The sequence below is a fragment of the Pholcus phalangioides genome, unplaced genomic scaffold, assembly GCF_987345545.1.
Source record: "Pholcus phalangioides strain wild (caught in Gottingen) unplaced genomic scaffold, Ppha-v1.0 ptg000008l_1, whole genome shotgun sequence".
Lineage (NCBI taxonomy): Eukaryota > Metazoa > Arthropoda > Arachnida > Araneae > Pholcidae > Pholcus > Pholcus phalangioides.
Window position 1 is genome coordinate 25,993,850 of NW_028301601.1, and position 60,089 is coordinate 26,053,938.

Consider the following 60,089-nt stretch of genomic DNA (forward strand, 5'->3'; position numbering starts at 1 on the left):
TTGATTTTATGTGTGTGCGTCTGTGTGTGTGTGTGTGTGTGTGTATGTTCTTAGATCGATCGTCACCAAATTTTGCATATATACCAAATGGGACCCGACTTGAACGATAGGCTACTTTAAAATTTCGTCAGACCAGGGCAAATGCCCCAAATGGGTAAAAAACTGTCCGGCAACAATGGTTTTTGGGGCTCAACAATCACTTTCCGAACGTTTACTTTTGTTACCGTTGTTCCCTAGCAATGCGTTTCAGACGTGTATATGCCTTTACAACGGTTTGTCACTTCTTTAATCCTGTTAGTATAGGTATAATAGTTTATGCCTTTATAATAGTTTGCCACATTTTCAATATACTCTCAGTAATGAGGCTTTTTGAATAGACGTCATAATCATCATCAGCATCGCTTTGAAAGTCAGGAAAAGGGTGATCCTCATAGAAATCAGTGCTAAAATTGTCGATTTTACTGTAGAAATGCGGAAATTAGTGGGATTTTCCGCCCCATCAATAATTTTAAAAATTGTATTGAATTCTCAATTTTTGAAATATTGAGGTCGCTTAGAGATATACGAAGCCCAGGAGATTAAAAATGAAGTAATTAGCCGGACCTACTTTTGAGTTAGACATTCATGCAATAACATTGATTTCAACTTTTTATTTATATCTTCTCAAGCATGAAAAATAATGTCTCCGTATTGTCTTTTGATATTCAACTGCATTAATTCATAGTTTAGGATGTTTTTAAAATTAGTTATGGGCCCCGTAAAGTGCATCGAAAAAATTCCACAGCTTGAATTAAGCATTTTTGGACGCTTGAAACAGGCAGAAATAGATAACTTGAAGTTCAGGGGGAGGGAATCGAAATATACCTAACACCCATAAAAAAAAGGGGGGGGGGGACTATTCATTTCTACGTTTCTTTAAATTTAGATTTGTTTATTTCATGAGTCGCGCAGGACGTCGCCATATTGGTTAACTTAGACACGGTTTGCATGTCCCTCAAAGAAAGAGGGAGATATCGCATGATCCAAAAAGCCTCATTGAAGAAAACCCGAGCAGCGCCGGGTATTGTAGCTAGTATATATATATATATAAATCGAAATATATTCACAAACAGCCCGGGTGCTCAACCTTTTCAATCCGCTGGTCGGATATGCGGTATTTCCGCAGGTCGCGGGCCAGGATCTTGCTTAAGTAGTGTGGCCATATGACCCGTATTATACGGGACACCCGTAATTTCGGCCGTCCCATTTTTTTATTATAAAATGTCTCGTTTTTTTCGTTTATTTTATACCAGGTTTTATTTGAGTTTTTGAAATTGAAAATTATTATTTTCGTGCTTATAAATTGCATTAATTATGACTTCCTCATAATTTATATATATATACAGTATATCTGTTGCAAGTGTCAACTATAATTAGATGTCATTCAAGTAGTAAGTCAGCATCGATGGGGGGGGGGGTTCGGGTTTTTGCCGACTTTTGATGACAAGGGGGAAGGGGGAGAGTTCTGGATGGCGCTTACGTCAACAACCAGCGTTTATAAAAATATGAAATATTCTTAATGACATCTTACTCGGTGTGCTAAAGACGAGGAAAAACATTTCCCTAGTTTGATGGCACCTGAATTAACATTGTACGTATTGATAAGTCCTCAATAGAGCCACGTTAATGATCTCTACATGTCCCGGGGATCCTTCAAGTGATATTGAAACGTATCTAGGCCACTCAAGTGTCCCGAAAATGTGTTGCGGGCCACTTAAGTGCTCTAGTAATGTGTCGCGAGCTGCTTAAGTGCTTTGGAACTGTGCTGCGCGTCACTCAAGTGATCAGTAAATATGCCGCGTATCATTTATTAATCTGGGAATGCGCTTCAGGTAAGTGATGTAGAGGCACTATGTGCCACTTAAGTGCTCTAAAATTGTGCCACATGTCACTTAAGGGATCTCTAAACGAGTCACGGACCGTTTAAGTGTTGTGGAACTGTGCCGCGGGTCACTCAAGTGACCTGTGAATGTGCCACGGGACTACTTGATTGATTTAAAAACGTGCCACGGGTCATTTCACCGATCTGTGAATGTGTGTAGCTTAGTTCATTTTTACAAAATTAGGTTTATGATGTCGGGGTATGGGTTTAGCATGGCTTAGAGGGTGCAGAGCTGACGAAATTTTGCTGACAATGGTGGGAGTGGGGCAGAGTCTTACTGACTTTTGATGACGGGGGGGGGGCAATAATGGCCAAAAATCTGCTGATGTAATACTTGAACGGCGCCCCTCACATAAAAGGCATTCCTCGAAAATAAACATAGCGATCGCACATGACACATACACGACATATTCCGACAAGCATCGATTCGTTAGAAGTTGCTCAAAGGAATGTTCACAAGGTGAATGTACGGTCTGGTAGGAGGGTTAGCATGCATGTCCTCTTCATACCTGAACCAAAACTAACTATTACGAAAAATATTTTTTTTTATTGCTTTGTGTTAATTTTTTGTCAAAATTCCCTTTAGAAACATAAATAATTAATTTTGGGCAATATCTTTGGTAGGACCACTTGTTTTAGGTACCTTTACGCATACAAAAAGTCTTTACTTGAAAAAAAATGACCATTAAAACCATTAGAAACCATTTAATGAAGGCAAATATACACCGCGTCCCCAAAGTTTATAGACTCTTGTATAACTTTTTTAGCACATGGTATAATGAAATACAATTTTTTTTTCACAGAAAATGAGAAGCATTTCTCTAATAATATAGATGACATTTTTCATGAAATTATATATAAAAAAGATCATTTCTAATCGTCAATTTGTTGAACTTACGTGTCCCAAAATTTATAGAAACTGGTGAATATATACGTATAAACAGGACGCATCGCAAACAGGGCATAAGACATTTTACTGGAGAACCGTTGATCCCAGACAGGGTCGTCATTTCAAGTTTTTCCAGGGGGATGGGCAAACATTTTCCAGGGGGGTGGGGCAAAGCGCATGTACTCAATGTATGTATATATATATATTTGTATATATATATATACCATTTTAGTGTATTTTCAAAAGACGGGCCCCGCCCCGCCCCGCCCCCTCCTAAATGACTGGCCTGATCCCAGAGGCATACTTCCAATTAGAAAAAGTTTCAAAATAACGTAGTACTCAGATATGCCATTCGTATTGCAAGGGGCTGTATAGTTTTTAAATTGAAAATTTTAACTTTTTATACCGACAACCTGTGCATAATTATTCCGTATTTCATTTTCCCGCTTACTTCTATCATAACTTGCGTCTTAAGGTTTCATGAAACCATTGCAAAAGTTTATTTATAGACACTTTTGTGGTTACACCAGACAGTCTTGATGGGAGTTTGCTTTGGTTGGTATATACTTATTGTTTCAACAGTGGATGATAAATTACGCAATTAAATCCATTTGTTAACTGAAGGTTGTATGATTGACGAAATGCTTAAGAATCGCGGCATGGCCTTGAGGACAGTATTTTATATTCGATACAGGCATAAACAGTTATACAGATGCCACAAACGTATAAGAAAATCTTAGGCCCAGGCCATATAGCAACTACACAGAAGATCATATTAACATTAAAATTAATTTAAGCGATTAACACCATATTTCAAGATTAACACAAAAATAGGATCTCCGATCAGGCAGATTTACATTGTGGAAATAAAAGAATAGTTCCCTATATTTAATATTTGTGACAATAATAAAATTTATGCATTTGCATATATTTTTATTTGTACTTAATAATTTACAGTGGAATCAGATGAAAACACACCCTTCGAAAGGCGAAATATCAAGGTAATAGCGTTGCGTGCCCAAGCGACCCCTCCAGGTGGGGTAACTTAGACACGACTATGAATTAATTTTCTCCATTGTAATAAGTTTCAGAACAATTGTCCTTGCATAAAAACATAGGGGGAAAAACTTCTTCTTTCTCTCAAGTGGAGCAACTTTTAGCAAAAAATATTAATTCATAAGGGGGAGATATTACAGGGTGGTTATACATAAACTGACACTAATCAGCTTAATTATACTGACACTACTACGGTGGACGCATTTCATTAAAACTTTTTATACACGTTACTTGGACCATGGGAAAGAGATGACTTAAAATAGCACCACTTTTCAAATGGTGGTTAAAAATGTAAATCTTTTTATTGAATTTTTCTCCATAATCTCCACGTATCTTCTTATAGTTCATCAAATTATCTCCATCAGAATGGGCGCTACATACGTCTGAGTATTGTCAGTTTATTTATAACCAACCTATACAAAAAATGTCAAAAACCCGTACACAAGTCACCTTACTTTATACTTTAAGGTAACTCGTTTCCTAGTTTCTTCGGCCACTGACAACTCTTCTTTTGAGGGTCGAAGTGAAGACCTTTCGGACACTCCTTGATGTAAGGTTTCCAATGATCGCAATGCAGGAAGATTGTCAGATCGTCCGGATGAGGGAACAGTCCTTGACGTTCCGGGCACAGAACTTTATCAGGTTTACAGTTGGGATCCCCGTCGATACATCCTCTTCTTGTCGTCGGCATTACGTTTGTCGTGGATCCCGCGATGGTGGTCACTCTTCCCGATGTCGATTTGCTTCTGTTATCTTCGTCGTCGCTCGAAGAGGTCGTGAATACTTGGGTTCGAGGATCTGTAACCTCTTCCGAGGTCTTGGAGTGAGTCGTGAAATGTTTTTCGGTTGGCGTGGTTTCTTTTAAAATGTGAGAGGAGCTCGTTAGCTCAAAGGAACTCACCTCAGTTACTTCTACCGTGGTATCCATCACGTTGGTGGTTTTCGATTTTGGGACAGATTCGCTTCTCACTTCAGACGTTTCATCTATCGTTGTGATCCCTTTATTTACAGATGTCACGATGAACGTTATAGGTTTCGGTGCTGTCGGCCGTGTCTTCAGTTCTGTTACAGAATCCGTTGTGAAGGGTACAACAGGTGTATTCGTAGTGACGGGTTGCGTTTGTTCCGTCAGCTTGGTAGGCGCAACGGTTTCAGATTTTGTTGAAGATTTCGAAAATGATGTTTTCGCTAATGTGGTCTCATCAGATTTTGTCGTCATTGTATGCCTTTCTGAAGTCACCGGTGTATCGGAAGTTGCCAGTTCTGTAGACCCGTGGGTTACCCTTGATGTGCTTGAAAGATCGTCAGTAATTTCAAAAGTGATGGGTGTTGAAGTTGACTCATGCGATTTCGTGGAAGCAGAAGTAGGCGTTGAAATTTTAGTGGTGTACAGTCTCGTTGTTTTTAGCGTAGATGGTTTCGGTCTTGTTGTTGGTCTTGCTGACACCATAGTCGTTGGTATCGCTGTCAAAATCGTCGTTGGTCTTTCTGTGACCATCGTCGAAGGCTTTGTTGACTCTTTCTCGGTGGAAAGTGTTGCCACCTCTGTTCTGGACGTCATCATTGTAGAAGGTCTCGCTGTCCTCACAGTTGAAGTTCTTGTCGAAATACTTATCGTAGTCTTTGACTCTAAAGTTCGATAAAGAAATAATTACAATATTGGGTCAGACCAAAACTATTATTAGCCTACATGATAGAACAAGAAATGGATAATTAATAATGAATTATAATTATTATATTAATAATTTAATAATGAATTATAATTTAATAATGAATTATAATTTAATAATGAATTATAATTTAATAATGAATTAATAATGATATAAATTTTTTTTCCTTTCATAATTATCAAGAAACACTCTAGTACTTCCCCAAACACCAACTCTGGCCATTTACCGTTGTATTGCAATTTACTGCCATTAATGAGCTAGGTTGGAAATGAAGGTGCCATCTATCAGTGGTCACCCCAAGCTCGTTAGGGAAAATATTGTCTCGAAAATTATGTGAATATTTATTATTCATCATTTATTATGCCATTTTTCACCTGTAAATAGTCATTATTACATTTCTCTGAAAATCTCGCCAAATTGACAATAAACTTGGCACGTTTGGCGACAGCTCTGATGATTTGGCGATGTCATGAGGCCAAGGGAAGGGAGGGGATCTCACGAGAATATAAGAGAACTTTCCAGAATCCTTCTTCTGCCTATATAACAGCGCTGCCAAAATAGAACTATAACGAGTTTTGTTAATTTTACAATACGAGAGCTCTGTGTTGTCCTGGAAAATGATTCGTGCTTCGCCATTTCGAGTGCTTGTGAGAGACATTATTCGGAACATTTATATTCTTCCTTGGGCTTGAACCTAGAACCGTTGGCCTTCAGTGATAGGCTGAGCATCTTACCACCACGCCACTACACCATATATATATATATATATATGCACCTCGTCTACATTCCTCTGCGGAACCTCTAACGAATTGGTACATGTTGGAATGTGCTTGTATGTGTTGTGCGAACCTATGTAAAGTTTGTTCCTGTGTAATCCTTGTTATGTGTAGTGCAGCCACCTGTCATTAATTTTTCTATCTATGTATGAAGTGTAATGATTGATTGTACCGTTGTTGGTCTGCTGCTCGCTGTGGCGAGACGTTTTAATCGGGAGATAGGGTAGCATTTGTTGGATCGAAGTTGGGAACCGCAGAAAACAACTTCAGCCGACCACCCACTGTATCGACGGTGGGGTTTGAACCCGGGTCTTTACGATGCGAGTCCGTCACTATGACCACTCGACCACCACAACGGCTATCAAGAAACACCAAAAGTAGAAGAACATAATCATGAACAAAAACATCAATTTTTTTTGCCTCACCTCTACAATGGACGAGATCTGGCCAATCGCAAGTCCGACGATTTTCATCGAAAAGCTGGTGTCGAGGGCATTTCTTCAGTTTGGCTTTTCCATCGCGACATTCGATGTAAGATCTGCATCGAGTGCCATTCTTCAAGAATTTTCCATCCCGTTTTGGACAGTCTGGATCTTAAAATAATGAATAATACGAAAAATATAATTGAAAATCAGTAGCACACATATTTTCATACGTATAATCCGCAGATACAGATTTCGCTACTTGAAGAAGGGGGGGGGGGGATATCATCGTATGCAGTCGAATTCCGTTATAACGAACGCCAAGAGACCGGAGGAATCACTTAGTTACAACGAAATTTTGTTATAAAGGAATTTCAGGTTACCTAGCATTGTTCCTATGTAAACTTATTTGAGGGATTAGAAAAGTGTTCGTTAAAACGAGATTTTCGGTATTCGTTAAAACGGGATTTGACTGTAGTATGGTATGATGTATAATCCTCATGTGGAATTTTCATTCATCAACAATGAAATCTTAAGTAATTGAAAGGGTTGTTTGTCCCCTTTCTTTGTGGGGGAAAAAGTGAGATTTTTTCTATTCATGGGTTTACAGTGACCAAGAGAGTCGTGGGAAGGAAAAATAGAAGAATATAAAATATTTGGCAATAGTCAAGGAAGTTATGCAAAGATTTGATAAAGAGTTAGGGAAGAATTTTGAGAAGGAAAAAGACTCAAAACTTGAGTGTGTGCGAAAAGAGTATTTTGGAAGTACAAGATTTCTTGAATTACTGTTCAGTTATTTCTTTAGGAGTTTTTATTAGGGAAAAGCCGAGGGAATTTTTGAGGGCAGAGAAATGCAGGGAAATTTGTGAGTTTCGGTCAGGGGAATTTAGGGAAATTCTTGAGTTTCTTTGAATGAAAATCGGGGAAATTGCTCCGTTTCGATCAGTGATAATCATTGAAACTATTGAGTAGCGGTAAAGGAAATTTTTGAGTTTCGATAAGGGAAAATCAGTTTCGGTCAGTGACATGTGGGAAATTTTTGAGTTTCAGTTGGGAGAATTTTAGGAAATTTCCGAGTTTTGTTCAGAGAAATTCATTAATATACTTTTAAGTTTCGGTCATGGAAAGTATGGAAAACTTTTGAGTGTTTCGGTCAGGGGATAATCAACGAAATTTTCGAGTTTCGATGAGGCATATTTTTGAGTTTAGACCAGCGAGATCGGGGAAGTTTTTGAGTTTTGGTCAGGGGAATGATCAAGTAGATTTTGCTGGAAACCCAGCATTCACTATACAATGTATAGTGAGAAGAAAAATAGGCACATAAGACGCAGCGATACATAATCTATGGCTTTTTAACGTGCAGGTAGTAATAAATGAACTGACTCTACTCTGGCCTATGTAGCACCCGTTGTGGGGGACGTATTTCATTGAAACTTGGTATATGCGTTATTTGGATCATGGGAAAAATATAACTGCGATAAAAAAAACTCTTTTCCACCTGATGGCCAAAAATTAAATTATTTTCTCGCTGAATCTTTCTTTCTCCCTATAGTTCATATATTCTATTTACCAAATTTCATCAACATACCTCGATCAGAATGGACACTACATACGTCTAACTTAGTGTCAGTTTATTTATTACCGCCTTGCATAATCCACGGATCGTAGGAGAATCCAGTAATCAAATGCTACGAAATACTATCTCGTAAATATGTTTTGATCGGAATTTATTCCTGGTTGTCTCAATCGATTAACGCTTTACTGACCATAATGGCCGAAGAAGGCCCAGAGGCAGGGGAAGCGGGTAGGGGTATATAAGAGATTATTGTGAAAGAGCTAGAAGGAGTGATTGACAACTCTTGTGAGGGGTGGGAACGGGAAAAACAAAAGTAGGTGCCTTATAAATTTTGCTCACAATACAATATAGGAAGTGAATGGTAAGAAAGGATGGGGGTTAGTTGAGGAGTAAAATTTTGGACGAATTCATTTCTAAAAGCAAAAACGTGCTATTTTCGTAGACCTCCGACTATCCTTCAAGAATTGGTAAAGCGTTAAAAATATGTCGAAAATACAGCAAAATAGAATTAAAATATTTTACGCATAACGCATTCTTTGTTTCCTATACTTAAGTCTTCAATGCAGTGCATACAAACCTTTTGGTCTGTCACTTTTGCAATCGACCAGCTCCTTCCATTCGCATTGACCAGCTTCTTCGTTGAAGAGTTCGTCGTATGCACATGACTTCACTCTGGCCTTGCCGTTATCGCACCGATAATATTTCCTACACCGAGAATTCGGCTTCAAGAACGAACCATTGGGAAAAGGACATTTTTTGTCTTTAGTGTCTGAAAAAAAATATACGAAAGAAAATTATTTTATGCTCGAATGCGTAGCAGGATGTTTTTAAGAACCATAATATCTCTTTTAATATTGGACCGCTGTAAGAAGTCGACCCCGTAAGATCAAGTCCCGCGCAGATCCACGACGATGTGGCGAGAGCGGCGCATTGTGTAAATTCGTTTGATAATCCTGTATTTTACGGGACAGACACATTTTCCCATGTTATTCGGCTCGGTCTTGGGGTGGCGGTCGTTCCCATTCCATCCTCTGGATCCACACCTGAGCGAAGGCAAACATCTTCAGCTGCGAACGAAGCCGAGGCAGATACTCTAACCTCTGAATGATGCCGAGGCATAACTGTAGATCTTCAGCTGCGAATGAAGCGGAAGCAGTCATCTTTAGCTGCGAATGAAGCAGAAGCAGTCATCTTTAGCTGCGAATGAAGCCAATGCAGATATCTCCAGCTCTGAACGAAGAGGAGTCAGACATCTTTGGATTCGAATAGAGCGAATGTAGACATTTTCAGCTGCGAATGGAAGGGAATGTAGGTACTTTCAAGGGTGAATGAAGCCGAGGCATATATCTTCAGCTGCGAATGGAGCGGAGGCAGGCCATCTTCATCTGCAATGAACAGAGCCTTACAACTTCACATTCTACTGGAGTAAAAACAGGCATCTTCAGCTGCGAATGGAGTGGATGCATGCAGGCATCTTTAGCTGCAAATGAGCCGAGGCAGGTATTTACAGCTGCGAATGAAGCCAAGGTAAGCATCTTCATCTGCGAAAGGAGCGGAGGCAGGCGGATACAGAACGATGTGTCGGAAAAGCGACGTGGCTACCAGACCTGAGAGTCCTGTAGGCGGTTTTTTTTTTTTTTGGATATGGGGGTTATTTAAGGCCAATTGTATGGTAATTAATCGGTCCACACCTCCAATCTTTCACATTTTCGAGACTCTGACATGCCATTTAGCAGACCCCTATGAAAAATCGATCACGGACATGCTTCACTCAGTTGTCACACGTGACTCACCTAAGTAGCCCCATGCCATGTGGTGAGGGTCCTATGAACCACTTCTTATTTGAATAAATCTATGGGATTCTGTTACTGTTACATTTGCTCGTTGTCTTTCATTGACTAAAACCACTTAACCGCACATGCTCCTCGAAAACATTTTCCTTTGCGGAATTTCTAATGAATCGGAACAGTCGGGAACGTTTTGTGCGAGTCTCTATGTATAACCTTATATATGCATGACCCAAACGTTATCAGAGTTGTGCATGTTTTGTGTTCTTGCTGGTACTGCCATTTAACTTCTATATTTTGAAGTAAAGGTGGTAAATGCTTGAAATTTCATGTCACGTAAGTATCATGTTGAAGGTCCACCTGTATTCATGCCTTAAAGTTGAAAAACCAACTTCAGCCGACCACCACTGTGCCAGCAGCGGGGTTTGAACAAGGTTCCACGACGAGAGTCCAGCAAAATTTCCACACAACCATACAGCGGATTCTTTCACTGACTGTCTGATTAGCATAAATCTGTTTCGGTTTACGGAAATTTCGCCTCCGACATTCCCCCACGGTCATTTCTCTTACCCTGACCATTCGAGTATGGGCGGATTGCCCTCCTCTAATGCATATATGTATAAATTAATTGATATCATCATCGTCGTGCCCCCCCCCCAGCAATAATGACCATGCCCCCCCCCCGACTTCCAAGTCTATTTCTGCCTATGCGTTCGAGGAATCGAGTGAATCTATGAGTTAATTACCATAAGACTGACTACGTATGTGGGTGAATGATCATATGAGTGACCAAGTGTGGGACCACATGAATGATCAAGTAACTGGGTTACCGTATGAGTGAGTGAAAGTATGTGGGACCAAGTGAGTATGGTCACTCATACGGTCATTACTTTGATCACTCATACGGTCACTCACTTCGTCACGGTCAAGCACTTGGCTACTCATAAAGTCACTTATATGCTCAGACAATTATACGGTAAATCAACCACTCGATTACTCATATGGTCAAAAAAAAAAATCCCGACAACTGCTAACAAATTTTTTCCCACGTCATGGTATTGGTTCGTTCTGGTCCTTCCAAAAAACATAACAATACCCGAATGATAACACACATGCACCTCGTCTATATTGCTCTGCGGAACTTCTAACGAATTGGTACATGGAATGCGCGTGTACGCGTTGTGAATCAGACGGGAGTTCGTTTCTGTGCTTTTTATGCGTGGTGGCGCCATCTGCCATCAATTTTTCTAACCGTGAGTGAAGCGTAATGATAGAATGTTTGTATCTTCGCAGGCCTGTTGCTCACTGTGGCGAGACTTTTTAGCGGGAATATAGACATATTTTTAACTTTTAACGCTGAAGTTCACTGGGTGACAAAAGCTTCAGAAAGAGAGAGAGAGAGAGATGGGAAAATTGTACCTTTGTGGTCTTTGCATTGGACGAGTTCTTCCCAATCGCACAGCTTGATATTTTCGTCGAAGAGTTGTCCTGACGGGCATTTCGACTCACGGACGTTTCCATGTTCACAGATGTAATACTTGCGACATCCACTGTGAGGTTTGACGTACTTGTCTCCCGGATACTTGCAGTTATCGTTATTTCCACCTGTTTTACGAGACACATATTCAAAGTACACTATTAGGAAAATATACGTATACTATTAGGATATACCGACAGAGCAGGGGTTGCCAGCAGCTGGCCCGTGAAGTGATTTCGTGTGGCCCGCGACAAGGTAAAAGTATCGTGAGAAAATTAAATTTGTGATTATTATTTGAACTATCGGTTCCAACAGCAGATTTCTTGATTAACAAACTGCTCACAAACTTCTTGTTTCTAGTGACGAAATTAATTTAATAACTAATTAATTAAACTAATAACGGAGCGGCTTATGCACCGAAGTCGCACCACGCTATAGCTGGCCATTGTGTTGGCCCGCGAACTGAAAGAAGTTGGCCACCCCTGCGATAGAATATGAATTTTTTTTTCAACAACGAATATATTTCAACAAATCCAAGCGAGCAAAAGTCTTTTCCTCTTTAATTTTTGTTCCATAAAAATCTGGTCATCCTACATGTACAGGGTGTCCAGAGAATGAATGCGCAGTTCTTAAGGTGACACAAACGAAGAAATAATGATTTTATTTTTGTACTGGGTTGTCTCAGGAACCTTTGAATCATAAGCAGAATAATAACTTTTTTAATAAGTTCAAGGTATGCCGATGGTGGTGTCAGAGGCGGATTCATGGTCTTGTGCCTGTGGGCTAAACAAGTTTTTCCTAATCTAGTAGAATTTTCTGGATCCGCTCATTCCTCAAATATGAGCTGCAGCCCACTTAGTCCCCCCCTACATGCACCTATCTTCAAGTCACTCTTTGTGTCACTCACATACTTGCACATTTTCTTGTTCCTCCACTCGCCTGGTCCCATACTCTTTAAGTCTTCGGTCTTCTCTCTTTCGGTCATCAACATGCTTGCACATGCTCTGGTCACTCACATGCTTGAAAACTCTCTAGGTCTCTTTTGGTCCTTCACTGACTTTGTCTGTACCTCTTTTGGTCAGTCACACATAGAGCCGCAACTAAAGCAGAGGGGTGGGTTAGGGGCGCTCCAGTGGATCCTTTGTTCTGGGCGCTGAACCAGAGGTGCGCCGAATTCACCCTTTCACTGCTCCTTCTACATTACGCAAGGCGTCAAAATGTCCGCTTACCCCGACTGAAAAATTACCTAGTTGTGACACTGCTCATACGCTTGCAAATTCCTTGAGTCATTCTTCTGGTCATTCACTGATGCGTTTCTTCGCTGTGTTCTTCGCACTCTTTTTTTATCAATAACGTGAATGCAAACTCTTTTGGTCACTGACTGATCTGATCTCTTGCTCTCTAGCACACTCACACGCTTGCAAACTCTCTAGTTCACTCACGCGTATGTAAATTGGTAGGCAGGTATTTCTAAGGCAGGGGGCTCCAGAAAAATCACACTTCCTCGGGAGGGGGGGGGCGGGCATGATCTTAAGACGGCTCTGAACCCAGGCCAATGAGTGATTAAAAAAGTGACGCAGAGAGTTGGGGGGTCAGTGAGTTATCAAAAGGCTGACCTAGAGAATGTGTGTGCGCCTAAGGCCCCTTTCACACGGAGCGGATGCGGATGCGGACGCGGAAGCGGGTCCGCATACCCTTTCACACGAGCACTGAAGATGCGGGTGTTTCGCCCGCATCTTTAGGTTGAAATTCGTGCATAAAAACTATTTTTTCGCAATTTTTGTAACTGTTTTTCTCCTTCACCCCTGATTCAGTGCCCATATGCAGCCTAGAGGTATTCTTTGGTGGTTTAGTCTAGAGCCACATAGAATATGGGAATAAAGATGTCTTCATTCCGATCCTCACAAGTAGTCGATGGGAGCAAATGTCTTCAAATATTTTCAAAACATTTTGAAAAAAAAAATCCGTCTTTCCGGAAAAATATGAAAGAAAAATTCCAAAAACATCCAATGTTCGAAAAATCCAATCCAAAAACATCCAAAACTAATATGTTCCTAAAAAAAAAATTCAGGAGATATCAAAGAATTTGCAAGTAGAAAAAAAGGGGAGGGGTGGGGACGTTCAAAATGTCTGTGCTTAGAAATATTCACATCACAATTCTGTCTTAGGCCGGGATTACAGTATAAAAGTTTTATAAAAGTTAGTTTATAAAACTTGAAAAATGCAACTGATAGGCCGATCAGTTAAGTTCGCTCGAATGTAACAGATGTGCTTATTGATTACATTTTTCAAGTTTTATAGTGTAATACCAGCATTAGGCCGGGATTACACTATAAAAGTTTTGTAAAAGCTCTTTGATAAAACGTGAAAAATTCAACCAATATTATCTTATTGGTTGAATTTTTTGAATGCAAAATGTGTGTGCGTGTGTGTGCACCTGTTGCGCATCGGTTGCACCTATTGGTTGAATTTTTCAACTTTCATAAAAGTTCTTTTATAAAACTTTATAGTATAATCCCGGCCGGATTACACTATAAGAATTTTATAACAATTATTTAAAAAAAAGCAACTAATAAATTTATCGGTTGCATTAGAGCAAATGCAACCGATAAATTTATTAGTTGCTTTTTTCAAGTTTTATAAAATAACTTTCATAAACCTTTTATAGTGAAATCCCATCCTTAGATTAGTCACTTCTGAAATATAAAATTTCATTTTTTAAGTTTATAGACTGAATATCGTGTAAAATAAACTTGTAGGTATCGGGGGAACCACCAAAAATATTCAAGTGCTAGTATGAGCGGGTCCGTTCCGCTCATAAGTATTTGTAATTATTTGAATATAAAGGTAATTAGTTAAAATTGTTAATTTATTTAAATGGTTAATTGTTTACGGATTATTTTGTGTTTAAAAGATTAATTGAAAGGTGACTAGGTAACAGGTGTGGTATTGAGACTTTGTGTTTGGTAACTTGACTTTGGGTAGTTGTAAAGAACACGTGCAGGGCGGCCACGAGTGATATAAGAATATGTAAGAAAGGAAGAACGTGCTTTAGGCCAACTGCCGATGAATCACAATTCATCTGGCAAGGTATGAAGCTACGAAATAAGAATGTAAGATGGAAAATACATGAATAGTGGATGTTAATGGATTCGGGACCTTCACTGAAAGGAAGATGCAATTTGAACGCAACTTGAAAAGAGAGAGGGTATTGAAGAATGAGGAGATTAGAATGAGATCGAATCGTCATGTATAGGCCACCCTTAAGCAAACTGTCGGTACGACGTTCACACGGGTGTATAACCGTCACCTGGCATGCTCAAGGCTTGGTGACAGGAGAAATGTGTTTTTCTAAAATACGTGAATAGGAGCTGTTACGGAATGAGATTCGATTCCTGAGGCGTAGGTGTGGAGAAGTTAGGGAGAGCGAGAATAATGAAATAGACGTAAGAGAGGAAATATATAATACAAAGCGGCATTGCAATTAGAGCACCTGTGCTCTGCTTGTAACATGGGGGTCGCCTTAGGTATGGATATGAAGGTGACCGGTGCACGTGGGCATTCTGATTATTTAGGAAGGGGCGAATTTTATTTGGGATGAATGGCACCGATCTTCTCCGGAATGGTCACGCGTGAGTCCAATCAAATTGCCCTTGCTTGAGGCCGCAAATTGAAATGTAGCACGGAAAGAAAACTTGGAAGACGGAGCGAATCCTGGGTTCTAGGGAGGAGCCGAAGAGGAGGTAAAATCAGGGGGCTGATGATGAAGAGGGGGAGTAGGAGATGGATGGTAAGATGGAGAGGAAGAGTTAGTAGGAGAAGAGTAAGAGAGATAGGAAGAGAGATAGTAGGAGAGATGGAGTAAGAGATAGTGGAGAGTCGCGGAATATAACGAGAAAAAAAGATAGAGTGCCGCCCTAGAGAAAGTGCCGTGCGGGAAAAACAGCAGCAGCTAAGATGGCAAGGCGATCACACACGAGGACTGGGGTGAGTACACCACTCTATCGTTTCCTTAACCCGTAATGTCCAGTTAGGAAAGTGTGGAATTCTTATATAGTGTGTAATGTCTCAGATACCGTATAGGTTAATTGCATTGGTGCTGATCGCATAAATCAGTAATTGTTAAGGAGATACATTATAGTCTATATTGATGTATGCTGTGTTAAACTTCTCTATTAAATAATTTTTAAACTTCTAACTTGCCTCCGTGCGTTTAATAACTGGGGTTACTGTATGTTAATTTGTTTTTATTGTTTGTTAATTTGTTTTTATTTGTCTTAAACACAACGCAACTGTACGATCGAATTTTGAGAATGAATAATTGATTAAATACTTAGTAATTAAGTAAAAGTCAGCATGATGAACGGGCTGACATTATGGTGCCGTTTCAGACCAGGATTGGAAATTATAATTATAACAGTACGGAGGCAGTAAACTTTTATGGATGATTTTAAAGAGAAGCCTATTGGCAGTTGTGGAGTCACAAGCTAGGAAATATATATATAATAGTTGCTACCCGGAATGAAAATTGTGGATTGATACATTAGTATTTTTACAATTAGTAGTGAATAATTTTCTAAAATTCAAATGAGTTAAGTGTGTGAGTCATTGGACATAATTTTGTTATATGCATATAAGTTTAGATTGCCAATAGTCAGGAAAATTTTTTGGAAATACAAATGAGTAATTTATTTTGAATATGGGTGAAGAAAATGTTTAAATGCAAATTTATACTAAAAGGGAGGAAAATTTATGGTTGAAATGGTTGGATACATTATTTATATTGAATGTGAGGAATGTAACTTATGTTCTTGAATTGAGACTGGTTAAAATTATGGGATGTTATAGAGTAAGGTATGCCGCAATAGGTTGTGTTTGATGAATAATATAGTACAACAGTTGTGATTCTCTGTACTCCGAAATACGTATGTTATATGTTTAGAGTTATTTTTTTTTTTTTGAGAGTTTAAATATAATATGACAGGCCCTGTAACTAATGACATGGCGAACTCAACGTCCAATGGGGCTCAAACTGAGGGAAGAGGAGGTATAAGTTCCATGGGTGCATATTTAGGTCTGTTGGGAGTATTTTCAGGCACAGAACCGTCCTTCCCAGTGTCGATGTTTATTTCCCAGTTGGAAGACATCGCATCAATTGCGGGCTGGGATAACCATGAAAAGTTAATTGTGTTAAAATCCAGATTAAGAGGCAAAGCCTCGGAGCTTCTCGCAAATAGCCCAGAGCTGCGAGCGGAGAAGAATTATGATAATTTCAAAGAGCTGTTTGTGAATCAGTTTACAAACGAGTTACCTCTAACCTATCACCTGCAGCAATTCACGGGGTGCAAGCAAAAACCAGGGGAGAATGTGAAGGAATTTGCCTCAAGAGTCCGAAGTGCCGCATTTGGGTTTTTGCAGGGGGCAAATTTTGACAATCCCGCTGTTGATAGTCTTGCAGACCGAACGCGGTTGTCCCAATTTTTGGCGGGACTTAATCCAAAAATCCAAAGACAGGTTCTGAACCAGGACCCGCAGGATTTGGCATCGGCAGTGCGGATAGCGGCCCTTATCGAAGGAAACGAACAAATGTTCCGGAATTATTCGGTAAATGCGTCGGAATTGCGGGAGGTAGAGAGAGTGGGAGGTTCCGCGGACAAAGGGCTCGCCGATATAATGGGAGTTCTAATGCAGGAGAACCAGTTTCAAAGGGAGGCCATCTCAAAGTTGACTGAGGAGCTTCAGGGAATGAAGAAGATGATGAATAGCGTACGAGACGTCCCCGAAATATCCAGGGCCCCGGAGGAACCGAGAGTAAATAATAGAGGCAACCGGTTCAATGCGCAAAGGGCACAAGATATACCCCGGAAGGTGGTGTGTTGGGCATGCCACCAAGAAGGGCACATTCGGTCCCAATGCCGAAGTGCCGGAGTGAAACCACGATGGGATGCAAAGCCCTCAGGGCAGCCGTGGAATAGAGGTAGGCCTGTACTAGGTAATAATGCTGGCCATTCAGCGTGGAAGGCAAAGCAAGCCTCATCAAGCCCACAATGACATCCAGGAGGGAAGAGGCAAAAGGGAAAACGAGTTCTTTACCTATGTCAAAATACCGCTAGTGGTTTGCCTCTTCCGATTGTACGGGTAAAAATAGGTAATGTCATGGTCCGGGCTCTAGTGGATTCGGGAGCTTGCCTGAGTATCATTGCAGGGGATGCGATGACGAAAATAAAGTGCTCCCAGACGAGTGAATATGTAAGAAGCCCTCAAATAGAAATTAGGGGAATTACGGGACAAGTTTTGAAACACACCGCATGCGTCCGGGTCCGTGTAGGAATCGGAAGGGACACGAAACCTCACCGACTATACGTGGTGGAAGGGGTGTTAAGCACTAAATACGATGCGATTCTGGGATATGATTTCCTGAGAGAAAGAGGCCTGGAGCTGGATGCGAGAAACGGGACACTCAGGAACGAAAAATTTCAGGTAAAGTTGGAACTAGAGGAGATTGAGAACCGGGAAGTGAATATAGTATTGGCGGGAAAATTGAGGCTTCCGGCTAGGAAGCGGAAGGTGATTTCGGTGAACGCACCAAATATGGAGGTTGGAACGGAGGTATACCTTGACCCTGCAGTGAAACCTAAGGGGGGTGATGTCTGGATCGCCCATTCGATAGGCAAAGTCGATGAAAACGGAAAAGTGAACGTCTTGATTGCCAACATGTCGGATCGAGAAAAGTGTTTGAATAAGGGCATGAAATTGGGAACAGTTTCGAAACAAAAAGGGTTGGATGTCCTGGACGAACCTATCCCTCTGGAGAAAAGGAAACTGAAACCATTGGCAGAAGAAGACTTCAACCTTGCTGGGATCCCGGAGGATATAAAACAAAAATTAGTCCCATTGTTACTAAGATATAGACATGTGTTTGCTAGGGACATTACTGAAATAGGAAGGGCCAACGCTCCCCCTCACAAAGTTCCCTGGAGTGGAGATCCCATCAAACAGGCGCATCGTTATAGGACTCCTTATCACTTGAGAGGAGAGTTAAAGAAACAAATAGATGCAATGGTAGAGTGTGGGATAATATCACCCTGTGTAAGTAGCAATCCATCCCCAACGCTTATGATTAAAAAGCCCCAAGGCGGTTTCCGTATGTGTGTTGATTTGCGCCGGGCTAATGAGGCAATTCAGACGGATTGTTACACAATGCCATTGATTCAGGATATTCTGGCCCAGCTTAGCGAAGCTCGATATTTTAGTTCACTTGATCTGTGTAGCGCCTACTATCAGTTAGAGATTGACGAGGCCGACCGACCTCTTTTGAGTTTTCGGAATGAAATTGGGACCTATTCCTGGAACGTAGTGCCAATGGGATTACGCACTGCCCCTGCAGCGTTTCAAAGATTGGCAGACCAAATATTGTCGGAACTACATGACGATAAGATATTTTGCTTCATTGATGATATTCTGCTAACTTCTGATACTGTGGAGGCGCATCTGGAAAAATTGGAGCGCGTATTTCTGATGCTGGAAAAATATAATCTTAAGCTGTCTCCTAAGAAATGCGAATTTCTCAAGAAGGAAATTAAATATTTAGGTCACTCCATAGGAGAAAGGGGTGTACTCCCCCATGCCGAAAACATAAGGGCCATTCAGGAGTTTCCTAGACCCAGATCGGTGAAGGATACTCGCCGCTTTCTCGGAATGGCAAATTTTTTTCGAAGGTTCGTTCCCCGATTTGCGGATCATGCCAAGCCATTAACCGAACTCACCGGAAAGAATGCCAAATTTGTCTGGGGGCCGGCTCAAGAAGAGTCGTTTAATTATTTAAAATTGGCACTGTCGCAACCCCCGGTATTGGCTTATCCTCGGTTCGACAGGGACTTCATTATGTGTGCGGATGCGTCACAGGTAGGAATTGGGTGCTGTCTGTACCAGAAACATGAGGATGGAAATCACCCGATAGCTTATATGTCCCGGAAATTCAAGCCTGCAGAGCAAAAATATCCCGTGATCGAACAGGAGTTGTTGGCGATTTTAGAAGGGATCAATCATTTTCGAGAGTTCCTGATGGGACGACGGTTCCGAGTAATCAGTGATCACAAACCGTTGGTCTATTTAAAGAGCATGAAACATAACAATGCTCGACTAACGAGGTGGGCCTTGAACCTCTCGGAATATAATTTTGAGATAGTTCATCACCCTGGAAAACAGAATGTCGTGGCAGATTGCCTGAGCAGGGGAGTCAATGCAATCGACATGGAGGGGGAGGATGATGGAATTGTAGCAATAGACAGTGAGGAGGATGCGGAAGTAAAAAGGTTTAGGGAATATCAAGGAAAAGACCCCTATTGCAAGTCCCTCATAGACGACCTGAGCACAGAGAGACGAACCCCGGCACGTAAGATGGCAGATACATTTTTCCTTAAAAATGGGTTGTTATGCCATTTTGCATCCAAACAGGTCCGACCCAGCAGAGATGAGTATCTCGAACAACTGGTAGTACCTCAGGCATTGAGGGGAGAAATCTTGGAGAAGGTGCACGACGATTTGTCCAGCCATCTGGCATTTGATAAGACGTTCGAAAGACTCCGAAGTCACTACTTTTGGCCAAATTACTACCGAGATTGTCAAATACATGTAACGAGCTGTCGAATCTGTCTTGAAAGGAGAGGATACGACCCACGAAAGAAAGCGCAGTTGCAGCGAAATTTTATTCCCACTGAGCCTTTCCAGTTATGGAGTGTGGATATAATGGGCCCGTTGAGTACTACGACCCAAGGAAATAGATATATTTTCGTGATGATGGAGATGTTTTCCAAATTTGTGGAATGCATTCCCATGGCCAGTGTGAAGTCAGAAGAGTTGGCGAAGGTATTTTACCGAGAGGTAGTCGCCAGATACGGTCGCCCCCAATATTGTCTCTCGGATAGGGGTGCGAATATCCATAAGTCTGTCTTCCGGGATATGCTCCAAAAGCTGGAAATCAAACAATTGGCTACATCTGCACTACATCCTGCAACAAACGGTGGCAACGAGCGGGTACATGCAAGCATAGCTCATACTTTAGCCTGTGTCACGCAGGAAGATGGAGACTGGGACGAGTGTTTACCACATATTTTGATGAGTCTGAGATCCGCGATCCATAGCACCACGAAGGATACACCATTTTTTGTGCTATTCGGAAGCGATATGCGTACTGCGGATGAACTTCTACGCGAACCGATTCCATTCAATTATTACGCGCACGAGAGTTATACTGAACAACTTTTACCAAGGCTAAAAAGGGCTCGCGAATTGGTGTACGAAAATCTGTTGCGTGCCGCCGAAGGCCAAGAGCGACAGCGAGAGAAAACTGCCTACGATAAACAATTGAAGGTAGGGGACGTGGTGTACTTGTATAACCCGCAAAACCACAAGAAAAACCGATGCGCTAAATTAGCCCGAAACATGAAAGGCCCCTATCGAATAATAGAACAGCGGTCTCCCGTGTTGTTTCGAATCAAACACACGCAAAGACCTAGAGACGTGCAAGTAGTGCATTCCGACAGGTTAACAAAGGTATCCCTAGATCGCCCGTATCTCGAGATACAAGGAGAGGATGGAGAGGCGGAACAGGTAGGAGGGGAACCGAAGAGAGGAGAAGAATGGGACTGCCCTAGGGAAGAAAGGGAGAGAGAAAGGAAAGTAGACAGCCCCAGAGATGAGAGGGATGAAGCGGATGAAGATGAATTGGGTTTATTATCAGGACTCTGGGCAACCGACTACGGAACCACAAGACACTCAACCAGCCGCAGGACAGGAGGGAGGTCGAGGGATGAGCATGTCCAGAATGAAATAACCCCCAATAGTGTTTCACACCCAGGTGAAAACGAGCGGACAGTGGCTGGCCATCATACCTCAAGTGAGGTCTCTCCGAGCACTAATGCTCCAAGGTTGATCGAAAGAGAACACCACCAACAATCACGCTACAATCTTCGCTCTCGCGGCACTGCCGTATCAAGCGGACAAACAAGAAATGCGGAGAGGGAAGAACAGAGAATCACCACTGAAACCAGGCCAAAGACAATAGATTTTGAGGTACCGGGTCCAAGTCAGAGGAATGTGGAGGAACCCGAGGGGGTAGTAAATAAATTAATATCTTGGTTAGCTCCTCCGAGTCACATTGAGGAAAAAGATAAATTACTCATTGAGCGACTGGGTGATCGGTTGGCGGAAAGATTAATTAATACCGTATTGGTGAGACAAGAAAGTGATTCCACAACTCGCCCTAGAAATGATACAGTAATGAGGGAAACTTATGTGTAGAATATGGTAGGATGTATAAAATTATTATATGAATTTTAAAGCTAAACTTTAATGTATATACTGGATGCTCCACAGAGCACGTAGTGAGAAAAATGTGTGTATATAGAGTAATAATCTTGTGAGAAAGAATAATAATAATATAGTACTGGTAATGACTATTGAGGAAAAGTTTTTTTTTTGCCTCTATAACTTAATGGCTGGACATTTGGGTAGGGAAAGTGGATGGTGTGCTAACCCATTATGTTTCAGGTGGTCAGAGCATGGGCCATCGTAAGCTGGAGGCTGATGTCCAATCAGGAATCCTGGACCAACGAGGCGTCCGAGTGATGTGATGAAATGAACATTGGAATTCATCGTAGGTGCCAAGAGACTTACGGGACACCGTCCCAGACACACTCCCATCCATGAGCAAAATTGAGTCCAGAACCCCAGTGCGGCATCGAGGGGTATCTGTCGGTGAATCGGAGGCATCTTGTCCATAGGCTTCGGCCACTTCAATGTTTATCAACTGTGCCTGCAGCGGGCTGATGAACAATAGCGTCGACACACACGCTATCGTGTGGCGATGGGCTCGGCGTGCCTAACGGCAATTGGGGCTATACAGCAGCAGCGGCAGCAGTTGGAGGAGACTGGAAGCTGCGGGCAGCAGCAGCGGCAGCAGTTGGAGGAGACTGGAAGCTGCGGGCAGCAGCAGCTGGATCAGATTGGAAGCTACGAGCAGCAGCGGCCGGAAAAGGTCGGAAGCTGTGGTCTACAGCAGCTACAAAAGGTTGGAAGCTGCGGTCTAGAGCAGCTACAAAAGGTTGGAAGCTGCGGTCTAGAGCGGCTACAACAGGTCGGAAGATGCGGTCCAGAGCAGCTACAAAAGGTCGGAGGCAACGGACGGCAGCCCTGTGATACGTGAATGAAGTAGGGCGCCTAACCAACACATCGGCGTCGCTCGTACTGTTAGCGATCTCAACTTGAGTGGGTGATACCCACGGATTGTGCAACAGGCAGTGGTGTCTTCCTCAATATTGGAAAATGGCGAACATTTCCAGTGAACCACGATGAGAACGCAGTGAACGAGTGACAGGGCTATCAACAGTGAGAAATAGTGAACATTCCCACGTAGAACTGAACTAAACGAACGATGAGAATTCATGAATTGACCATGTTTCTGATTTGACTTACCGGGTTTCCTTTTTGGATGGGAACCAATGTTTTCAACAGGATTCTTTACTTTCTGGTGGAATTAATATGTGCTGTCGGATTTTCATGCATTTTTATGTGTTCCGTTTTAATAACATGCGGAAGAGGGAAATGATGATCAATTTAAGTGAATTATGCTTATATTATAGTATTTGATTTATCGGAAAAAAAAAAAAAAAAAAAAAAAAAAAAAAAAAAAAAAAAAAAAAAAAAAAAAAAAAAAAAGTATTTTGTTCGAAAGCATCACTAGGTATTTTAGGTTCCTGATTTTAGGAAGGAAAGGTGTCAGTACATCATATTTGTCGAGATATATATATAATGTTTTTTTTCAGGCCATAATTATTCACAGATATATTTTTTTTCTTTGTTTTTGCGTGTGTTCCTGCATTATTATTATTTTTTAGCACTAATCATGTTTAATGGTGCACTTGATTAATCACGAATGATACAGTTTTCTAATATAAGTGTACTGTGTGTATATATATTTTTCTTTACTTATTTTGCATATGTTTTAACATGATTAATCACGAATGATACAGTTTTCTAATATAAGTGTACTGTGTGTATATATATTTTTCTTTACTTATTTTGCATATGTTTTAACCTTAACACATGTATCTGAGAGCATTATCAATGGAACTGAAAAGAAAAGAAAATCTTCTAGCTGCCCCAGGGTTGGAGAAGAAATCTTATAATGGACACACGCGAAAAGCAGGGAAAGGAGATGTGGTGTTACTCAGCCCAAGACGTTCTTTAAGAATGGGGGGTTTTACGTGTCTGTTCGGTGGCTCAATCGCACACCCACAGGGGGGTTCTTGAGCGAAACCAAAACTGGTGTTGTTGGTTTCTTTTCTGGGAAGGGAGGAATATGAGCGGGTCCGTTCCGCTCATAAGTATTTGTAATTATTTGAATATAAAGGTAATTAGTTAAAATTGTTAATTTATTTAAATGGTTAATTGTTTACGGATTATTTTGTGTTTAAAAGATTAATTGAAAGGTGACTAGGTAACAGGTGTGGTATTGAGACTTTGTGTTTGGTAACTTGACTTTGGGTAGTTGTAAAGAACACGTGCAGGGCGGCCACGAGTGATATAAGAATATGTAAGAAAGGAAGAACGTGCTTTAGGCCAACTGCCGATGAATCACAATTCATCTGGCAAGGTATGAAGCTACGAAATAAGAATGTAAGATGGAAAATACATGAATAGTGGATGTTAATGGATTCGGGACCTTCACTGAAAGGAAGATGCAATTTGAACGCAACTTGAAAAGAGAGAGGGTATTGAAGAATGAGGAGATTAGAATGAGATCGAATCGTCATGTATAGGCCACCCTTAAGCAAACTGTCGGTACGACGTTCACACGGGTGTATAACCGTCACCTGGCATGCTCAAGGCTTGGTGACAGGAGAAATGTGTTTTTCTAAAATACGTGAATAGGAGCTGTTACGGAATGAGATTCGATTCCTGAGGCGTAGGTGTGGAGAAGTTAGGGAGAGCGAGAATAATGAAATAGACGTAAGAGAGGAAATATATAATACAAAGCGGCATTGCAATTAGAGCACCTGTGCTCTGCTTGTAACATGGGGGTCGCCTTAGGTATGGATATGAAGGTGACCGGTGCACGTGGGCATTCTGATTATTTAGGAAGGGGCGAATTTTATTTGGGATGAATGGCACCGATCTTCTCCGGAATGGTCACGCGTGAGTCCAATCAAATTGCCCTTGCTTGAGGCCGCAAATTGAAATGTAGCACGGAAAGAAAACTTGGAAGACGGAGCGAATCCTGGGTTCTAGGGAGGAGCCGAAGAGGAGGTAAAATCAGGGGGCTGATGATGAAGAGGGGGAGTAGGAGATGGATGGTAAGATGGAGAGGAAGAGTTAGTAGGAGAAGAGTAAGAGAGATAGGAAGAGAGATAGTAGGAGAGATGGAGTAAGAGATAGTGGAGAGTCGCGGAATATAACGAGAAAAAAAGATAGAGTGCCGCCCTAGAGAAAGTGCCGTGCGGGAAAAACAGCAGCAGCTAAGATGGCAAGGCGATCACACACGAGGACTGGGGTGAGTACACCACTCTATCGTTTCCTTAACCCGTAATGTCCAGTTAGGAAAGTGTGGAATTCTTATATAGTGTGTAATGTCTCAGATACCGTATAGGTTAATTGCATTGGTGCTGATCGCATAAATCAGTAATTGTTAAGGAGATACATTATAGTCTATATTGATGTATGCTGTGTTAAACTTCTCTATTAAATAATTTTTAAACTTCTAACTTGCCTCCGTGCGTTTAATAACTGGGGTTACTGTATGTTAATTTGTTTTTATTGTTTGTTAATTTGTTTTTATTTGTCTTAAACACAACGCAACTGTACGATCGAATTTTGAGAATGAATAATTGATTAAATACTTAGTAATTAAGTAAAAGTCAGCATGATGAACGGGCTGACACTAGGGTCTTCAAACGACTTAATCCGGCCCTGAGTGAACACCGTACGTGGATAACGTTATTTAATAAAAGTATTTTTTTTAAAGTTTAAAAAAATTAACAGATTAAAAATTTAAAAAAATAACAAATATTTAAAATAATATTTCAGATATTTTTAAATAATTTTAAAAATTTAAAAAGAAAAAAATTAAAATTTTTAAATTAAATTTAAAAGTTATTAAAGAAGTATGTAGTCAATTAAATATTCGTAATGCACAGAACGGCTTATAATTTTGGTCCCGTCAGTGGCCGTTGTTGGCAGGTTTTATTGTATAAAATTGTGAAATATGGGCAAAAGGCAGTTGAAGTTGCTATATCTCAATCTCAGAACGAAACAAAGGGATAGACGTATGTAGGTACATTATATTAATGAGCAGGGACCATCATATGGTGTTTTATGATGGTCATTTTATCATTATGGCAAATAATTAAAAAAAAATCCGTGAAAAATCACCTTCAAAAAGTAGCCAAAGATGCGGACGAATTCGCTCCGCATCCGCATCGTCTGAATAGCTCCGAATAAACCTATTGTCAAAACTTCTATGTGCGGATGCGGAGCCCGCACTTAGGTTTTGACACATGCGGACGACGTCCGGACCCGCATGAACATTTCCTAGGTGCGGAGATTTTTCGGCTCGTCTGAAAGGTGCAGTATATTCCAATTGTTAAAACTTCTTCCGGACCCGCATCCGCATCCGCTCCGTGTGAAAGGGCCCTAAGTCAATCTTTTGGTCGCTTACTGATGTGGTTTCTTGCTTTGTATGTAGCTTCTAGGTCATAGACCAAGAGTGTGTGTAACCATGTGAGTAACCAAAAAGTCGGGGCGTCTGAACTTGTTTTGAACTTGTCTGAACTTGTAGGTGCTCGTCTGATCAGGGAGGCAACTAGATGCTTGGTCACCCGGGGCAAACACGCATTTTGACGGCTCCTTATAATGTTGAAGGAGAGGTTTCAGGATGAAATTTGTGCCCCCTTTGGTCTAGCGCCCTGCGCACGAAATCCGCCTGCTCTCCCCCTCCTCCCCGCCCCCAGTTGCGGCCCTGCGTCTGATATAGGAAATTTCGATTTCTGAATCAGTTTTGGGAGTAGGGGTTGCTCAGACCCGTGTCATAAATTTCCGCGGGCGCTCGGGCACCCACAGCAACCCCGGCTCCGACGCTACCGTATACAGGGTATTTAACAATAACGGATGACAAAAGATTACCTCTATCGCGGCATCGTACCCAGTACTCGTACGTACACTGCGACGAAACCTCTTCAAAAAGTTGCCCAAGTGGACAATTTTGTAGTTGCGGGTGTCCATTCTGACATCGGTAGTACTGCCTGCAACCGCTGCCGTCTTTGGTGAATACGTCATCAGGGTGTCGGCAGAGGACTGAAGTTGGAAAAATTTTTGTTATCACATAGAGTCTAATTATTAGATAAGGTAAATTTGATAAAAATCACAGAGTTGATCTCTTACAGTTATTTTATACATACCCCCTTCCCCCCTTTATGAACGTGCAAATTCCAAAAGTTGGGAAATGTCCAAAAGTTGTTCGAATGTTTTTACTCTACCCGTAATTACTCTACTGTTGTCGCTTTCCTAAAATGTTTTGCAACATTTTAGGAAAGCGACAACAGTGGATGTTTTTCAAGAGAGGATACATATGTGAGTTTCTGGCAAAATTTAGATAGCAAAATAAGTTATTCAACCAGCTGATAAACCCCAAGAAAGTGAAAATTTGCATATTCGTGTCTCGCATAGGGGGGGGGGGGAAGGGGTACTCACTAAAATATAGTGAGTACGTGAAAGAGTGGTTAGTAAGTGTTGGTGAGTGAGCTAACTGGTGAGTGGGTGACCTAAAGACAGAGTAAAATACCTAGCGAGTGAGTGTCATGGTGGGCGAACCAGTGTTAGACTGAGTGAGGGAGTGATAGAATGAGTGGCCCGGTGAGTTAGTGATAGAATGAGCAACCTAGTTAGTGAGTGAGTGAGTGACTAGGTGATCGAGTGTGTACCAGAATGAGCAACCTAGTGAGTTGAGGATAGAATGAGCAACCTAGTGAGTTGAGGATAGAATGAGTGACCTGATGAGTAAATGAGTGACCGACAAACTGAGAGAGTGATCGAATGACACAGTGAGCGACATTGCGAGTGAGTGACCGGCCTACTGAGAGAGTGATCGAGTAACATAGCGAGAGCATTGTAAGTGAGTGACAAGTGAGTGATAAAATGAGCTACTTAGTGATTGAGCGAGTGACCCGGTGATTGAGTGAGCGAGCTAGCTCTAGTGACGGGGCGTATCTGCTCGTTAATTCATTCATTCACTCACTCACTCATTCATTCACTCGTTCATTTACTCATGCCGAACTGATGTCGGTGAATTTTCCCATTCGAGTGAATGGTTGGTTGGTGAATATCCCGGACGCGTAATAACTGTTGAGAGAATGTACTTAAGAGTGCACTGAAAATGAGTTACCCTTATGACTGTCTCCGATTATTTCTTTGAAATCGCAAACTCCAGACACCACATCGAACACCTGGTTCTCAGGACATGATTTCTTCTGCAGTATCCCTCCTTCGCATTCGAAGTAATCCTGGGATGGATACGACGACTCGGCTTCGAATACTCTCAGCTCTTTGGGATCACATAGCGCTAGTCCGTGAACCAGGTATGCTGAAAACAAAAAAAGATTGCGACATGAAGCACATTGCTACACATCATGTAATATTTGATTACGCCACTCTAACATTTTAGGGTTTCGCGATTTTTAAGGTCCTTCTTGGCCTCTATTCAGGTTCAGAATATCAATACTTACATTTTTTTTCGAGTGACCTACAATAATTCCACCGGACTTTTATATACATTTTTGTGCACATTTAAATGAGTAGTATCAGCATTGGCGTACGCAAAGGAGGGGAGGGGGAAGGGTTGGGGTTCTAAGGCCCCCTCCCCTGAGCCAAGATTATAGTGTTATTTTGCAGGAAAAAACGTAACTCCCCTCAGAAGGGGAAAAAAATCTGAAACCCCCTCCTCGAGAAAATTCTGCGTACGCCTATGAGAATCAGTGGTAATTTTTTCAAAACTTTTTGAAGACGTCACCTTGGGACCATTTTCTTGCAAGTGCAATATTCGCTGAGATATTCGAATTCAAAAAACGGAGAAAAATTTGGAGAAAAAAAAAAACAGGATAAATGTGGGTAAAATGTGTTTTTTGTCAGCAATAAGAATGACTTTTCTAAGGTACACACGTTATTTTTATGTTTTTTTCTAATTCGAAGTGTACTTCTAGAATCAATGGTTTGCTAGTAATTTGCGGCGCGTGTTGTTAGGTATACGCACCTTGTATACTATACGATTTCGGTAATTCTCGAGAATTCTCGGGAAACGTGATTTCTCGTTCTCGATTCCCGAAGGTCCCAAAAAGGTCAGAAAATTTGAAACCCTGCTAGGAACAAATTTATCGATGCCATAAAATTCAAAATTATGCTTAATGTACTTCTTTCACTCATATGGGTATTTGAAATTCATAAGATTTATTGGTACACCTAGTAGTCCAGTCAAATATTTGGCTGAGCCTAACAAGTCATGTGAAAAAGTTGAAAATTTTTAGCATGTGGTTCTCTCGTACAATGGTGAGATCCTCGCATCAATATCATTTTTTGAAGTGAAACTAACTTATGTAACGATGGACGTGAAACACATCATTACGTCACTACCGACTGAAGCGTCGTTTCTCGACTTCTCAGTAAATTTATGACATGGCTTTTCACATCAATTTTAATCCCTCACTATCCCATTCTTGTCGTGTTATCTTTGCGGAGCAGGGTGTTTTGCAAGAACTGAACTGAAGACGAAATACAAGGCGCTATTCGATATAGGCAAACTGCCCAGAGTGTCAAATTCACAATTTATTACCTTTTTACGAAGAAACATTGCTTTGTGTGGCAGTCTCGGGAAATCCACAATCGCTATTGAATATTGAAAAGTAGATAAATGCATTTATCATCAGCTTGTTCTTTCAGACCCTGGTTCCAAATTTATGGGTTGCTTTCCTCACTATAATTTGTTTTCTTTGACCTCGGGGAGTTAAGCCTTGACTTAAAGGATTGTTTAAGTTTTGAGTTAGACATATGGTTAATATGAACTTTGGAGGCTTTCATCAGAGGGCAGCACTTAAACTTGGACTTTTAGGGGTTTTTTTTTTAATGGTTTCCAGGAGAAAGTGACTCTGGGAAAAATGTGGTTTGTTACATAAAATTTAGCAATAAAATTCTGGAAAAAAACTTGTATGCTACGATGCATATACCCAGCATCATCTTGGCTGGAAAAAAAAAATTTAACGGACGGAATTATTTCTTCACGAAAAATAAAATGAAAATTTGCAAAAAAAAAATTGAAAAAACAATGATTTGCTGACATTTGCGTTTTAAATGCTTTTTTCTGAGTAGCAAAAATACTAAACAATTTTGAAAATTTCAAAGAATGAATGCTCGGGTCTGAAAGAGCTGCTCGCATGTATTTTGCTTTTTCATACGAACTGTATTTTTATACTATCTTAATGTATTTTGTTTTTAATAATTGTCTGTTTTAAACATCGGAGTATTTCAATTCAATGTTTCATACAGTTATTGGTAGTTCATTTATGATTTGAGTGGTGAAATCTCATTCCGAATGTTATTAGGGTTATGGATTAGCAATACTGCTACCTATGGTCCAGGCGATGCCCAAGCGCAAGCCAAGACTTTCCCTTATTCTGTTATTCCTTTGAATTATATTCTACCTTGTTATCCACAGTTCAAAATAAATAAATAAATGGAAATGAATTAATAATTGAAATAGACGAGGAACAACTGTAACAGTCAGCAATACCATCCTTGGCGCTGATCTCTTTATAGAGAGCAATCAAACCTACAGCTCTTAAAAATTCACACATGGCACAACAAGCAAAACTTAAAGTGCTGAGTTTGTCCGGTTTCGAATTCGAAAGACTGATGACAGCATGCAGGCAGGTATTTCTAAGAAACAAACTTCACGCAGCTTCACTACACATGCACGTACATTCCGACATGTGCTCATTCGTTAGAAATCCTATAGTGCAGCGGTTCTCAAACTTTTTTTACTCGCTTAGCCCTTTTCAGTATATAACTTTTATGGCGGAGCACTGCTTGACGCGAGGAGCCCTTTTTGTTCTTAATTTTTATGGCAGAACCATGTAGGCATCTCTTATTTACTTATTTATCAAATTTACTGATTCATTTTATTCTCATTATCTTCTCAGCCACCTCGTTGGGCATTTTACCTGTTGTGGCGTTGGCGTTGTATTTGTATTTTCCTCGAGTCGCCGGAGAACCGCTGCTATAGAGGAATAAGGACGTGGTGCATATATAATCTCGGGCTTAATTTAAATGTTAAAGGCCAGATGATAAACCTATTTCAGTATGAAACGTTTCAATTATGATTTGACTCGTTGTTAATAACGAAATGGTCTGTTTTTTAGTATCCGTATTTAACTAGTTTTGTATTCTACGGGCAGGGGCGGCTCTAGACAAAATTTTTACCCGTGTGAGACGTCGTTTCGGTATCCCTCTGGCGTACAAGCCGTATCCGTAAAACAACCGCAGCTGTGTTCTAGGCCAGTGGTTCTCAACCTTTGAAAGCCCGAGGCCCGGTTGAGTATTTTTTTTCGAGTGGAAGACCCGGTCAAATCCAGGACCCGGTACCTGGCCGCAGCCCGGTGGTTGAGAAACACTGTTCTAGGCTATGTGTGAAATGCATCATAAATTACTCCCCCTTCCGAATTAGTCCATTAAAAGCATTCATAGTTTTAATTCTACAGACAAACCATTTTTTCCTCTATTTTTTTCTTTTACACCTGATTTGTCACCCACATAAGTCTTGGTCTCACCCCTGTCTACGGGTAAGATTTTTCGAATTTCTGAGTTTTTCTGCTTGTAAAATAATGCGTGATTTTCATCAATATTTTTCCAATTAAAATCACTGGAATAAGACTTCAAGTGCACTCAGAAAGCAACCTCCCAGATCTGTTTAGACAAGAGAGGGGGAGAAATTAGAGTATGTACCCGAGGATAGACAATGATCCCCGAGGTTAATCCTCTGATTAATGAAGAGCATTCGATATCAGGCAACAAGAGCCAAGTCCTACTTATGACTTCGGAGTATGACAGGGATGTAGAATGAAAATCGTACGCTGCGGAACAGCGATTACTACTTTAAAAAAAAAAAACACACACACATCACCATGGAATTGGGTTGGAAATGAATTCGCCATCTATGGGTGGTCGCCCCATGCTCGGTAGGCTGTTTAACTTGTTTTTCGATGTTTTCTCCCCAGATTCGAACCCGTAGACCTTGACGGCATCGTTCAGGGTGGAAGACGAGCATCTTCCCACTCTATCACTAAGGAGACGGTACAGCGATTGGAACAACCCTACTGCCGAATGATTTAGTTATCATTAGGATGCCGTGAAAGAAAAAAAAAAGATTTATCTCTAAGAAGAAAATGGAAATCCCAGCGAAGAAACTGATCAAATTATACCGATTATATATTCAAGATCTATTCCCGATTTCTTTTTGCGGGTCCTCAGATCAGACTTTAACGGGCCCCTTTATGATGAACTTATAGCATGAAAAAAAACAAAATATATGATGAGAATCATCCCGGACCCCATTGCTGGAGCCCTGTCAGCACCACCCTTGTAGGGGCCGTGCATCTGCTGGAATAGAACACCATACTGGCAATTTCCACCATGTACTAAGCCTGATGCCCCAGGGCTTAGAAGAAGCCATTTTCATAAAAATTTAAGAACCAAAAACATCTGATGATCTCAACCATTGGAATCGAAGAAACTTAAGTCAGTGGCCGTTCAGCATCAACAAAAAAAAAATCATGAAAATACGACGACTATGGAAACCAAACTAGATAAATTAATAATTAAGTTAGGTTAGAATAATTTACAATTGAAATACATAACGTTCGAGTTCACATTACCACGGGTCCAATTACTGCAATTAATCTAACGAACTCACCTTCAACGATAAGAACAAATGCTAATCTGATGAAAAGACAACCACGAAAGTAATTTCTCGATGTCATTTCAGTTCAGCACGTTTCGCTAATAAACACAAAATATGTCGTAACGATGGTGTGTGTGTGTTTAGCTTTGTTCCCAAGGCTGAGATAATCGAAACACCATTGTCCTTATCAAAATTTATATCAATTACGATAAAGCAACGATTGCTATTGAAATCATGGGGATTTCGCCATGTAAAGGGTAAAATGGAGATTAATAATCTGAGAAGAGTTCTCCGTCTCCTCAGCCAGTATTCGTTTCAGTTTGCGTCATGAGCTCTCATTGGATGGATTTTCGTTTCCTTGTTCAATAAATGCGTTGACTGTAACGTGGTGTGACAAAATATATACCGAGTGCATAGATAACAGCATGCACGGCATTAGCGTACCGTTGATCTAAGAGACATACTTTACAGCAGTGGTTCTCAACCAGGGGCCATATGGCCCCCTAGTGGTACTGGGATATTTCAAGGGGGCCACGGGAGAAAATTTAAAAAGGGGGCCATGACTGGTGGTTTGGAGGGCTGCAGAGAGCTGAGAAAAAAAATTAAGGTGCGAAGAAATAATGCTTTTATATTATTGACTATACACTTACAGAATCCACCAAAACCAGGGCCGTTTTAGGGCATGGACCGACCCTGGCCTCACCACCTACATTTTGCAGCAGGTTCCCTAGGATGGGGTTTTTCGCAAGCCCCCTTCTAGATTTTTCAAAGACCCCTCCTCTATATTAAATTTATATTGTGAAAAACAAAAAATGACGAAAATCATATCAGGCCCAGGACTGCAGCTCTGTCAGTCCCATTCTCGGGAGGAGTCATGCCTGGGCAGTCTCATGTCCATAAGTGATCCCACCTTATAATATTTTGTATAGTACAATAAATTTTGAAAATAAGTAGGAAATATGTAGGCTGTTTATTTCCGGCTGAGTATGGGGTACCATAGCATTACTTTGCCTAGGGGGCCCATGATGGTGAGACGCTCCTGAATAGAACTCGGATTAGCGGGCAGCTCAATAAATTCTTGGCCAGTGGTCTGGAGGCCAATCTTATTTGCAAAATTTACATTCAGTATAAATTCACTGAAAAATATCAATTTAATACGTATAAAGGATCTTGCTTCTAGATGAGGGTCGAAGACTCTGGGTGAGACGGGGGGGAGGGGGGCAGGAGAAAAAAAATATGCTTCAAAGGGGGCCACGGGCAAAAAAAGGTTAAGGAAAGATGCTTTACACTAAAGAAAAGGTATCAAAATAACGTATAGAACTCAGATACGTCATTCATGTTGCAAGGGGTTGTATAGTAAGGGGTTGTAACATTTTTATACAGACACTCTGCCCTCAAAACCCAATTAGAAAGTTGTTGCCCTGTTTCACTTGAGGCAAGCAAAAAAAAAAAAAAGATTCCACATTTGTAGGAGCAATATTCGCTGAGACATTTTAATTCTAAAATTGGAGGAAAATTAAGAAAAGACAGAGCAAAAACTAACGCTTATGTCCCTTATTTGTGCTGCTCTTTCCAAATTTTCTTATGATTTTCTTAATTCAAATATCTGTGCGGATATTGCAGTTAGACTGGAATTTTTTTGTTGGCCTCAGGAGAGACAGGGCAACAACGTTCTAATTGGGTTTTTGAGGATAGGGTGTCCGTATAAAAAGTTGTGTTTTTATTTTGATAACTAAACAACCCCTTGCACCATGAATGACGTATTTGAATTCTGCACGTTATTCGGATAATTTTTCCGATTGCAGTCATGGCTCTACGATCAAAGGTTCGCCAGTAAAATGCGTTAAATAATCACCCTATATATATATAAGTGTAATAATTCTCTTATCGAAATAGACACCCCCCCCCCCTAATACCGTTTCATTATGGATCTAATATTGGGGGTGGGGGGAGGCGTTCCTCGTAAGTTCTTTCCCAGGTCAAACATGAATTTCTGGATGCCCTTTCTATCGTGCTTTTTGAGGCATAGAGAGCACTAATTATTCTGCACAATTGTGTATAATTGCCTTCAAAATAAATTCTACGACATTTGTTTAGTTGGCGGTATTTTTTGTTTTCACAATTTCGCATTAAAAAATTCAACAAGATTGGATAGTAAATATGCAATACGAACTAAAAATTAGCAATTTGGCAATATCTTCACGTTTTAATTACAGACATGTAATCAAGATTCTACTTTCGGCAAATACTTCGCAAAAAAAGAGAAGAAAACAAAAATTCAGACGACAGAAAAAATGTTTGTGTCTCCAAAAAACGCTTAAAACGTAGCCAGTAAAACGCGTTTTACCTCCATTCATGCCGTTTTCCGTTTTTTAAATTTAAATATTCCAGCGAATATTGCACTTAGAAACGCGGATATTTTTTTTCTATTGTTTTTGGCCTGAGAAGAGACAGGGCAGCAACTTTCACATTGGATTTATAAGCGCACAGGGTGTTTGCATAAAAATATATTTCTTTTATTTCAATAATTATATCCAACCCCTTGTAATATGAATGACTTATCTGAGGTCTACATCGGGGCTGGGCGAGTTACAAAAATATCTAGGCGCCAGAACAATTTTTTTGGCGCCAAGAAATTTTTACCTGAAAAATTTACTTTTTCAGGGCATAGTGACCTTCTTTGATATGTCGGCTGATACACTGCTATAAATTTCAAATATTTTGGGATTCTTTCAGCCTGCAATTTAGTAACTACGCAAAGAATATTTCCGATGCCAACACCAACTTTTTAGTCACTATGGCGACCTGACGCCTGGGATTTGTCCAGCGCTGGCCTTATTTGAATGCTTCTTATCTAATTGGAACTTGGTTTAGGATCAACGGTTCACCAGTAATTTGCGGCGCTTGCTGTTAGCTATGCACCCTGTGTATACCAGTACATATAAGAAAAATACAAATGTGACTTATGCTGACATTTGATAATTCCTCAGTTATTTTATAGGATTATTTTCTTAAATTTCGCTGGCCTATGATTTCGCTATGGCGCTGGAAAACAGTTTAAGGGTAAGGGGTCGTTCAAGTATTACGTCATTATCGATGGGGGGGGGGAGTTTCCGATTTGCTGACTTTTGATGACAAGGGGGGGGGGTTTGGATGATGCTTACGTCATCAACCACCCTTTATGATAATATGAAATATTTTTAACAGCATCTTACTCGGTGCGCCAAAAACGAGAAAAACCTTTCGATAGTTTGTGGGCACTTGAAGTGACATCCTCCCCCCCCCCCTATTGATAAGTGCCCTACAGAGCCACTTTAGTGATCTCTAAATTTTTCGCTGATCCAAGTGATCTGAATGATCTGAAAATGTGTCCGGGCCGCTTAAGTGATCTGGAACTGTGCCACGCATCACTCAAGTGATCCATAATTATATGCCGCGGATCAAAATCTCACCCGGAAAGTGAAAGGACGTGGGTTCGATTCCCCGCAGGGGCAGTTGAATTTTTTCTCTTTCCAAAAATACATCTTCGCAACAGACAGTTGTTGAAAAAACCTTCGTATGGCAGCGGAGAGTGACGTCATCCGTGTATATGTTTCTCTTTACCCTCCTTGTTGTGGGAGAGAAGATTATGGAAGGGGAGGATTATGGCAGGTTTCTTCTCCCTTCTTATCGCTTAATGCGCTCTCTTGGTCAGACGCCTTCATATACCTCTCTCTCTCTTGGTGGGGGGGGGGGGGGAGTACAGCGGAGCACTTTTTTCTCCCTCACTGTCTCTATTGTTATGATCGGAGAAGCTCTTCGGAGCTCTTCCTCAGGGCTCTGAGTTTGCTCCTAGTCTTTCCTTTTCTTTCTTATGTGAACACATAGTTCTCTTCCCCCCCCCCACCCTTCCCGTGTGAGCTCTCATTTCTTGGGCTCCAACGTTGGGGGATTTATCTCTGGATGAATGTAGTTTCGTTTTATTCGGTCCGCCCTTGGGCATTGCCTTGGGTCGGTGGTCTTACATGATTTGTGTTGCTGGTATTATTACGATGTAATTAAAGCCCAGGAAGATCTGGCCTAGAAATATGGAGAATATTTTTAGGCCTTCTGCGGGCTAAAAATTCTTCACTATTGTTGTCTGAGATGAACGTCAAGTCATGGTGCTCAGAGTCTTCAAGAGCCTGATGGAGTCTCTGTTATAGAACCATACGGCAGAGCCATATGTCATGATGGGTCGAACGACCATTTTGTAGAGAATGATTTTGTTCTTTGTAGATAGTACACCTCTGTGTTGAACTATTATTCTCATCATGTTCATTGCAGTAATGGCTCGTGAAATTGCTTCTCTACAGTGAGGTAGGAACGTCAATTAATTGTCGAGGACAATTCAGACGTACCTCGCCTGGATAGATGGGGGAATCCGTGCTCCGTTAATTTCCAGAAATGCATTCTGTAAAAGATTGGCTGTGCGCACGCCCGTGATTCACATAAAGATGGTCTTGTTCGCATTCAATTTAACTCTACTATGGACACACCATCTTTCGATATCTGTGGCATTCTTTTGAAGGGCATCAAATGCCTTCAATGGGTTTCGATGGCACTGGGCGACCGCGCTGTCATCAGCGTAAAGGGCAGTAAGCCCTGTTGGGCTCACGGGGAAGTTGTTGATATGATAATTATGAAAGTTCCGGTCCGAGCACGCTTCCTTGGGCTATTGAGGCCCGTATTGGTCGCTCGGAGGAATATGTCGTGTTAATTTGGACTTTGAAGGTTCTACCTTCAAGATAATTTGTTACGAATTTTTTTTTTACTAAGCTGCGTGGCATGTTAATGCTAATCAGCTTGTGCAATAGCCCGTTATGCTAAACTTTGTCGAAACTTTTTGATAAATCATACATAGCTATTGCAACTGTATCGCGCTGGGTTCGAGTCCATTGAAGATATTCGATGACCCTCAATAATTGAGTCGTGGTTTAATGCCCATTCCTGAAGCCGTGTTGCTCCGGGATAATGACGTTGTGATCATAGTTATACTTGTGAAACCTTTGGATGACTATTCTTCCAAAAATTTTCCCTAGGGAGCTCAGAAGCGAAATCGAGCGCCAGTTTGCGGCGAATGTAAGATCCTGCCCTGTTTTGGGAATAAGATGGATATGACCGCAAATTTCTAAGTTTTTGGGTAGTAGTGATATCTCATCATTTCGTTCAATAATCTCGTGAGTATGTGGATGGAATTGGCGGGGAGCTCAATTAAGGCCCGGTTGGATATTGTATCAAAACCCGGGGCTTTTTTCAGCTTCAAATATTTTTGATGACTCCTTTAACTTCATCTTCATCCGTCGGGTACAGGGCAGTGTAATATTCAAAGCTCGGTGATGCCAAATACCTTTCTACTTTTCTATCTACCATTTCGACCCTCTGAAGACCTCGGCTCTGTCCTCGTCAGAAACAACGAGACCGTTCGGGCCATTAATGGCTTTCATTGACTCAGACCTTGGCTTGCACATTTTATAAACTTTATAAAGAGACCCATCTTCGCAGTTGGCCTCGTTTATAAAGTTCTGGTATCTCTCTTGGACGTAATTCTTGATCTCTTTGGATACCAGATTTTTTGAATTCTTGTAGGCTCTGTAATTTGACCGTGATCGAGCGTTCTGCCAAGTTCGTCGCAGCTTGTTCTTGTCCCTTATTTTTTGTTTCAGCCAGTTCGGTAGAGATAGCGAATTTCCAGCCCGCTGGGAGATTCTGTCCCCACTCCACTCCTGACCAGAAATATCTGCTACCTAATGCCGAAAATTTGACCAGTTCTCATTTCCATGAAGCATAGGCGTTAAGACGGCACTGACTTCACGTTAATATTTTCAAATCGGGAATTTGTTATTAATTTCGCGAACTAGATAAAACATCCTGTCTATCAATAAAACATCATCCGAATTAGATAAAACATTTCTTTTACATGTTCACCCTAGTTATAAGTAACTTTTGGGTTCATTAATTCTGGCATGAATGGAGGTATTTCATTTTGTCAATTTCTCTGATTAGAGCCGTTCTTGAATGAAACCTATCAATCGGAATAACAAAAATCACTAAACCCCCAGTAAAATTCCCCATATCTATTTTTATTTTTATGAAGTAGGCCTTTTTCCGATTTTCAGCGGGAAAGTAACAGGTGAGAAAGTAACAGGCAGTGAAAGTAAACTAAAGTAGCAGAAGTAAAGTAAAGTAGTAAGTAGAGTAAAGTAGCAGAAAGTAACAGGTGTTCGATTCAGAAAAATCACCTTTACAAAGTATCTACATTTATCACCTGCTGAAATAAAAGACTTTAAGGAGGCGAGATATCTCGTCAATGCCGGTGAGAAGGTTAAAAAAAAAAATTTCAATTATGTCAAAAAATTTTTTTTTTTTCTTTTGCGAACTAACTCAAGTGAAAATTATCTTTAATTTTTTTTTCAATTGTGCATGACGTGTAATACGGAAAAAAACTTCATAACTTTAATAAAAACAGTAATATTTAATAAAATCGCTTCAAATAAGTTCAGTGGCACAAAATAAATATAATCTCAGATGCAATACTCTGTATTTCGAGAGTATTCATGATATGATTCTAAGTTATTCTTATAGTGTATACTGATATCTACACGAATTTGGGAACCTCTTTCCCCCAATGGCAAACTCGGGTTTTCGGATCGAACACCAGTCCATCGGGACATTCGTGGACGAAGATTTGGTATGAATCACACTGGATGAATTTCGATGCGTCTCCCGGATAAGGGAAAAGTCCTGAAGCTTCTGGACATCGTACAGTCCTGCCGCTCTTGTCGACCAGGCACGAGGAGTCATTTGCTGGGCAATTTTCATTTTCGTCTGTTGTTTTTGGCTCTTCCGTGGAAATCGATTTATCACCACCTAAAAAACACAGATTATTCTTCTTTTAATGATAGTTCTCAACTAGTCTTCGATCAAGTATAAAAAAAACGAAATTTTATTTAATCGGAAACTTCATGTTTGGATGATGTTGCGTTCATTCGGTTACCTGGCCTATTCCTTTTTCCGCAATCGACTTCTGTTTCGTCGTAGCAGAAGTGAAATTCCTCACTGAATAGTGTTCCTTCTGGACATTCTTTTAACACAGCAACGCTATCTTTGCAGGTGTAATAGAAAGCACAATGTTTCGGATGGTGGAAGTTGCCTTTCGGTGATGGACAAACAAAATTTCCTTTTTCTTCTTCAGCTGGAAAGAAATATATTTCGGGATTGTGATGAATTTTTCAAAAATTATTCCCAAATTTACAAAGATTCATGCTAATCGTTAGAAAGATTTAGATTAATCGTTATTATTAGATACATTTATATTATACTACCCCCCCCTGCCGCCTTTGGCGGCCAACCCCCTTCTCCCCCCCTTTTTTTCCTCACATCATATCTTGTTTATTTCGTCCCACTTCATCAGCATGCTATGGAAAGGGACGTGTGAAAGCAACAACTTACTGAAGAAGAGAATTTTACAATAATAAAGCAACAAAAAAGAAATGAGATTCATCAAACACAAACACCCCCAGAAAATTTCCCCCATGGGGGTCCCCAAATTTAATTCGCTGAATTTTAGAGGGGGGGCCCCAGACTGGATATATCTCGGGCTACCGATGTGTTGCAAATTTTACAATGTTAAACAACAAAAATCAATGAGATACATACAGGGGCCCCCGAATTAGAACCTGTCAATATTTCCATGAGACCCTGACTTGGAAGCTTGTCGGACACCCCCTGAAGGGGCCAAGAAAATTTTTCATTTTTATCAATATTACAACGAATAAAACCCAGGGCCCCACATCCAGTAGCGGGGACACAATACGCAGATTTTTAGTGGGGAATTCACACTGGATTTATCTCGGTCTTCCGCTGCAAATTCTACAATGTTAAACAACAAAAAAGAGTGAGATTCATCCAGGGCTCCCAAAATGAAACCTGAAAACATGGGCCCCGACTTGGAAGCTTGTCGGTGATCCCCCGCTGCGAGTGCCATGAAAATTTTTCATTTTTATTCGTTTTACCAACGAATAAAATCCAGGGCCCCCAACCAATTACCCGGTACACCAATTCGAAAATTTTATGGGGCCCCAGACTGGATATATTTTGGGCTTCCGCTATCGCAAATTTTTCAAAGTTAAAGCAGCAAGAAAACAATGAGATCTATCAAGGGCCCCTGGAAATGAAAGCTTTTAACTTCCCCATGAAGGTATACGTGCAATCCCCCCCCCGGGTACCCGACCCTGTGTGTTTGGAGCACTGGTATCTCTGGAGTGTGTTTGGAGCAGGGCTGACAGGGGCCGGAACGATTCTCATCACTTTTTGATTTTTCACACTATAAATTAACCACAGAGGGGCCCCTGAAAAGCTGGTTTGGGGGCTCGCCAACCAAATTCCGGCCTAGGGGTCCTGCCTGGATGTGGGAGCCTCTCGGTACATGCACATAACATGGTCCAAGTAAAAAGGACTTTGCCGTGCACCAGAGCATTAATGTTCGTTTCATTCGGCTGAGGTCCCAGCCTGATTAGTCCTCCACAAGGTCATGTGGAAAATTTGTGAAACACAATAAAATGCTTTATTTTATGCTGCTTCTCTGTCCTTATTGGTTGTCCTCACTTTTAGCCTATCTACCGCCAGTGATTTTCATTGTACAGTTGCCGTTCGAACGCTGTTTAGGGTTTTTCACAATGGAGATCACATTCCAATACAAAAAACTTGGTGTTGCCATTTGATATTTTCGAAATTTTCTCACTGTAACCGTAACTGTTAGAGTGACACTGTTGTTTTTCATATCATTCTTGAGCGCATACATCAAAATACCTTATGCCAAAATTTCATTCAGTTTCTGTGAATGGTATGATAGTTAGGGGCCCATATGTCGGGATAGTTTTTTTATAATCACCCCGTAGGAAGTAAGTCCAAGGTGTAAGGAAGGAACCCACTGCCTCCTCACACCAATAACTATAATAACTGTTCACTTTGAACACAACCCGGTAAAGCTAAACACTAGGACTAGCGCATGGTATATGTACATGTTTCTTCTGTATTTATTTTTCTATTATATTGCCACTTGGCTACTTCATATTTATACTTGACAAAAAAAACATTGTTTGTTTTTGGCTTTGATTTTTCAATTCAATCGTAACTTTAGCAGAACGTCGGGGTATCGAGCATTTTTTTGGGGTATAAATGCCAGATATGCTCTCAGAAACGTTCTCTGTTAAATCAATGTCAGGGTGTCCCCCCCCCCCACCCCCCCCCGATGAGAGCCCTGGACATTGGTTATAACTTTTATCATTTTTTGAATTTCTCATTTTTGAATTCTTCTACATTTTCATTGTTCATCATTTATTGGCTTTCCAGTTCACATAGTTAATTTATCTTTTTTCATATATAAAAAATGATATTTTTCAATGTTTTTCACTACACTGCATATTACAGCTGCCTATGGCGTTGGTATTGGTGAGTTTCGACAAATTTTAAATTTTCATAATGTTCATTTTACATATATATCATATATATAAATGTATTTATTTTATTTTTGTATTTTTAATCTCATTTTTCGTCTAATTTTATAATTTCTAGTTATGTGTATAGAGTGGCCTTTGGCGCTATACTCTGGGTTTTGAATTGGTTCAAATACATTTGTTTTTAATTCAATATCTCTTTTAGAATGCATGTTATATATTATAAATGTTACATATATATCTATTCTATAATATAAAATCACAAACAAACTCGAAAAGGGCCTGTTGCTAAGCAACCGAGTGACGGAAGTGGGTGAAATTTTTGAGTGACGGAAATCTGTTACGGAAGTGGGTTCGATTCATATATCGATATTCACATTCATATATCGTACATTCATATTCATATATCGATATGATATCATATATCATACATCGATATTGGGTCGATATTCACATATCGGGACCCATTTGACCCATCGGGACCATGTTATGTGCATGTACCAAGAGGCTCCTACATCCTACAGCAGAGCCCTTAGGCTGGAATTTAGATTTCGAGCCCCCAAACCAGCTTTTCAGGGGCCCCTCTGTGATTAATTTATAGTGTGAAAAATCAAAAAGTGATAAGAATCGTTGTGGCCCCTGTCAGCCCTTCCTTTGTGGGGGGGGGGAGGTCCATGCCGAGAGGTATATATATGTATAATATACACACACAACAGCAGTGCTCCCAACACAGGGTCGGGGTACCCGGGGAAGATTTCACGTATAAGTAAAAAGTTTTCATTTCCAGGGGCCCTTGATGGATCTCATTGTTTTCTTGCTGCTTTAACGTTGAAAAATTTCGATAGCGGAAGCAAAAGATATATCCAGTCTGGGGCCCCACCAAAAGTATGCGAATTGGTGTCCCGGGTAATTAGTTGGGGGGGTCCTGGATTTTATTCGTTGGTAAAACGAATGCAAATGAAAATTTTTCATGGCACTCGCTCCGGGGGATGACCGACAAGCTTCCAAGTCGGGGGCCCTATGTTTACAGGTTTCATTTTGGGGGCCCTGGATTTTATTCGTTGGTAAAACGAATACAAATGAAAATTTTTCATGGCACTCGCTCCGGGGGATGACCGACAAGCTTCCAAGTCGGGGGCCCTATGTTTACAGGTTTCATTTTGGGGGCCCTGGATGAATCTCATTCTTTTCTGTTGTAGAATTTGCAACAGCCGAAGCCCGAGATAAAGCCAGTCTGGGGCCCCACCAAAAGTATGCGAATTGGTGTCCCGGGTAATTGGTTGGGGGCCCTGGATTTTATTCGTTGGTAAAACGAATACAAATGGAAATTTTTCATGGCACTCGCTCCGGGGGATGACCGACAAGCTTCCAAGTCGGGGGCCCCCATGTTTACAGGTTTCATTTTGGGGGCCCTGGATGAATCTCATTCTTTTCTGTTGTAGAATTTGCAACAGCCGAAGCCCGAGATAAAGCCAGTCTGGGGCCCCACCAAAAGTATGCGAATTGGTGTCCCGGGTAATTGGTTGGGGGCCCTGGATTTTATTCGTTGGTAAAACGAATACAAATGAAAATTTTTCATGGCACTCGCTCCGGGGGATGACCGACAAGCTTCCAAGTCGGGGGCCCCATGTTTACAGGTTTCATTTTGGGGGCCCTGGATTTTATTCGTTGGTAAAACGAATACAAATGAAAATTTTTCATGGCACTCGCTCCGGGGGATGACCGACAAGCTTCCAAGTCGGGGGCCCTATGTTTACAGGTTTCATTTTGGGGGCCCTGGATGAATCTCATTCTTTTCTGTTGTAGAATTTGCAACAGCCGAAGCCCGAGATAAAGCCAGTCTGGGGCCCCACCAAAAGTATGCGAATTGGTGTCCCGGGTAATTGGTTGGGGCCCTGGATTTTATTCGTTGGTAAAACGAATACAAATGGAAATTTTTCATGGCACTCGCTCCGGGGGATGACCGACAAGCTTCCAAGTCGGGGGCCCTATGTTTACAGGTTTCATTTTGGGGGCCCTGGATGAATCTCATTCTTTTCTGTTGTAGAATTTGCCACAGCCGAAACCCGAGATATAGCCAGTCTGGGGCCCCACTAAAAATCTGCGTATTGTGTCCCCGCTACTGGATGTGGGGCCCTGGATTTTATTCGTTGTAAAATTGATAAAAATGAAAAATTCTCACAGGGGGGTGTCCGACAAGCTTGCAGGTCAGGGCTTCATGGAAATGTTGGCAGGTTGTAATTCGGTGCCCCTGAATGTATCTCATTGATTTTTGTGGTTTAACATTGTAAAATTTGCAACACATCGGTAGCCCAAGATATATCCAGTGTGGGGCCCCACTGAAATTCAGCGAATTGAATCTGGGGACCCCCATGGGGAAGTTTTCTGGGGATACTTGATGAATCTCATTTGTTTTTTGTTGCTTTATTATTATTTTCATTAAAATTCGCTTCTTCAGTAGGCTGGTGCTTTCACACGTCCCTTTCCCCTTTTCCATAGCACGCTGATGAAGTGGAACGAAATAAACAAGATATGTCCGGGAGAGAAGTGGGGGGGGGGTGGCCGCCAAAGGCGGCAGGGGGGCAGAGCCCCCCTAGTTACTATATATTGTTACTAAGCGTAGGAATTTGAAGAGGCTTGGGGAATGCATGCCTCCTAGGTTCGCGTAGCATGCAATTGTTAGAATAGAAGAACGAGATTCCAAATGCACTCAGGAAAATTTGGTGAGAGAGAAGACGTTAAAAGGCTGCTCTGGTTTTAGCAGTACTTTTAGTTTACGTGAATAAAGCTGTTTATTTGTTCTCGAATCTTCGTTCCTGTGAGTGTTTACTCATCCTCAAGTCCTCGGCGAAGAACCTCGGGAGAGATCCGTGCGACGGGACGAATCTGGTGACAGGAAGTCCGTTTGATAATAAAACAAAAAATCTATCCTCACCAGTTGTTCCCTCAGCTTCACGAGTGGTCGTTTCTGCTTCAGTTGTAGTGGTTTCTTCTTCCCCAGTGGTTGTAGTTTCTTCTACAGTTGTAGTGGTTTCTTCTTCCCCAGTGGTTGTAGTTTCTTCTACAGTTGTAGTGGTTTCTTCTTCCCCAGTGGTTGTAGTTTCTTCTACTGTTGTGGTGGTTTCTTCTTCCCCAGTGGTTGTAGTTTCTTCTTCCCCAGTTGTTGTAGTTTCTTCTTCCCCAGTGGTTGTAGTTTCTTCTTCCCCAGTGGTCGTAGTTTCTTCTACAGTTGTGGTGGTTTCTTCTTCCCCAGTGGTTGTAGTTTCTTCTACAGTTGTGGTGGTTTCTTCTTCCCCAGTGGTTGTAGTTTCTTCTTCCCCAGTGGTTGTAGTTTCTTCTTCCCCAGTGGTTGTAGTTTCTTCTTCCCCAGTGGTTGTAGTTTCTTCTACAGTGGTTGTAGTTTCTTCTTCCCCAGTGGTTGTAGTTTCTTCCTCCGTAGTGGTAGTAGTTTCTTCATCTCCAGTGGTAGTGGTTTCTTCTTCTCCATTTGTCGTAGTTTCTTCTTCCCCAGTGGTTGTAGTTTCTTCTTCCCCAGTGGTTGTAGTTTCTTCTTCCCCAGTGGTTGTAGTTTCTTCCTCCCCAGTGGTAGTAGTTTCTTCATCTCCAGTGGTAGTGGTTTCTTCTTCTCCATTTGTCGTAGTTTCCTCATTCCCATTCGTCGTAGTTTCTTCTTTTCCAGTTGTGGTTGTTTCCCCTTCCCCATTGGTCGTAGTTTCTTCATCCCCATTGGTCGTAGTTTCTTCGTCCCCATTGGTCGTAGTTTCTTCATCCCCATTGGTCGTAGTTTCTTCATTCCCATTGGTCGTAGTTTCTTCATCCCCATTGGTCGTAGTTTCTTCATTCCCATTGGTCGTAGTTTCTTCATCCCCATTGGTCGTAGTTTCTTCTTGATCTGTGGTAGTTTCTTTTCCAACTGAAGTTGTTTCTTCTTCACTGGTTGTGAGCTGAATCGTAGTTCTTTCATCTTTTGAAGTTGTTGTTGCTTCGTCTGCTGGTGTTGTTGTTGGAATTGTCGTCTTTGGCGATGCAGTTGTTGTTTTGTCTTTATTGTAAAGATACAATAAGTATATAGTATAAGTTGAATGAAATAAATCATGTTCATCAAACTTATTCATCTTCAGTGTTTTTTAATGCATGAAATTTCGGTAAACTCATTCATACGTGTTATTGTGACTACGTATTTTTAATATTTCAATAAAGAAAAATATAATGTTTAGTTTCTTTTCTCCACAAACAATAATTTAGGAACTAATGTCTGGCTACTCACCATACGGATTAAATTTAGATCCACAATCGACTTTCTTCTTATCTTTGCAGGATCTGTGGTTCTTGGAATCGAACAATTGCCCTTCCTTGCATGATTTTAACATTGCTTTCTTGTTGAGACAGAGGTAAAATTTTGAGCAATCTTTGGGATGCTCAAATGCTCCATATCTATAAGGGCACTTGAAAACGTCCTCTTCTTCACTGCTATCTTCTAAATTAATAAAAAAGTTCGATGAGGGGTATGGAAAATATGCTTTGCATGTTAGTATTTTTAAAGAGTTTTTCGAGTTACTTTATAACGAGATTTACTTAAAAAGTTGAGAAAAATATTTGCCGTATTTAAAGATTAAAATGCTAAATGATGTGATATTATACATACACCGTATACATGTTTATAAAATTTTGCAGCACTAACTTTTGTCATCTGTCTCGCAAGTCGCCTTGTGCTTATCTTCACATTTCTTTTTTTTAATGTCAAAAAGCTTGTCTCCATGACATGATTTTTGTTTTGGCTTGTAATTTAGGCACTCGTAATACTTCTTACAGTCTTTTGGGTCTGGAAACTCGCCATTTCGTTTCGGACAAGTGAACTTGCCTTTCTTATTATCCTTCTTTCCGAAAATGTCTTTCCAGTCTTTCCAGTCTTTCTCCTTTGAATCCTCTAAGTATGGTATGAAAATCATTTTATATTAAACCCTTCAATTCTCATTTCGATTCTTCTATTATTTTTTTTTACATAGTAAAATGCAAGAGCGATTGGGAAACATTTATAAATCCTGCATAGAAGAAATATAAATTAAATTTTGAAATATACTCAAATTAATTCTATAAAAATGAGGGGGTACATAAAATTATTTAGGATAAACAAAATTAAAGGAGAATTTGGAAGAATAAATAATACATATAATAAACATGTAATAAGATAAATAAAAAGAAACAAAAAGTTTCAAATAAACAAAAGCAGGACCGCAACTATAGTCTGTTTTAGGTTAGCTTTGCAGTGAAGAGAAAGGTAGAGAGTGTATTCTTTCGCCGCAAAATATAGTTTTCATATATCGGAGGTTTAAGATGAACATTTATTCAGAATATTTCAATTTTTTCTATGATTTTGAAAAAAAATACTGAAAAAAACATCGTTTTGAACTGATGTTTACTTGTTTAAAATTTTTAAATTATAAAAAAATATTGGTTACCATTATTAAAAATCCATAGCAACGGCAACGACATTCTGGCGCGATATCCTAGAAATTTTCCCCGCCAATATCACTGTCGTGTTTTTTCCGTTACACAATTGTAAACTGTATATGTACATTTTTTTTCGTTATTTGGTTGAATTTTCCATAACGATTCAATTTTTCATGCAGTTTTACATGCAGTTATAGGCTTACATAAAAACGAATATTCAATCAGTTTTATTTTCTCCCCAAAATAGGCTTCAGTGAGTTCAGATATTCACTCATAGATTACAAGAAGTGTTTCTCTTCCACGAGATTGCCGATACTATTGTGAGAGGCCGTCTATGGGTGCAGAAGTTTTTTGTTTTAGATCCTCCTTTTTTTAAATTATTTATTTTTTGCTATGTTTATGGGATAGTTTTAGTTTCCGATCACGGAGAGTATTGACAGAGTCGCGACTTCCACTCACACCAACGGACGTCATCTTCCACCCACCTGTTTCTCCCTTGCCTTTATAGTGTCTCTTCAGATAAAATAAATGAGAGGGGGGGGGGGTCCACAGTGGTTTGGGCTTTCATATTTTATGTGACAGTTGTGTCTTTATTTTCACCAGAGATAGCCACGCTAAAGTTCTCTGCTCTTCCATTCCTGAATGCTATATTTTCGCTTTTTGAATACTCGCTGTAAACAAAACTCGATAAGAATCATCCGTAATAACCATGAGCAGCACATCAACCGTAGCAAAAGACTAAAACTGTCGTGAAAACAAGTGGCATCGACGTATACCATTCGGGGAAGGGGGTAAGGTCGAGCGACGGAAATTTCGGCGAGAAAAGTGAGTAGAAAAATTCTAAACTTTTCCGTATCATTATCATTATTTGGTGCTATTCCTGCATTTACACGTGAAAACAGAGTCAATCTGCTTCTTCTTAATTTTATTTAACATTCATTTTTTCCATATAAATTGAAGAAAAAATTAAAACTCCCCACGTTTTTGAGAGTCATGGTAATTTAATATACAGTATTTTAAAATTATACGTTGCTTTCATAATATTGTTTGGATTTTTTTTTTTTGTAAATAAATTTCAGCTGAGGGAAGGGAAATATTGCAGAAAAATATGACTGTTTTTTGAAATTTTTAGTGTTACTTACGGCACATTAATGAAGAGTAAGTGACACGCTGATAGAAGATAATTATTTTTTCTAAATTTTAAAACACTTTCTAATCAAAAAACAAAACAAATGATTTCAAAAACCTCACTTTAATTTCTGAAAGTATCGGCAATGGTTTTCCTATAATTCTATAATTATTACTAATTTAACTGTGCAATTACGTTACACGTAAAAAAAGATTTTTCTCAGTGAGATTGGCGAGAATCGGCCATACCTTACCGAGGCCGCGCATCGATACATTGGTTAAGAGGCTTTCGTTCCCATAGCAACGAGTGATGCGGTTCCCTCGTAGCTTCCCCTTCACTGCAAAGTTAACCTGAAACGGACTATAGATGCTTTGTCAGCACGCATTTTGGCGCCCCATGTTGAAGAGTGGTAAATGGGTGAAATTTATGGCCCCTTTGGTCCGGCGGCCGAGAAACCTGACCTACTTGTCCCCCTCCCTAAATATCAGGTCCTAGTAATATATTTACTCGAACCTAAATGCAAGGTTTCTAGAATATATAAGGTTAAGTATTAGCAAGCGCGCTTCAGAATGAAACTGGTTTTGACGTCACCCGATTCCTCATGTGACCCACTCAAACGGGAGCAAAATGTAAAATTGTTGGTTTTTCCTGAATTATTTCGCATAGTTTTCCCGCTCAGAACTTCATTATTTTTTTTGAGCGGATGCCACAAAAACCGCTTATTGTCAAGATATTTTTTTTTATTTTTAAAAAATTTATTTGATTTTTAATGAATTTTTTTCCCAACTCATGTAATGCAACGTTAAGTCAATGGAAGCAGCTTCTCTGTTCCCTGAGAGGGAAATTCTAGAAACCATGAGAGGGAAATTATCAGAAACGCGTCTTTACGGAGAAAAAAACATTCAGGGAAAGAAAAATATTAGATACATTTAAAAATGTTTAATAATTTTGGTTGAATTAAAAAAAATGTATCGGTAATAACAGTTATTGTTAACATTTATTATTAAATAATAATTAATAAATAATAATTATTAAATAATAATTAATAAATAATAATTATTAAATAATAATTATTAAATAATAATTAATAAATAATAATTATTAAATAATAATTAATAAATAATAATTAAATAATAATTAATAAATAATAATTATTAAATAATAATTAATAAATAATAATTATTATTAATTATTAATTATTATTATTACATATTGCATTCAAGGATTAAAATCATCCTGATTTCATGCATTCGTATGTCAAACTTGCTGTAAGGGTGCTCTTCTTTTGATGATGAGTACAGGCAGTGCTCGCGACTAGAAAAAGGTTGAAGAACCCTACTTCATAATACGTTTGGTTAACCTAGTGTGCACAATTGCCAACCCCCCAGGGCCGAAATTAGGCAGCTGCAAAGGGTGCGATCGCACCGGGCCGCATAATATTAGGGGCCGTAAAAAATGGGTTTTCCTGCATTGATTATGTATAATATTTTACGCTAACTACATACTTTGAAAAGTCAAAACTTGAAATTTTATTGAATCCATTGATGAAAAATACGTCGATTTATTAAAAGACACACACATATGGTAGTGAATCTGCAGCCCCCCACATCCTTGGATGGGGGGGCCTTAATTTTTGAAAGGACCCCGAGACTAAGATTTTTATCTAGCTTCTGTTCTCTGCTCTGTTATCTTCTAATTTTATCCCTGATTTCATTGTCATATGGGCCGCAAACCGAAGAATTTGAACATCCATGTCGGGGCTCAAATCAGACATGGGGGGTATCCGTGACCTGGATCAAAGACGTTTTGTTAATCAGTGAACGCATGTTGTTTAAATGTTGGAGCTTCTAGGCAGGGCGCCGGAGGGGAACGGGTGGGTCTGGTGCTCCGGATCCTGGGCTAAATTTTTGACATTACAAGGGGACGCCAAAATACTTGCTTGCTCCGACTGCTCAAGTATCTATTTCCGGTCCTGTCCCAGAGCAAATGCTTCACTTCCCCATGCGGAAATCAGGCCCTGTTCTATGTTCTACAAGTAATATGGGAACCGATGTTTGGTCAGCCAATCAATTGCATATTCTGGCGTTCCCTTGTAATCGGGGTCGCAACTAAGGGGGGGGGGGAGGTGGGTCTCATGCCCAGGGCATGCCCCCCACAAGGGGTGGGCTGGCAAGGTTCCAGCCCCGGGACCCCAGGATGATTTTCATTATTTTTTGTTTTTCACGCTATAAATCCATCATAAAAGGGCCCGTGAAAGTCTGGTCGGGGGGTCCGCAAATTCCAGCCTAGGGGTCCCACTCCAGGATGTGGGGGTCATGGCCCAGGGCGCTGGACTAGAGGGGTCGCAAATTTTATTCCCAAACCTCTCCTTCAACATTACAAGGGGGCGCTAAAATGCGCACTTGCCCCGGGTGACCAAGCATCTAGTTGCGGCCCAGCTTGTAATGTTGATTGAAGGAGAGGTGAAAGGATGAAATTTGCCCCCCCCCCTTCCAGACCGAATCCGCCTGCTCTTCCCTAGTTGCGGCTCTGAATGTAAGGCCGAGTTATAAGAAAAAGATGAAAACATAACTTATTCCAATTTATACATTCCCACTGAACGTTGCAAAAGGCCATCATTTATGGGGAAAATGTTTTCCCCCCATTCTGATAATTCCCTTTCCGTTTCCCTTTTTGATTTTACAAACGTGCATACTTCCCATTGATTTAACATTGCATACATGGGTCGAAAAAAACTTCCAAAAAAAAAAAAAAAAAATACATTTTGACAATCAGCGGTATTTGTGGCATCTACTCTAAAAAATTGATAGAGTTTTGTGAATTAGAACTATGCAAAAAAAATTATCAAGAAACAGCAATTTTACTCAGTGTTCCAACGGGAGACGGTCGCGTGAGGAATCGGGTGACGTCACTTGATTTTCCGAAAAGAGTAGCTAGAAAACCGGTTTTAGGGCACCCCCTGCCTAAATGGTCCTAGTAAAGCTATCGATCCAAATATCTAATTAACTGGCTAAGTAATTATTATTTTTCTTTTTAAAAGGCATTTTTTTAGCATACAATAAGCACAACTCAATCACAAAATGGTTTTTTATTGATAATCCGTTTTGGCTCAATTGTGCAAAGGGCGCGTATCACATATTTTACTATAAATGGGGAATGTTTGAATATTTCAAATTCATCATAAACGAATAAATTAGATTTGATTGGAATGCATAATATTGACATTGTAATTTTGATAAATTGTTTCTTCAAAAACTGGTTTCAATAGGTTGCCAAAACGTATTCGTGAAACAAATTTTCGATACCATAATTCAATTTTAAAAGCAATATCTCTCAAGATATACAGAAGACTGGATGTTGTGAAGATATTTATTATTTGAGATGTTAATTTTTTAAGGAAGGAAAAAAACTCATCTCTGCCTCTACTTTCATGTCAAATATCTCTCAGGAAATAATTTTTTAAATGAATGGCAAATCCATCAAAAAACAAAGTATAAAAGTTGTGGCATTTTTTCAATGTCCGAAATATTTTCGTGAGGAAAATATCCTCGAATTACGCATACTCACCTTCTGAGCTACCAAAGAAGATTTGATTTTCTACATTGCCGTCATCATCGTCATCATCAATTACAAAACCCTTTCCGAGCGACAAGATTGTGTCAGGGACGGGTGCGAACAGAGGATCGACCTGACGAGGAATGCGTGCCGAACTTGCTTCACGGAAAGAGACGGCAGCAAATGCTAAAATGTTTTAAACATATATGTTCGTAAGAGGGCTGGATTACACTATAAACGTTTTATAAAAGTTCTTTTATAAAACTTGAAAAATTCAACCAATAAGTGCATCCGTTACATTCGAGAAAATGAAACCAATAAAAATATTGGGTTTTTTTTTTTTCAAGTTTTGTAAAAGATCTTTTATATAACTTTTATAATTTAATCCCGGGCCCAAGACAGAAAAATAAAAATGTTTGTGATTTTCAAGTTCTATTACTACTATCCTAAAAGTACATACACATCGCAAACTTTCTTGAAGGGGAATTTCTACCGAATTAGAGCATGTCAGAGCAGGGATGCACAACCTCCGGCCCGTCAAGGGGCTCCATCTGGTCCACGGAAGTTGTTCCGGTAGAAGAGTTTTAACCCACAAAACACAATAAATACCTAGGCTGGTGATATTTCTTTCATGAAAGTACGGGATATCGCCACAAAAGTTATCAAGGCTTGTAAAGTTCTCGGTTACAGCCTAAAAAGGCAATAAAAGTTGCTAGTTACAGTAGAAACAATTGTGAAAGGAAGTGAAGTTGCCAGTTACAGCACACAAAAAAAAAAATGGTCAAAGGTATAAGTGAACTTGCCAACTATCACTCAATTCTCAATCGCGGAAAATTATGCGTAGAGGGGAAACCGGGATTAGTTGTACGTACAGCTTCTCTTTTCTATCGTAGTGAGCACTGACTGCTATTATTATTACTACTGTCAAACCACCTGAAGGTGTTGCATCATCTATCGTATCAGTGGTTTTAGTGCGGCGGGAGCTCCCAGAGAGTAATGACAGCAAGTTTCCTGATTTCCTGAAAAAAGATATCTTTTTTTTTTTCTTTTTCGTACTCAAAGTCTTTTTTTTTTATTATTTGACGTCCATTGAGACGTTTTCACCAATTGTGAACGGTAAAAGGGTCGACAACGTTTTGTATTCAAGCGTTAAAATGCTTCATTAAACTTTTGTGGAACAGTGGGGCAGACCTCTTATGTGAAGAATCATGTTGGGGCAAGTTGCCATCCCAGCTGTGGTACATGTAGACCGAGAGTAGGGTGTTTTTAACCTTTCGGACCTTGCGGGCCAAATTAAAACTTTCTATTAAGCCCGCGGGGCCACCGAGTGGTTAGTTATGAAGCCGTCCCCGTTATTAAATGAGATTCCAGAAATTATTTAACTCTTTTATTTACTCTGAAATAATTTTTTATTCATTAAATTGAAATTTTTATTTATTTTGAAATAAATTCTATCACCGATTCAATTTTTTTTTTTATTAATTATTTCTTTTATTACTTCTGAGAAATTTGTATGAAAAATAATTTTGAATTATAATTTTTTTTATTGATTTTCCGAAATTTGCTCCAATAATTCTTGTATTATTAATTTCATTAATTACAAATTTTCATTAATTAAGAAACTTCTTTCAAAATTCTTAATTTTTTTCATGAAACAATAAATTTCAATCCTTTCAATTCTTGAAATTTCAAATCATCATTTCTTCCTTCTACTTCTAAAAATTCTGAAATAACTCTAAAAAACTCTAAAGTTATTTATTTCTACCGGTAGTTCTGCAATTATTTCTTTCAGTAATTCTGTAGCATTTTTTTCATTAATTATAAATTTCTGTCAATTATTTTTTTTCAATATTTCTAAAATTCTTTCTTTTTTTTCAGCATTTTTGTAAATTTTGTAATTGTGTACATCTTTTGGATGCCGAATTTCGCCTCTCGAAATATATGAAATCATAGATCAACGATTTTTTTGTTGTACTTTGTTTTTCTATCTTGAATAGCTGGTTTCTCAAAATGTTAGGCGGCCACTGCAAAAAGCTCCGAGGGCCACATCTGACCCGCGGGGACATGGATTGAAGACCCCTGGCGTAGAGCATGTTTTATACATTCCGACTTACCGATTTAGTACAGTTAAATCCCGTTTTAACGAATACCTTTATAGTGAAAACATCGTTTTAATGAACACTTTTCTAATCCCCTTTTTTCACAGGAACGATGCAAAAACCTGGAATTCTTACGTGCATTTCTCAGATCCCAATGACCATCATGTTATGCCAACTTATCCCCAGAGGTAATGCCAACGTGCCCCACGTCTGGTGTGAATTTCATGGGATTTTAACAATTTTTTAAACAGATTTTATGAAATGAGCCAATAATTTCAAGTGATATTTTCATCATTTATTTGTAGCCAAACAATGCCGCTATGTGTCCGCAGCATCGGTCACGTTTGGCTGTAAGTATTGCGGGAAAAATACTGAAAAATCTAAATTAAAAGAAGGAATGAACGCCAGGGTCTCTGCCACCGGACTTATCCCGTTGCCGAGATCTCTTCCAGCCCAGCTTCGTGGCAGAGTCTGGAACAAAGTGAGTGCACCTAACAGTCTGAGTGTGTAGCTAGTGTTGTGTATGATATTTCAGTGCTGCCATCTATACTTCAAATTGTGAGTGAAATGTAATGATTGATTATTTGTAACGTTGCAGGCCTGTTGCTCTCTGTGGCGAGACTTTTTAACGAGGAGATCGGCTCGCTAAATTGAAAGAAGCAAGCATACTTCCCGGCCTTCCCTACAACTGCTACTTCTAAACCACACATGCACCTCGTACACGTTACTCTGCGGAAATTCTAACGAATTGGTGGACATGTTGGAATGTACGTGTTGTGAACCTACAGTTTGTTTCGGTGTAATGCTTGTTGTAGTGCTGCCATCTGCTGTTTATTTTTTAAAGTATGAGGGAAGTGTAATGATTGAATAACTGAATCGCTGTAGACATGACGCTCTCTGTTACGAGACTTCTTAACTGGAAGATCGGTTTTTATTCGCGCCTCGAAGTTGGGAACCACAGAAAACCAACTTTAGCAGACCACGGCCTTCTCTACTTCAAACCAAAGTATAATTCCCCAGAAAAACAAATATGTTAATAGAATAAATTTATGAGGGTAATTAATTATATATGATTACTTTTCGGAGTCATAATTATTATGACTCCGAAAAGTAATGATAATTATGATAATGATAATTATTATCCTAATAAAATTTAAGAAGTTCTGAAAAGAATCTTAATTCTTGATTTCAAAAATTCAACTAAGACTTGTTGAAAACAGAGAAAAAAAACGGAAGTTGGAACGACCACGGGTCATATGGTCACTTCTTATACACGTTTCTGGATCACGAGCGGCAGAAATACCGCATAGCTGGTCCGCAGCCTGAAAAAGCTGTGCAAGGCGTGGGGCTTTCATCAGAGGGGCAGCACTTAAATTTGAACTTTCAGTGGGTTTCCTAAGATGGTTTGTAGGAGAATGTGCCTCCAGGAACAGAGATTTAATACATGGAATTTTGCAATAAAATTCCAGAAAAAATTGTACGTGAAGATGAATAACCCTGCATCATCTTGGCTGACACAGAAGAAATACACATACTTGAAATTCGAAGGAGTATTTTCACTCCTCTATGAAATTTAGAGGAGTAAAATTGAATTTTGATGCGTGAATCACGCGTACTGGCGGACACTGCTCAGAGGCATAGCTACGGGGGAATCTAAGTGGACTATAGCTCTGAGTGGCAAATTCGGAGGGACGTAGAAGTTCAGGAATCGGTGGTTAAGGAAGTGTTAGAGCAGAATGAGAGAAAAGGTAGCAAAACTATAAATCCTCTTCTGCCTATAAATCAAGGAACTATGCTAGTGAGCAGCCAAAGAGAGTGACTTATAGAGAGGGATCAGGTAAGTGAGCAAAATCGAAAGAAAGCGAAGGAATAGACTAGTGTGTGATCAAAAAAGAGTGTGACGTAGAAAGTGTGTGGAAGCATTTGAGCGACCAATCTGGAGAATGTGTACGCATGAGAGAGACCTAGTGAGAGCGAGGGACGAAAACAGTAACCTAGAGAGTGTGCAAGCATGTGGAGTGACAAGAAAAGATCAGTGAGTGAGGAACGAAAAGAGTGACGTAGAAAGTGTGATAGCATGTGAACATAGGCGTACGCAGGGGAAGAGGAGCTTAACCCCCTTCCCCCCGGTCTTTAGTTGAGATCATGGTGTACGTTTGGAATAAAGAACAAACCCTCCCCTTGGAAGAAAAGGAAAGTTGCATCCCTCATCCCCTGAGAAAATTTTGTGAACACTATTGTACGTGAGCATCCAGAAGAGTGACATGCATTTGAGAACAACAAATGGAGGACCTACGAAGACCACAACTACCAGATTTAAAAATTTCAAATGATTCAAGTGCATTAAAATTGATACTTCCAGAATGTAAGTAGGTATTTTACAGCAGCGGTTCTCAACCTGGGTATATAGAGCTTCTCTGTGGTACTAGGATACTCTCCAGGGCCAGTTCTAGAAATTCTGCCTCCTGAAGCGAATAATATTTTGCCGTCCTTAATAATTCTTCTTTGTAAAGAGAAGATATATTGGGCTCACCTGTTTAAATTTTTCCCTATGAATTTTGGAAAAGCGTCTGCCCTTCAAAGGGTTAACTGAGCTATTTTGCACATTAAATATCATGTAACATATTAAAATTCTTCCTAAAATTTACTAAAAATAATTTGAAGAAAAATCGTATTCAATCAAGTATCACAAATATGCTTGTAAGCACTTTTATGAGGAAACATGAAAATTTATAAATTAACATTTATTCTGAATCCAAACACAAAATTTATTTATTGAAAATCCCAGAATCGCTCTCCTCTTTTCCTAGTTTTTAAAATCGTGATTCTCCGTGTAATGTTTGTTGCCTACACACGCGAGCATGAAGATGAAGATCAAGTTTTGCTCTACCCTTTTTATTTATGCGTTGCTGGGAAATTTTCTAGCGAAGTAGCAGCCAAGATTTCATACGTTTGTGAAAATAGGTGTTGTACGCATGAGAGAACATAGGAGACCCCCCCCCCTCCCCCGATTAGGAATTAAAAAAATATATATTTTTTTTGTAAAAAATTAAAATATCGAAAGAAAATACCTTTATACCGTATGTTATCTTTATCCATTTTCTGTTAATTTATAATGCTTTCTGAAGCTTAGTAGCTCAAAGTTTCTCTGGGAGACATTCCTTGTGCTCCTCATGCCCAATGTGCCCCCTTCTAAAGTCGACATTGCGTACCTTAACGCTCGTAACCAGGGGACAGGGTATAGCAATGTGGTAGGCCTTCTAATGGTGCAACCTGGGTAACGCAAATTCTACCACAAGTCATTTGTACCGCTTGATCATTGTTTGCGAAGTACAACTTTGATGGTTTGTACCAATAAAAAACAAACTCCACATGAAGGTGCATATGTACATTCGAGCATCTCGGTGCTCATCATGCGCCCCTCCATCCTGGAGCTAGGCTCCTAAGACTGAGATCTTTGGTGGGGCCTCTTCTATAGTGAACTCGTGTGTAAAAAAAGACATAATGGAATTTTTCTCGGGCCCCCACCCCGTGCTAGAGCCCTGCCGGTCCTACAATTGTGAGGGTCATAGTGCTCACTTGAACCATTGAGGATAGATCTTGATTTTCGGACTCGGGAGATAGTCACCGACAGCTCAAGTGAACCCCCTACGATTTAATGATTAGCATTATGATTATTTCGGTTGTAGCATATGTCAGAGTTTTTAATATGGGAGTTTTCTTCTGGTGATGGTTCTAATCAAATCTCTTGATTCGTGAATACTCCTCCCAATAGACAGACAGGGCTTCAATTTTGTGAGTCCTAACCATGAGTTCAACCGGACACGGGACGGAGACCCTAGAACAGCCTCATTATCATCCAGGGTTCCGCGGAACAGCCTTATAACTATCAAGGATTCCGCGAGAAACTTCACGTTTGAAACCCGCGAGACCACTACGCTTCGAAAGGAAACATTTTAAGCAGCATTGACGAGATATATCTCGCCTTCTCAAAAACTTCTTATTTCAGCATTTACAAGTCCCGATATTTTGTAAAGTTGATTTCTCAATGGAACACTTTTGCCCTATACAGTACTTTTAAGTTTGCACTTGCTGAAAATCAGAAGAGAGCATAATTCATTAAAAAACGATATTACATTTTGATGGGGAGTATAGGGATTTCTACCGTGTCGCTCAAAGGGTTCCGTCATCAAGTAATCAGCCTTGGAAATCCGTTTTCCTCATCAGATGCATTTCCCTTCTCAGAAAAAATAAATTCTTATCTCCCAGTGGCTAAGAAAACTCACAAGATGCAGCTTTTACGCCCTCCTGGTCCGTTTCATTGCAATTGAAACCCTTCCTCGGGGGAAATATCGCCCATGACGGGAAACAGTGGTGAAAGTTTCGAACTTCCATTTAAAAGATTCAATTTATGAAAACTACTTCAGAAAACCCGAAACTTGGATAAGCGGAATCCTCTTAAACTGATTTTGAAAAACATAATTTGAATAATGTATTTTCGGCTGTAGAGTTTGAAATTTCGGCAATTTCCGTAATATGGTTTGTAAAAAAAAGAGAGGCCCGACATTTCCCACCGTTAAAATAATTATACGAAACTCATAAATATTGCGAAAGTGTATTCAAATTAATGCATATTATTTTCTGCAGTTAGCAGATTAATTTGCGTGCAGTTAGTTATGAAATCACTTACCCATCATGAAAATTACGTACAATCTCATGTTTGAAACGTTTTTGTAGTCTTTTATGTACTTCAGGTGAAAAATTACACGAAAAAGAGGTGTGCGTACAGCCGTTGTCAAATTGAAAAAGAACGATATAATAACCTGTTGTTTCATATGACAATACTAATTCAGTTATCTGGATAGATAACTACAAGAAAGATAGATAACCGTTATCGTATCGGCTGATACCCCCATGGCGCAATTTACCAAGTACCTTTCGACGCGTGTTCGATATCACTCTCGGAGAGGAGGGATTTCATATTTTCTAGTTATTTCTCCCCTCTCTTTCTCCTCTTATTTTATCCAAAAACAATAAATGGAACAGCTGTTACAGCATGATGATAATAATTTTCCGGATGCGCGAAATTCAACATTATTGAATCACTATTGCGTGGACGATACTAAAATTTCACCACTTTTTCTGAAAATTTAGATTATATACGCAACATAATAAAATCTCGGCTATAACGACATCGAAATACTACGAAATTTTGTCGTTGCAACCCGAGATTGATGTTTTCCTTTTGATACTGAAAATATAATCAGATGCAATCAAATGCTGTGCACACACATATATTGTCATTTCATTATGATAAGGAGTGAACATATTTGTTTGATCGAGAATAATGCAGAAATACGAATCACAAATACGGGAAATTTCCTGCCGAAAATGTTGCTAGTCATGAGTGAAGTTTCCAAATATTGTTTATAAATAACCCTTGGTTATAAATACAGTAAATATTAAATCATGTCTTCACCCATGTAAATGTGTTTCACGGGAAAAATAAGGGCAACACACATGTCACATGCATACAGTGAAAACTTTCGATAACGGACACATTTTGGATCGAATATTTTGTCCGTTAATGGGTATCAATATAGTACAAATACAAACGCCGCAACAGACAAAATGCCCAACGAGGTGGCTGCAGAAAAGATGTCCATTACAAACATGGATGTCATATATTTCTAAAATACGACAACCCGATTGAAAGTGCAAGTATAAAAACCAAAAACTATATACACACACATGATAAAATATAACGCATTAAAGCCCGTTGACGTTTTTCAAAAAAAGTGTCCGCA

At 40.0% G+C, this 60,089-nt stretch overlaps 1 protein-coding gene across 1 annotated transcript; it reads right to left on the reverse strand.

Annotated features, from left to right (window-relative positions):
* Positions 1 to 3,728: 3,728 nt before the first annotated feature.
* On the reverse strand, positions 3,729 to 59,137 carry LOC149084096 (uncharacterized). The gene is made up of 13 exons (XM_089235261.1): positions 58,973 to 59,137; positions 52,196 to 52,369; positions 46,730 to 46,975; positions 46,316 to 46,525; positions 44,984 to 46,090; positions 39,588 to 39,785; positions 39,191 to 39,460; positions 28,013 to 28,210; positions 26,755 to 26,925; positions 11,517 to 11,702; positions 8,888 to 9,079; positions 6,738 to 6,905; positions 3,729 to 5,495 (listed from the first exon to the last, which is right to left on the reverse strand). The coding sequence occupies exons 1-13, from the start codon at positions 59,115 to 59,117 to the stop codon at positions 4,330 to 4,332; spliced, it is 4,431 nt and encodes a 1,476-aa protein (XP_089091387.1). The 5' UTR covers positions 59,118 to 59,137; the 3' UTR covers positions 3,729 to 4,329.
* Positions 59,138 to 60,089: the final 952 nt, after the last annotated feature.

Coding starts and splice junctions, on each gene's coding strand:
- LOC149084096 (XM_089235261.1), bottom strand. CDS start 59,117: ATGAAACAACAGGTTATTATATCGTTCTTTTTCAATTTGACAACGGCT. Junction 11,703..26,754: donor GGTACGATGCCGCGATAGAG/GTAATCTTTTGT, acceptor CTCGTAAAACAG/GTGGAAATAACGATAACTGC. Junction 6,906..8,887: donor CAAAAGTGACAGACCAAAAG/GTTTGTATGCAC, acceptor CATTATTTTAAG/ATCCAGACTGTCCAAAACGG.